Source organism: Hyaena hyaena, unplaced genomic scaffold, assembly GCF_003009895.1.
Source record: "Hyaena hyaena isolate Hyena2069 unplaced genomic scaffold, ASM300989v1 scaffold_39, whole genome shotgun sequence".
Lineage (NCBI taxonomy): Eukaryota > Metazoa > Chordata > Mammalia > Carnivora > Hyaenidae > Hyaena > Hyaena hyaena.
Genome location: NW_024080671.1, coordinates 5,386,354 through 5,441,382, shown reverse-complemented (window position 1 = coordinate 5,441,382; position 55,029 = coordinate 5,386,354). Strand labels below are relative to the sequence as shown.

Genomic DNA, 55,029 nt, shown 5'->3' with positions numbered 1-55,029 from the left:
CCTCCTCTTCAACGTGGTTTCTTGACTTCCTGTGCTCCAGGTGACCCTCAGAACACCTTGATTGTCAACGACTACCAGTAGGGGTCTGTCCTTCTCCTTAGCATCCCCTTCCAGTCCTAGCAACTTGCTGTCCCACCCTCTCTGGGGACCTGGTGTAGAGGGGACAGCAGAGAAAAGTGGACCTTCCGGACGACAGCATTCAGTGAATCTGGCCTAGGAACCAGTGTGTCTGACCAGCAAATACTAGACAGCTAGCTCCTGGAGGCTCTGCCTTGGCTGTGACTCTCACAGAATGACCTTGAGGAGCGAGAACACTAAAAACCAACTCAGGGTATTCGCACTTCCATCTCACACGTGAGGAAACTGAGCAGCCCAAGGTCACATAGCTAGTTAAGCAAGAGATGGGATCCCAACCCAGAGCGGTGTGATACCTGGGTCATGCTCTTTGAAGAACTGCCTCCTGCTGACAGGGCAGCTGGTTTTTGGTCCTCATTTCCTTCCCGGCACCTCTGTCATTCACCCACACCGCACAGAGGGCCCCACCACCCCAGCCTCCACCCATCCGTATCCCTTCTTCAAGGAGACGGAGATCAGAACCGCGCCCTCAGCCCAAGGATGAGGATGAGGTCAGAGCATTACCCTGCTGGTACAGATACTCAATAATTCATGTGGCTGCTGTGAAGTGGGGGCTGCAGCTTCCGGGAGGGCCCAGGAGGCACACAGCAGACCGGAAACAAAATCTGGTCTCTTGCACCTGAGCCTGATCTCCACAGACTCCATGGGGCTAGAGGAAGTGCTAGGTTTGGTGAGAACGGGTTGGAGGATCTGACCCCAGGCAAGTCACTTCACTTTTTTCTGTTTCTTACTCTTAGTGAGGTGTGAACAATTACAGGGAGCCAGTGCAAACTGGAATATGCTGGATACGGCGCTTGGCAGGTCCTCATGGGAGGTACTGATCGTCACCTGGCCCTGTCTGCTTTCCCAGGAGCACAGAATTTCGTTCAGCGGTGGCCTCCAGCACACCAGGCTGCCCCAGGACTATGAGACGGGCTGTCCTCTGTCACCCCTTCCCTACATTCCCAGACCTTGTGGGGGTGGGGGTGGGGGCAGAGCATGCATTTCGGCTGTTTTTGGGAGGCTCAGGTTCGTCCCTTAGAATAAATCCCCAACCGAGAAAAAGTTCGTTGGAATCAAACAGCCTCAGTTGGTCTAGAAAGCAAAGAGACTAGGTTAAAAATATCTATTATTAAATCCCAGAAAAATTCTCAACGAACACTCAGGGTCTCTGTGGTTGTAATTCCTCACAAGAGGATGAGGTCATTTGATTCTGAGCAGTGAGGGTCCAAACTACTCTGCTTCGAGCTGACTGGCTGGACGGTGTGCAATTTACCACAATGTTGGTCTGATATCACCGGCAACAGGTTCTAGGCTCTTCTAGTTGTTTTTCCATTCCAGGCTCATTTGTGATGTAGCTGGCCCACTTGGGGGAAGGCATGTGCTTCCTAAAAACACACCTATCATCTCCACATGGCCAAGGACTGGAGGGAACAGGGCCACTGGGTATCCCCAGGCCAGGGTGGCCTGCATCTTTCTGGAGCCCATCTTCCCACGCCTATGCACGGATCCCCGGAGGACTCAGGCTGTGAACAAACCCACATTCACTGCAGGCTGCTCTTCAGGGCTGCCTGGTGGGGCCACGACTCACAAGAGAGTATCACTTTGAAAAGCAAAGACAGTGCCTTTATTCACTGTAAGGGATCTTGGGGCCACTAACCTAGATCAAGAGAAGCCTGAGGTGCACAGAGCCCCCCCTTCCCCTCCATCAGAGGGAAGTAACACTCCACTCATGGAGCTAAGTAACCCAGCACAAGGATTGGTAATGGGGGGGGAGGGGGCGCGGTGCTGTCACACATGGCTGTATGGCCTTACTCTCCCTGCAAGACCTGTTCGCCCAATTTTGCTCTGGAAAAATATTCCAGTTAACAAAGGCACAGACTGCTGGGGGCAGGACGGTGGCCCTGGAGAGCTGTGGGCGGATAACAGGGCAAGGTGGGGTCCTGATCTTGTCCTCGCCCTCACCCCAGGCCCCCAGAGGTGACATGCGCTGAGAACTGAGCTCCAGGGTTGCGCCAGGGGAGCTCCCCTCAGACCAGCCTGCTCTGCCTGGTACCAGAGGGCAGGACAAAGTCAGGGGACCTCGTTCCCACGAGTCTGCAGCTGTACACATCTCTGTCCTTAGTGCCTCCATCATCAGGTCTTAAAGGATGTCCCCCCTCCATTCCCTGCGTGGCCATCAGGACCCTCTGCAGCAGATCATGGGAGAGAAGAGCAGTGCCAGCAGAAATCCGTACATCAGCCAAGTCCCAGTTCTGTGAGCAGCTGAGACCCCAACCCGTGTGGTCCAGGACTCTTAACTGGCCCCCGAGAATGCAGCCCCAGACCCCACCTTGTGTCTTGATGCACCCCGGCTCATTGCAGGTGGGGAAGGCATGGGGCCGTGGCATAAAGGGGCACGTTGGGAAGCACCAAAGGGGCTCAGATCCAGTGCCCACAAGCCACGCAGAGGAGCGGTGTCGCCTAGGCCTCGAGCTGAGATCTGTCCCAGCTCAGGGGCCTTCCAGGCTCCAGGTGGTGACAGGAGGCCCCGATGAGAAAGACAGGAAGGAGCCCACTTCCGCCAGGGCTCTGCTCCCAACACTCATGGAGGAAATTCACCCAGGCACAGGCGGGGCAAGCAGATGCCGGACACCGAGACAGCCAGAAGGCCCATGGGGTGAAGACAGGGCATCTGAGGATGGCCACCAGAACCACGGCATGGGGACACACAGGCTATGATTGGGGGGGGAAGGGCGTCGAGGGGGGACGGAGGCAGCCCTGGCCATTCTGCAGATCCTTGTGGCCTCAGTCACTTGGGGACCAGGAAAGGCTGGGCTGGCCCTTGGGCCCCAGCCACACACCTCGGGGCTTCACAGATAGATACCCACTCAGTCCACTGCTTCAGGGTGGTGGCCTCTGGTCCCTCCCAGCTCCAATGACAAGGAGGGGAGAGGTGGTGGGCCCTGCCCAGCCCGGACAGAGCCATGAGGACATCAGGACGGCGTGTGGTTCAGGGAAGAGGGCTTCTACCATCTCGTTTTATTTTGCGGGGACTGAGCCTAAAGTAACCAGAAAGAACAAGAGTCAAAGGGGACCCTACTGCTCGGGGCCCAAGCACTGACTTTTACTTAAAAAAAAAAAAAGTGTCAATCCCCGGGGGGCTGCTGCAATCTGACATAGAAGGGAGAAGTTTGTTTTTCTTCCGGCAACCTTTCTCTCCCTTCCAGCAGAGACATTTGTTTTTTCCCTACGACCGACCGGTGTCAGAAAATAGCTTCTGACCAGCTGGGGAGGAACATTCCCAAGCTTGGGAGGGGCGGGCTTGGCAGCCCCTTTGCAAAGCCCTGAGCCGGTGTTCAAGGGTCAAAGCACTGCGCTCATCTAGGCCCAGGCCACTGGGGCCCACTGGCCGTCCCACGGTGGGCCTAGGAAGGTGGACCTCAGGACAACCTGGCCAGTCTTGGGGTGGCCACTTCTAGAGGCCGTGTGGCCTCTCTGGCTCAGTCAGCTTACCTGTGAGAGGGCCCTGGACGGCGATACCCCTAACTTGCCTCCAAGGCCCCATCCAACCCTAAAATGGCATGATTATGGGATTCTGACTCTAGAAAGAGGACAGAATACTGTCCTGTCCACCTTTCTGGGAAGCCACGAGGTTTAAAATGAACTGATGTGGGGCCCCCTGGGTGGCTCAGTTGGTTAAGTGTCCAACTTCGACTCAGGTCACGATCTCACAGTTCATGGGTTCGAGCCCCATATCAGGCTCTATGCCGACAGCTCGGAGCCTGGAACCTGCTTCAGATTCTGTGTCTTCCTCTCTCTCTGCCCCTCCCCGGCTCATGCTCTGTCTCTCAAAAATGAATAAACATAAAAAAAATTTTTTTAATACAAATAAAAAATAAAAGGAGCTGCTGTGGAAAGAGTTTGTTCACCGTAAAGGACTGAGCAAGTGGACGTGTTATTAACTGCCCAGGAATGAAACCAACTGGAACCGGCTGACCCTTTCCACCTTTGGAAACCCACTTTGTAAACAAGTCCCAGTGCACAGCTCACTCTAACAACACGGGGCGGTGATTCTCCACCCTGTCCCCTAAAGGACCTTGACGGTCAGTGCCCCTAAGAGGGTCTGAAGTCGGCCTAGCTTCCCTTACCCACACCGTCCTCAGAGCTGTGTGATGGCGGGCCCCTGCCTCCCCTGCTCTGGCCTTACGTATGGCAGGTGGAGGGGGTCCTGGCAGAAAACTGCCCGCATTCAGATAAGCCCAGATGCTGCCTAGACCCCACACAGGAGCTGGGACCCCCGCAGTTTGGTCTGATCGCATTCGACAGAGATACCCAGGCTCAGCTGAAGAATCCTTCCCTGGGTTCAGGAGTCGGCTACTTACTTGCGTGGAAGGAAAACTCAGCAGTAGCTTTCACAGGAGCCGGATTTGGAGGGAGAAAGAGGAACACCCCCCACCCCCGCCACTGCCTGTACAGGAGGAGGCTCATTCAGTGACCAAGAGCCAGGGTCAGAAAGGACATTCCCAGAGGAAGAGCTAATAAAGCAAAAACATGTTTATTAGGCGCCCTTGCTCCTCACAGAGGAGCAAAACCCAGGACAGACACTCCTGAGAAATCTCTCGAGGTTGCAGGAATCTCTCAGAAGATTCCAGAAAATGTTGGCACTGATCGGCCACCACCCCCAAGAACAATATTTGGCTGGAGCATGAAGTGGGGGCTGAGCTCCTCAACTCTGCAAACACCGAGAAGTGGGTGGAGGGGCCCCGGGACACCCCCCATCCCCCCACCCCGGCCCAAACATTGGCAGATGGGGAGGGCTTTCCTGGCTCTGAGGCACAGTCGCCCTGAGCCACTGAGGGGGCAGGGAAGCAGGAGAGCAGTGGGCTCCTCTCCCGGGCCAGGTCCCCACAGGGCCCTCCCCAAATGTGCCTGCCTGCTCCTGACCACCGACTCAGTCCCACACGTAGGGGTTTCTAAGGACCTGGGAGTTCTTGCCGTCTTTCGGCGGTGTGGCCTCCTGGTGGCTCTGGGCCGCATACATGTCTTCGGCCCTCAGGGTGGAATTGGCACTGCCCATCACCTGGCTGTTGGCGGTGGCTCGTGGGAGGATGACGTCGTAAGCTCCTTCAGACTGGAAGGAAGGACAGGAGGTCTCACAGCCAGGTTCCGCCAGGGCGGGCGGACGCGCAGACGCTCTGCTTCCTGCAGGGCCGAGGCTGCCAGTTCCCCCTTCCCTGCTCCCCCCACCCCACCTCCAGCAGTGTCTCCACCTCTCGAAGCGGAAGGGCTGGCCTCTGACCTCCAGCCTCTTCCCTCACCCTGCAGAGCTCCAGGCCTCTAGACGTAGAGGAGGCGCCTGTCACCTTCGATGGTCCTGGGGCCTCACTATTTTCAGAAGGATCCTTTTCTCAAGCCCCCTCCCCCCTGCTCCCAACGCCTCCTGGGCCGCAGCAGAGGGTGAACCACATACCGAGTGCAACTACCTGGCTGGTACTGCTCCCAGGCTCCCGTCTCCCCAGACTCCTCCCCGGGTCCTCCAAATGGCATTATGCCCCCCCAAATGCATCAGAGCTGCTGTGTGGCTGGCCGGGGATGGCCTTCAGTTTGCCCACATTTCTTATCTTGAAGCCTGAGCTGGCTAGTCAGATGTAGAGGCTTAAAACCCAAATTCTTGGGGCGCCTGGGTGGCTTGGTTGGTTAAAAGCGTCTGACTCTGGGTTTCAGCTCAGGTCACGATTTCTCGATTTGTGAGCTTGAGCTGCATTGGGCTCTACACTGATGGTGCAGAGCCTGCTTGGGATATTCTCTCTCTCTCTCTCTCTCCATACCTCCTGCATCTCTCGCTCTTTCTCTCTCAAAATAAATAAACAAGGGCTCCTGGGTGGCTCCGTTGGTTGGGCATCTGACTTTGGCTCAGGTCATGATCTCAGTCAGTGAGTTCTAGCCCCACATTGGGCTCTGTGCTGACAGCTCGGACCCTGGAGCCTAATTCAGATTCTGTGTCTCCCTCTCTCTGCTCCTTCCCTGTTCGCACTCTGTCTCTCTAAATAAACAAACATACACATACACACACACACACACACACAAATTCTCTGCCCGGAACCTGGCTAAAGTGGCAATGGCCCTATTCCTGTGGCGGGGGGGATTCAACTGTGGGGTGAGAAAGGCCCAGAGGCACTCAGCCCAGCTCCCACACTGGAAGGAAGGTGACCTCCTGGCCCCATCTGCCCTATCGCTACGGAAAGACCCGCCACCAAACCCCTGCCACTCCAGGGTCCCAAGCTGCCTTTGGTCTAATCAGACCCTGTGCTCCTCCCTGGTTTGCACACCACCCCACCCACCCCCCCGCTCCCCTGCCCCTAGTGACTCCAGGAACATCTAGACGGGTGGTTCTCAAACCTGTGTGTGCAACAGACTCACCCGGGCAGTTTGTTAAACCACAGCCACGCTTAGTCAGGATCCAACCCAGTAGTAGCCTGGTAAAAGTTTACCTGGGGGGTGGGGGAGGGGGAGCCTTCCCCTGATTTCTGGGTGTGGGCACTCCCGATGTGGCAGATTCCACGTTATCAAGATGATGCCACTGAAGAGATGCTAACCATCAGCCCCATGACACCACCGGCCCCATCCAGTCTGTACCGATAGCAAGTCCCCAGGTGATGGTAGTGCCGGGAGGTCCGGAGACCATCAGAGAAGATATCCCCATCCATCCGGATCCTACCCCCAGCCCAGGGAAGCAGGACTCAGGTGCGCAGGTAAGAGAAGGCTGGGCAGCGTGGGGCATCCATTGAAGGAAGGACCCTGGGGTGGGGCTGGGGGGTTGGTATCCACAGCCTGGGAGGCTGTAACCAGCAGACTGTGTCTTTCAGAGACTCCTTGCCCCTCCCAGCGCCTGGCTGCAGGTTCAGCTTAGGGAGAGGGAAGGGGCTGGAGCTGCGAGTTTCAGATGCTCACTGCACCCTGCCCCCCACCCCGGGGCTCAGGGCAGGGAAGGGAGGGGTGCGGTATGAGAACACCACCCTGCTGACCTCCCTCGTTTCCGGTTCCCAGCATCCTGCCAAGGCGGGTCACTGACCTCTCCCCATAGTGACTGCCAGCCCCGGGAGGAGGAACATATATGGAGCGAGTGAGAATCTAACCCACTGTCTTCCTGTTCCCACCCCCCACTGGCTAATGGAGCATCTGGTTTCCAGAACCCAGGGGAGGTATGAGGTTGAGAGCTGCCTCCTGCCTGTGGGGGGAAGGGAGCCGTGGCCCCCTTGGGACAGCTGTGGTTGAGGAACAAATACTTACCCAGACCTGCTTTGGGGTCCTCTGCGCCTTTGGGGGTACCAACGAATGACACCTACCTACCTACCTACCTGGCTGAGACCTTCCTCTGTCCTTCCCTAAGCTGCGTAGGGCAAAGCTGGCATCTCCCACCGGCCCAGAGAGCCTGTTCTGCATTCTCCACAGCGAGGGGCCCCAGTCACCGTGTGATGCTCCATGACCCGGGGCAGGTCCCGCTGCCGTGAAGCTGAGGGCTGTATATTCGCCAATTCCAGGAACCAGACGTGAGGAGCCCTGCTCGGTCCCCTGAGCCTGATGCATCAGATGGACCAGCCTGCCTTCTCCATCCATACCGCACGCCACCCTGCACCTGCCCGCTCAGGCCGGGCTCCGAGACCCCCACAGGGCCACAGAGACCCTGGAACCCCACTCACCGGGCCTTTGTGCATCAGGGCCATCTCAGTGGGCTGGTACACACTGGTCAGCAGCTGGCCGTTGTACCCGCTGTATGGTGACACCGGTCTCTTAGCTGCAGAGACACACAGGAGTGGTCTGGGGGCTGGGCTCTCGGGCAAGGCTCCCCAGGGAGGGCACAGAGAGGGACGAGGGGTCTCACCTGCCCTGAGATAACGTCTAACGCAGAGAGGAAGTCCAGCCGGGGTTGGCCAGCTTGGAGGTGAGGTTGCAGGGGGGGCCCCTCGAAAGCCCAGCATGCCTTTGTCAGGAGCCAAGGGGAGCAGGATGCCCACCTTCCCCTCAGGCTTTCCTGCAGCGGGAGGACCACCCCACCCCACCCCCACTTCAGCAAAGAAAAATGCTCCTGTCAGCAACCTTCACATCCCCATCCGCCCTCCGGGGCCAGAGGCCAAGAGAGGCATATGGGCCCTCGGCCACCTTCCAAGATGGCCAGGCTCCAGCTCTGGCCTCGATCGCGGCAGGCTGGCGGCCAGACACCAGGGTAAGCACACCAGGGACTCCACAGCCTGAGACACCTCACGCCGTCACAAAGCAGAACTGGATGCGGATTCTCCAGGACCCCACGGTCCAGAGCCCCACTGAGGGACTGAATGCACCTCCCATACACTGGCACCCTGGCAAGTTTCCAGAACTATTTTCGGCTCCAGGAATACCTCCCTGGGCCGGGGCTGTGCTCCCCTGCTGAGGTTCCCAGGGTGTCCGAGGAAAGCTGCTGACGCACCCCAGGGGCCAGAGAGCAGGTGAGCAGCTGTCCGTCTCCCCAGGCTGATGGCCCGTGGCTCTGAGGGACCACACTATACAGGGCTGGCTTCCTAAGTGCTGGGCCAGCTCCGCTCCATTGATTTTTCCATTTAGAAAAAAAAAAGAAAAAAGAAAAAACCCTCACAGCCCCAGAAGTGTTTGCCTTGAAAGGACAAAGGCTGAGTACTACTTGGGCCTACAGCCCAGACACCGGGCAACAGCAGGGGTGGGCAAGGACGCCCCCACCCAGGCCTGCACACAAGCCCCGCCTCCCACCAGCCTAGCCAAGTGCCCCCTGCCCCGTCCCCCTCCCCCGCAAAGCACTCAGTTGGTCCCACTGGGTATGTGCACCTGCGCCAGAGGCCACCCCAGTGAGCAGATCAAAGGTCAAGTGCCAGGCAGGACAAGGATCACTCCTTTCCCCAAGGCCGAAATGATGGGCATCTCAGTTTGTCAAGAGGCAGGGAGTTCTGATTCCAGAGACCCCAGAGCTGGTGACTGACAGTCAAGCAGTTAAAGCCTTAAGCCCCCAAACATCTTAACCAGCCCAGTCTGGGCTTGGGGTCAGGGCTCTGAGACTGTACCTCCAGTTCCCGGTCGTGTCAGTGACCGGGCTGTAGCCAGCCGGCTAAGAAAGCACGCCACAGGACCCATCAGGAAGAGCAGGGCATGTGGCACACAGTAGGTGCTCAATAAAGGCTAGTGATCCTTATGACTAACAAATGCCAGAGAAATACTCTTCCCTTTGGAAACTGGGAGCTCAAGTGGCCAAGCTTCCCAGAGAATCATCCCCTGCCCACCCCCCTATGCTTCTCAAGCTGCTCCCAAAGAGGGACTTGGCACAGGCTGCAGAAGCCTCACCCATCCCTGCCTCTTCCATTCCGGGATCCCCTCAGCCTGACCCCTCCAAGGCTGTACGGCTGGCTGGGGCCCCTGGTGCTGGGCTCCACCAGGAAAGCCCCATCCCATTAACAAAGAGCCTTGACAGGAGCTTGGGAACAAGCCAGCTGGATATTGGATGCTGCTTAGACCGGTATGTGGCACAGTCCTTTTATCCAAATGAACAAAATCTTGGGGCGCCTGGGTGGCTCAGGCGGTGAAGCGGCCGGCCGACTCCTAACTTCGGCACAGGTCATGATCTCACGGTTGATGAGTTTGAGCCCAGCGTCCAGCTCCATGCTGTCAGCTTGGAGCCCACTTGGAATTCTCTCTCTCTCCCTCGGTCCCTCCCCTGCTTGATCTCTCTCAAAATAAATAAACATAAAAAAAAAAAAAGAAAATCTTAACTGAGAAGACTTTTCAAGGAAACTTTAAAGGAAACCAAGACTATGTAGGTGTATATAATAGAAAAACACGTCCTGGATGGGTAGTAATAATAGTTATGATAATAGCAATACACAGAGCTAATAGCTACTACTTCTAGAGCACTTTCCTAGTGCCAGGCATATGCATGAATCTACTCTTCGCAAGAATCCTACTTAACAGGAACCATTATCATGCCCATTTTGCAAATGGGGAAACTGAGGCCCGAGGCAGTAAACTCTCACTCGCAGTCAATGGTGGTTATCGTTCTAGGGACGGAACAGGAAAGAACTGAGTAGAAGTGGGAAGACAGCGGGAGGGTGGGGTGGGGAGAGCTTTATCTGTGGTGCTTGAAATTTTACAGTGAAAACATTCATCAACTACAGGAGTGCAGAAAAATAAACTTTTGAAGTCTGGAATTCAGGGAGTTTCGGGCAGGAAAATACAGATAATCCGAGAACCTTCCATCATGCCCAGGAGACCGGCCCTGCCTCAACCGGTGTGTAAGGAAAGACAGGCAGGTGGGGAGGGTTTTCCTCCACTTACCTGAGGCTGGCTCATCCATGGAAAATGCCTTGTTCTCCACAAACATGCTCTGACCCTTCTGCTCTTTCAGGATAGTTTCATAACCTACGCCACGGGTTGGGTACATGTCCCCCTGATAGGTTTGCTCTGGGCTGGCCTTGGTCACCTGGGAAACCTCAGGGATGACGTAGAAGAGGACGAAGGCCCAGGCATTGGCGGCAAGAGCAATGGCCAGCGTGGGATCATCCCAGGTGGGGCTGTTATGCTGTTTGTTGCCGTAGGTGTACATGACAATCCACACCACCCAGATGGCAATGGAGGTGGCCGTGGTGAGCAGCACAAAGACCCCGTGCTTGCGCCAGCGCTTGAAGCGGCCACACAGGGCAGGCCAGGCCCCCACGAAGGCACACACCAGCAGCAGCATGACGTAGATGAGCGCCATGACAAAGTCCATGTTGGCGATGGCACACGGGGAGGCTGGGGTCCAGGCAGCGCTGCCGTTGCCCGAAGGGCCACCCTCGCCACCGCCCCGGACCAGCGTGATGATCAGCCACTCGGTGTTGATGATCACCTCCACAAGGGTCAGAAGCACGGCCACGGTGAAGATCACCCAGCCCCGGGGCCCGTGGTTCTTCCGGGCCAGGAAGTTGAGGGCAAAGACGTGAGCCACCAGGCAGGAGAAGCAGATGGCGAACAGAACTCCAAAGAGGAACCGGCGAGAGGCACAGGTGGAGAAGTCCGGCTTCACCACGCAGGCAAAGACGAGGCAGAAGAGGCCCAGGGTCCCCAGCAGGAAGAACACCTGGGTTCCCAGGAGGCTCCGCTTCTTGGTGTCCTGCACGAAGGGGAGGCTGGCCACAAGGATGACGGTGAGGACAAAAGTGGTAACAATGCCCGCCCCAGCCACTGCCTCCAAGATGATGCCCCAAGCCCTGGAGCGGTCACACAGGTTGTAGTAGAGGGGGTTGAGGTCCGGGCTGCAGCCTGGTGGCACACGGCTCTGGGCCTGGGCCCCTGAGAAGAGGAAGAGAGGCAGCCCCAGGCAGGTCAGCAAGGCTTTAGGGATGGCCATCCTGGCTCCCAGGCCAGGCTCCAGCTGGGTCCCTAGAGATAGAGCGAGAAAAGGCAAAATCAGTTCTCCAAAGCCAGATTCGGACACACAGGTCACTTGCTTTCCTCCCTCCTGAACCAGGGCAGACCGTGCAAGCTGATGACGAGACCGCCCCGCTGGGCTTCAGAATCCCTCTTGACACAGAAATCCCGGGGGACGTATCGGCTGACCAGAGAGGCAAGTGAGATGAAGCCCATTTGTCATCTCTGTTCCTCGTCATGGAAAAGGAGGAAAGCCTCACTGAATTTTCAGGTTCTCCCCTTCCCTTATCCTGTCCGGTGTCCGAATATTCCCTGAGCTCTTGTAGCTTGGGTTAGGGGTGCGAGGGCTGGTGAGCAAGTCAAAACCAAGCACACCACCCATTTAACACTCTCTCTCTGCCCTGAGACTCCTAGAGTCCAATTCAACAGGCCTGACGCTGTGCCCCTCGAGTCTGTCCCTGCGATGCCCACGTCCATGGCCAATCTGCTATGCACTCATTCACGCAACACATACTTAACGAGCACTGGTGAGCTGGAGCCAGAAAAGACGAGAAGAGATGGTTCCCTTGGATTCCTCCCCTCACCTCCCTTTTCTGCCCTTCATTTGCACACGTTTTATGCCAGCTCTCCTCTTCGGAATCTAAACTTCTTTGTCTAGCTCAGTTGCTGGAGTCAAGGATAAAATAAACTAATTTCTCAGCTAGGGAGTTAATGACTTCATGTAAAAATCCTCCTATGAGGCATTAACATTTTAAAAGCAAGAAGCAGACAAGGGCAATGCAACACCCAAAGGAACTCCTCTATCACGGAAGACTTTAAGGCGCTGTAGCTAGAAGGCAGAAAAGAGATTTTTCATTCATGCCAGGAAGGTAAGCGAGGACTCTATGTACTCCGCATCTGACCAGTCCCAACAGCGATTCTAGTAAGTGCTGAGGACCAGAGCGAATACGCACCCCTGCTCTCAATACCTGCTGGATGTTCCCTGTGTGAAGTGAAGGTAAAGAACCTGGCAGGTTAAGAGACATTAAATATCCAATCAGTGAGCTGTCCAATGAGAGACTTTACATTTACCTTGAGAACACAGAATCTAAACGTTCTAAAAAGCCAAGGTCAAGGGCCCCTGGGTGGCCCCATAGGTTAAGCCTCTGACTCTTGATCTCAGCTCAGGTCATGATCTTGAGGTTTGTGGGATGGAGCCCCACATCAGGATCCACGCTGACACAGCTGAGCCTGCTTGGGATTCCCTCTCTCTCTCAAAATAAACTTAAAAAAAAGCCAAGTTCAAAAATAGTATGGAATTCACGCACCGCACATCATATCACCCCTTATGTTCAAGTAATTAGTTGGAACCCTGCCTCTTCCTCTCACTTCTCAGATCCCCCGGAAGTCTTCAGAAAGACAGCAACCAAGCTTTCCTGGGCTGATAGTGACCACTAGTGGCTCACAGGGGAATGGCATGATCCAACTCTTCCCATCTCCTTTCTTCCTCCTTTCCGGGTGGTGATACATATCCCCTTAGGTTCCCATCATCCCTAAGTTACCTGATTCTTTTTTTTTTTTTTTTTTAGTTTATTTATTTTTTTTGAGAGAGAGAGAGGAGAGAGAATCCCCAAGTAGGCTTTGCACTGTCAGCACAGTCTGATGTGGGGCTCGATCCCACGAACCATGAGATCATGAACTGAGCCAAAGTCAAGAGTTGGATGCTTAAGCGACTGAGCACCCAGGTGCCCCCCCCATCTAGTTACCTAATTTCTAACAGGTGAACAAAAAGTCCTGTATCCCACTCAATAGAAATTATCTCTCCATAATTGATAAGTAGAAGAGTATTGCTACTGATCAGGGAAAATAAAACTCATCAAGTGAAATGGACATAATAAAAGCTCATCAATTTTCACAGTCCTTTAATATATATCCTACAAGCCCCCTGAAAATACTGTAGATAGCTCAACCTTCTTAGCTACTTCATTTTTCAGTTAAGCTTACTTCCCCTCCAAATACCACCCACCATTAACTCTTAATAAACTAACATCTTCAGTGTGTTCCTAAACTGCACGGTCACAGAGCTCAGTTTCTCTTGATTTGTAACGCAAGAGCACGGTTCATTTCCCTGCATCAACATTTAAATAAGCTTTTGTAGGAGACTTTGTGTAATCGTAAATCAATAACGCATAAACCATATTTACAAGGGCCGGAAAGAAAAAAGAGCAGAGGGAGGATTCATGGGTAAAGAGGAACATTGAACCACTCCAGGGGATATAATTTGCAGATTACACGCTATGGGTTCCTAAGTATTTAACCCCATCTTGGGTGTCTGGGGCTCACAGCAAAGCAGCCAGAACTTGTGGTCAAGTTGGAGATGTGTAAAGTGAGCCCTGAGAACAGCCACCCCGATTTAGCCCCCAGGTATCTGCACGTCTTTGAGCACTTCTCCCCCTCCCCCACCTTGCTCAGGGTCCCCTTTAGAACAGGTGTTTTTCCAAATCCGAAAATATTTACTGTGTATGGGGGAGGGGGGGGTGGAACAAAGCCCAGTTGTTCTCCAAGCTCTGAAAGCTACAAAGATGAACAAATACAGTCCCTGACTTGATGGTTTTTAAAACCCAGTATGAGATAAGGTACAGACAGTGAGCACCCCACAACAGAATTTGCCTCTGGGGAGAAAAAGGTGCTATAAGACTCAGAGGAGGAAGCCTTGCGCTGAGGGGTCAGAAAAGACAGAATGGAGAAGATCTTTCAACAGTATTTTATTCAGTATCTAATCAACTTCAAGTATGAACTGAGTTTGTAAAGGAAGACTGCAGCTGGCTAGCGACAGACCAGAAATGCTACAGGGAGGGAGTTCAGGGCATTTCCCCCAAGGCTATGAGGAGCCACGGAAGGCTGTTTTTGTACCAAGGCGGCATAACCAGGGCTATGCTTCACAATTCGAATCTGGCAAAAAGCACAGGCAATCGATTTGCTGAGGGCACATTCACCCCTGTTTAAAGATCGAGGCCAAAGGTAATAAGCCATAATGGACAGGTCTGGGAGATCCTTTACAAAATAAAATCTAAGGACTGGATGGGGGTGGGAGGGCGGTGGAGAAGGATACCAAATCCCACACTACAAGTTCAAATCTGATAACAGCCATATCATTACAAAATAAAAAAAACAAACCAAAAACCAAAAAAAAAAAAACAAGCAGAAAACAACCCCGGTCGCATTTAGCTCTGCAACCCCTCTGTCACTTATTCTTCTGAGTCCATCTTCCTCTTAGAAGTACATGCCTTTACCTTGGTGGCATCCAGCAGCCTCTTAACTTCTCAGCACTACCAGTGTGGGAACTTCCAAGGAAGGAAATAGGAATCTGTTCCGTCTCTTCCTCCCCATCCTGGTACCACGCTGCCCAGCTGCCCTGCAATTTACCAGCCCCAGATGAAACAAACCACTCCCACCCTAGTACATTATTTCTCTGATTCCCCAGGAAGCGCAAGGGTGAGTGTGGAGATATGAACACACCAACTTGGGCCTAGGGCCGTGATCCGTGCACGCCAGCGGATTTCGAGAAGGAAGCTCCGAAGAGTTCTGCAACTGGTCCTTTGACCTCCAGGAGTGCCGATTCAGCCAGTCAACTATGCCACCTTTTAGATGGTGGAGAAGGGGGAAGGTCTGTTTAGAAATGGACCCAGCTCTGCCTAGAGACTCTCCCTCCTCCGGGTCCTTAAGATTTGCACTTCCCAGCTGTCTTCTGAGCCTTGACAGTTAAAATTCTGTGTATCTGGCTGGAAGGTTTGGGAGGGTACTGGACAAGACGTGCTTATCTTAGCATCACTGCAACACCTGTATCTTTGCCTTGAGCATAGGAGGCACTTAAAAAACATTCACCGAACAGACTCGGTGCCCATTTCTCCCCTGCCTTCTTCATTTTGGAGTCACGTCTTCTTACTTCAAGGTTTTCAGTGGGACCCAGAAGGGGAGGGAGAGGGGGAGCGCCTTCTGCCCCATGAATTTCTCCTACCCCACCGCTGCAGCATAGCCCGGTCTCAGATTATTTTCTGGACAAAGGGGCCCTTTTGCTTCACCTCCCTGGAATCAGTCATACAAATATTTTTAATCACCTCTGAAATCAGCCTTTCCCCAGCTCAGCCACTCAGCCCCCAGCTCTGGTCTGAGTCAGCCCAATCCAGTTCCAGAATCCCCTTCCTCCCTCTTTCCCTCTCCTGGGGGAGTAGAGAGGCCTCTGCAGAGTGGTGGGTTCAGAGGCTCAGCTGGCCCTGACTGGCTTGATCAGAGGCAGTCAGGCCCTCACCTTTCTGAAACAACCCCTTCCTCACCCCCTACCATCCACACCAAAGTCTTGAGAGCCCCTAAGGCATAGGAGACTATCCTGAAGAGGGCACCACGGGCTTCACACTGCCCTGGTCTGAATCTCGCAGGCTCAAGGATACAGAGTAAGATAAAGATACGCAGCCAGTGGTTACACTGAAGGGTGCCATGACCCTTGACAGTACCCTCTCGAAGGCACCCAAGCTCACCTAAGGATACCACAAAGCATTCTCTTTCCTCCCCTCCCTGTCTTCCAGCACTCAGCAGCCTAGCAGGAAAGATGCATGGACCCACCAACAACCCTCCCACCTCTTCCCCTTCTCCCCCAGGGCCCCCTCCCTTTCTGGAGCCTGGTAACTTTGGCTATAATATCTTACTCCCGTCCAGGGGTCTCCAGGTTGGGGAGGGAGGGGCTTCTGGGAATCTCAGCCTTGACCTCCACATCAAGTGGGCATTTGGGTCAAAAATTTTCTGAGCATTCCGAAACGTGGAAGTCTTCAGTTCAAGGGTCTGCTCTGGAATGCCACCCTGGAATGCGCCCCACCCTCCTATACTCCCCACCACCCCAAACACAGGAAGACACAAGATGGGAACCTCCAGGAGCACAAAACCCTATTGTGACACATTCCGTCCGGTGCTTTAGGATCAAGATCGTGAGCTTTTAGATGACTGGCTTCTCCAGGGTGTAAAACTGCTGGCTTCTGGATGGAGGGGCGCTACCCAGCCCTTGCGGCTGCAAAGGGCCTTGGAAAAGCCATGGTGGGGGGTGGGGGTGGGGGGTGGGGAGTGGAGCAGGGGTCTGGAAGCCAAGCTGCCAGAAGTAGAGGCTCTTTGATGGTCTGATTCCAAACTTCCTACAGGAAGATTCTGAGAATTTCCCTCCCCACTTCTTGGGGTCTACAGCGGTGCTCCCCCGGCCTTCGGACCAAGATGAGCAGGGACCCAGCCTCTGTCCACAGAAACCTGCCCACGGACACCGGAGAGGACGCCGGCCACAAGTCACTGCTGACCGTGGACTCCCGCAGAGAGGCGGCGGGAGTGGAGGGGGGCACCGAACGTGCAGTTCCGGACAGCGCCGGGCTTCCTCCCGCCCCCGTCCCCCAGCTGGCTCGGGGTTGGAAAGTTTCTGCGACCGAGCGGAGCTGGCGCGCCGTCCTCCACTGCCCGGTCCTCAGCCCTCGGGCTTCTGCCCGCACCCACCGCCAGCCAGCCGGACCCGGCTCTTCCGGGCTGCGGAGGGGAGGGCGGAGCGGGAAGGCAGGAGTCCTTACCTGGGACGCACCGCCCGCCCCACTCGGCGCAGCTCTGGGGCCACCTCCGGCACCAAGCGGGGCGCGGGCGGGTGGAGAGGGACTCCGCGTAGGGCGCGGAGCCAGGCGCAGCCCTGGCCTGGGGTGGCGGGGCCCGGGCGGGGGCTCGGGGCGCAGGGCCTGCCTCTCCCCGGGACCTGGGCTGAGCTGGCCGCGCTCGGTCGCCGGCCTCTCCCCGCACTCGGCTGTTTTCTCCGGGCCAGGGTGGGTTGGCGCCTGCATCACCGTGACATCACCTCCATTCAGGCGCTTATCGGGCGGCCGCAGCGCTCCAGGTATGTGCAATCCATTTGCACAGCAACAAAGCCCGCCCGGCCCTCCCCCTGCGGACTCACCTCCAGGCTCCGGCGAGGCGCACTTTCCGGCCAGGGAGGGAGCTGCGAGTTTCTGGCAGAGCCCGAGCGAGTGTTGTGCTGTTTACTGCCACGCCCCCGCACGCGGGCGCGCGCACTCACGCGCACTCACTTTCCGGACTCCTCTCTCCCTCCCGAAAGCGGTTTGGGGTGCAGCCCGGCACACCTCGCGCCTGGCTCTCCCGTCCCGCATGTCCCAGCGCTCGCCCACGGACACGCGCGGGGCCGCCTTGGTGCGCCTCGCCCAGCCTCCGTCACCTTCGTCCTGGCTCGCCCGAGAGCCACACACGCCGGGCACAGTTCGCTGCTCGCGGCTGGAGCGAGGCGCACACTCAGACACAAAGTCCGTCTTTGTCACGCCTTCTGCGCCCCCTCCCCTCCCCGAGCTTGCACACGTGGACACACCACACCCACCTCTTCCACGCGCGGCCCTTCCCCGGCCCCAGGGCCGCCAAATGGGCGTGGGAGGGCCACCGCGCGCGTCCCTGCTGCCGTGGGCCGGGCCCAGATCCACTCGGGACAATGAGCAAACGTCGCCCTGGGCCCGACTCCCCTGCGCCTGGGTTTCCTGCGGTCGCCCCAGACTCGGTCCAGCTCGTAGCGCGCGCTCCCCTCCCTGCGTCCCCGTTCCCTGTTCCGACTTGTCCTAATTAGCCTTCACGGTCGTGTTCCCCGAGGTACAGTGTTTAACCCGGCCCCCGCAGTGCCGGCGCTCCGGGACACGTCGGCCCCGACTCGGAGTCCACCCCTCCTGCCGCTCGGGGGCTTTTCCACCGGTTCCGGTACCCTCCGCCCCTCGCCGCTTCCCACCCCCCCTCCCTGCCCCGGGGCGGATCAGCGGGTTGCCACCCTTTCCCCTCCGGCCCCAGGAATCTGCAGAAAGGGAACGCAGAAATGGGGAAGCAAATCCAGTCTGGGACGTCCCTGGCCCTGTAAACAAGAGATTTTCCGGCCGCCTGTCCCTGGGGCTGTGGGCTCCGCGGGAGGTGGGCTGCGCGCTCTGCGGGCGCCCAGCGGGGCCTAGTTAGCCTGCACCGGAGGCCCGGAGGGGCCACGGCGCACCGCGAAGGGGGAGGCTGTTGGGCCTGGCTAGGGCCCAGGGGACGCAGAGGGAGGGCAGGGCGCCGGGTCTCCGGGGTGCTGTTCTCGTGACGCCGAGTTGCCTGGGGGATCGCCAGGCCGGTGGCGGGGCGGGCGGCGGGGTGTGTTTGCACAGCCCGGAGCGCCCGGGAGGAGGGAGGAGCGGGGGGAGGGGAGGCCGCGGGTATTGGACTGGGGGTGGCGGGTGGCAAGGTTAGGGGGAGGGCGCGGGGAAAGGGGAGGGGTACCTCCGGGGCTGTTCGAGTGCCTCAATCTACGACAGGCAGGAGTCAAACTCCATGAATCACCAGGAGCTGGCGGAGCGATAAACCTCAGGCCTGCCCCTCCCCTCGCGCACCGGCTTTTCAGACTCCAGGAGGGAATGTTTGCTTAGCGGCGGGGGCTGGCGGTGGGGCCCTGGTTTTCTAGAACCTGCCTCCGTCCCGGTGCCTTGCCCTCGCTTGCAGGTCTGGGAAGTGTGCTGATCACTGAATTGTTTCCGTTCCTTTTAAATATTCAGAGGAAGGGTGCGTCCGGCTGCAAAGCTGAAGTTGAACCGTACTCTCTGCCTCCGTCCCGTTAACTCCGCCCTCGCCCCACGTCTCTGCGACCCTCCTGTGATCAGAGGGCGATCCCTGAGTGAGCCGCTGAGTCCCTCTGGCCTCTGACCTGTAGCTTTCATGAACAAGGCAGCTAATTAATGCTCAAAACAGTTTGCTAGGAGGGTTGCTCATTAGCATACGGGAAAAGCCCATTCCGAGCGCCTGGAAGGCGTGTTGGGGAAGTGGGTTGGAACCAGACGAGTTGTGGATCCAACCCACCGCCTCAGTTTGCTTTCAAGCTTCTGGAACTCCACCACAGGTACAGAGGCCTCTGCCAAGAAGGCAAGTCTTACCCTACCTCATTCCCTGCCCAGGCAGGGGCGAGGTTGGGGTATGGGGTGCCTGGCCACCCGTTGGGAGTTTAGGAAGAGGTCTGCCAGCCCTGAGCAGTAGGTAGCCATGGAAATGTAGGGCAGTTTTTGGAGAATGGTTCCCTTTTCACCCCACCTCACTTTGGGCCGGGATCTGCCTTCAAAACAAAGCAAGGCCCTCCGGGCAGATGACCTACCTGGCCCTTTCAGTCTCCAGGATCCCTGAGGCCCTCAGCTTGCGTCCCTTGGGCAGGGCCCAGCAGGATGTGGGGCAGCTAGACTGGAGGTCCAGATCTTGAGTAGCCCCCACCCCCCACGCGGTGAGTCAGATGGTGGGGGGTGGGTACTGCGACACAACCAGCCAGCGTCGGCTAGAAGAGAAATGTTGTGAGACGTGTGTTGATTTCCAGGAGTCCAGGTGCAAGGTCCTCTGCGCACATACACATACACCCATGGCCTTCCTCTAGTTTAATGACCCGTAGGCATATAAGCCTTTGTGAACTCCCGGTTTTCACCAAAAAATAACGCTTTGGGAAGCCATCCCTTGTGGACATTGCCCACCCACTATCCAGAGAGATCTGGGATTAATGGATTGTGGGAGCGTGTCTAGCTCCTCCCCTCCCCTAGAGTTTCTTCTGGGGAGAAACTTCTTCTAGAGCCACTTCATCCACCGGAACCTTCTTTCTCTGAGCTGCAGGAGTCTAAGGGGTCAGAAGCAGCTTTGGCACCTGCCACATGTGTGACCTGGGCAAGTCGCTGTATCTCCCTGGCACCCCGGCCCGCACTTTCCTCTCAGTGGGCATGATCACCTCTCCCGCACATCTCACTGTGACATCTAGATGAAGCCCAATCTAGAATGTTCCCCGCACAAGCCATGCTCTCACTGTTGCCCAGCGGCCAGCCTCTCCTTTCCTGATGCTTCCCCCTCTGAACCTTAGTCCTGTCAGCTAAAGGGGCCCAGACTCTTCTAGAAGCTGCGTCTCTGACCTTTCCATTCTGTTTTACAGGTATCAGAATAACCGTATGCTCTGGGCCTTCACCGCTGCTTTTCCTTCTTCTTCCAACATACTGTCCTTCTTGTGACCAACATTTTTACACAATCCGCCTTGCCTCAAATCTCAGCCCCAGGGTCCCTCTGTGAAGCTGTCCTCACCTTCCCCAGAAAGAACCCTGGGCTTTGCTCCTTTACCCACAGCTCACCATGCGTTCGTTGGTGTAGCATTACCCTCATGTACCTTCGTCAGGCTTGTTGTCTCCCCCACTAGGCTGTGGCTTCTGCGAGAGGGGGGCATGTCTCACTCATCTTGGGTCCCCAGTGGCTGGCCCAGAGTCTGTCACGTGGTAGCTCCATTGTTTCAAGGTCAGGACAGTAGCAGCAAGAATTGAGATGCCGCCCCTGGAGGATAGTCTGCAGCTGACCTTCCCCTCACAGCAGGAGCCTTGCAAACAGCCGTGCACCTGCCCTGCCCGCTAGCCTGGTGCCTTCTGAAGTCCACCTCCCCAGGGCCAGTCCTGGCTTGGCGCACCGGGTGGTCAGGGGAGGCTAGAGGTCAGCTATGCTCCTTAGAGAGGCTTCCGTTGGCCTGGCCCCAGTGAGGCAAGAACAGTCCCTCGCTGAGCTGAGGGTGGGGCTCTTGGCTCCCTGACAGGTGAGTCCCTGGAATCTTGTGCCAGGCAGCCGGGTGCCCCGCAACTGGCTGATAAACAGATTTGACTTCTTGCTCCCAGGCTCCATATTCACCGATTGCTGCCCCTGCTAACTATGTCTGGCTAAGTCTCCTTTTCTCTTAGGCTTGTAGGACTGGCGCTTGGGTTGTTTCTTTTTTTAAAAGGACCCAGGTACCAAGGTGACACCTTAAGAAGCAGGAAGCCAGGGTCCTGGGAGCAGGCAAGTTAAACACTAATTCACCACAACTGGCCGCCCATGGATGATCCCTCTGGAATTGTACCCGGAAGTGGGCTTTGGGCAGAGCCCGATGGAATGTCACCTGACGCCAAGCCCATCCACACTGGCCACAGATCTGCTTCTCCCTGTCTCCCCCTCCCTGTCCATGGCTCAGTGGCCACTAACCAACTCCCAGTGGCAGAGAGAACCAGTTTTCTGAACTGCCCAGGTCTGGAGAGTAGCCATCAACAGACAGTGAATCTAGGAACCAAGGTCAAAGCAGAGGGTCCCAGGATTCAGGCCCCGCAGCCCACTCACCTTTTCCGAAATCAAAAAAGAAATGTGTGTGCAGTGCCGCATCCGGATCCCCCTTCACCTTCAGGAAGGGTCTCCAGCCCCTGTATCTGAGAACATTTCAGGGACAGGATACCCTTTATCTACCAGCGGCTAAATGGCCCCAAACCGGTGACCTCACTTGCAGTCTTCCTACACACTCCCTGACACCTCCAGTCACCCCGCAAACCCCTGTCCTTTTGGGGACATTCCCTGCCTTTATGCTGCTACTCTGCTGACACCTTCCCTGGCTCCCACTGCCTTGAAGTAAAAGACGTGCTCGCTCAGCATTCAAGGCCTCTGCAACCTGCACTCAACTCGGACGCCAGCCTCATCCCCTCCTCTTCCCCACAGGAAATGGCCACTGTGGCCTGAGAGGTCAGCTCCCAGTCTGGCCAGCGGCCTTGCTTTCCTGTGGTTTTACTCAGGCCGCCCCCCCATCCTCAGTCCGGGGTGCTCCCTCTGGGCCTCCCCCTTCAAAGCCCTGTGCTCCTTGCAGAATGTTTTGCTGGGACCCCACCTGGGAGCTCCCCTAGAACTCCCCATCTAACACGAATTTGCTAATCTGCGATGCTCTGCATTGTTAATTGTATCTTCTGCATAAATATCTTGCCTCTCTAATTCCCGAGAGATCGACTTGGTGGGGAATGGATTCTGATTTGGTGTCTATCCTTCCCTGGAGCCCCTAGGATAGTGCTTTATACACACAATCCAAAAAGGCAATAAATACCAGCGGAATATTGGATTGATTGGCCAGCACCTGAGGGAGGCTGCCTTCTTGAAGAGAAAGGGCAGGCTCAGGGTTTAGCCTTGGCCTTGCTGCCGTCCTGAACCACATACTAAGATCCCTGGGTGCCTCTGTCCCAGAATTCCAGGCCACCAAGTTCAGAGCAAAGCTAGTACTGATATTGCAGTACTCAGGATAGCTTCCCCCTGTATAGCACTGTACTATTTCCAAGTGTCTTTTCTATATATTTGGTTCTTACAGCCTGATGAGTTCAATAAAGCCTACCTTATTGCCTCCATTTTACAGATTTAAAAACTGAGGCCAAGTCATGGATTAAAACCCATTTGTTTGAATGCCACTGGCCTTGAGCTTCTCTGTGCCACACTGCAGAGTGCTTCTGTCATCCCTCGTATGGCTCTTACTTCTGCCTTAGTAATGTATGCGTCTTACGTCCCCCACCAGGGTGTAAGCTCTTTGAGGGAAAGATGCGTATCTGATTCATCTCTGTTCCCCCGGTGCCTTGCCCGTAGTAGGGCCTCAATAAGTCTTAAGGAGGGAATAAATAGATGAAGAATCTGGACAGGCCTGCACAAGAGAAGGACATTGGCGACAAAGCACCAGGCATGGAGCGCACAGCCAGCCTCTTCTCAGCTACCCTCCGTTCTCCAGACAATTCCTTCGGAGCAGTGTCCTGGCCTACGGTAGGGCCATGTGTCTCCTTTGCGAACCCTTTCTTCCTTCTCCAACCCTGTTCTCCGCGTAGCTGCTGGCCCCTGCGGTCACTCACGTCCCCTCTGCACACACGGCGGCCTGCCTTTGGAGCCACTCAGCTCTTCGCCAGCCCCACCAGCCAGCAACACACTTCACTCAATGGCATTCAAAAGACCCAGCTGCAGCCCCCATGCCCCCAGTGATCCCCGCCCCGCGCCCTGCCTGGGATTTGAGGACACCTTGACTCTCGAACTCAGCGGGGAAACCCCCACCCCCCACCCAGGTGATGGAGGAAGCCAGGGTGCCACGGGAGAGCCAGACACGCCGCACTCACCACGGATGGCACTCCAGCAAGTCAGGGCCAGCCAGCTGGCTTCTGGGCAGCGAAGAGTCCCCGTTGACCCCCACCCCGCGCTGCTGGGGCCTTGACTCTGACTCCCTTGCCGGAAGGCCAGCTGCGGTGCGGCCGGAGGCTGCCGGGAACCTCGCCGGGCTATTCTGGGAGTGTGATGGAGCTCGGGCTGCCTGGCAGCAGCTGAAATTTCAGCCCCTTTGGTTTCCACGCTGGTCTCCTCCCCTCTGATGATAAGGCAGAGTTATACAAAGTTCAGAACCACTGATGGTGCCTTTGAGGGTCTTAATAGCAGCTGTGGTTATGCTAAAGTGGGACCTGGCCATAAAGCGCTCTACTCCAGCCCGCTGACGCAACGGCCTGCTGTCAGTCACCCAGACCAGCCCGTGGCCCCGCTTCACTTTTACAATCCCTCCTCACACCCACCTTGCCGCATTAACCCCTGCTCAGTCCCTCCCAACGAAAGCAGGTCTTGGAATCCTTCGGAGAGCCTGCTTCTTTCCTTCTTCTTCTTCTTCTTCTTTTTTTTTTTTTTTAATTGAGACTGCATGATTTGATTCTGCAGTGTAAGCAATAAAGTATGAAGGGTGAGTTTGGGTGATGGAAGATTAGAGTCATAATCAAACCCAGTTACAACAGAGTTAAGCCCCCGTGATTAAGCCGGGTCTGGATAGCCCATGTAGAAGCCCCCGGAAATGTTGGATGGGTGGCCGGCTTTATTATCCTCGCGTGGAAACCGGAGGCCCGGATGGGAAGAGAGCCCACCCAGGGTCTCGCGGTGAAGGACGTAGGCTTGAGTGTGGCATTTGGCCTTCTGTCACGAAACTGTACTTTTAGAACTAGAAGGAGCCACAGAGCTGTCCAGAGAACACAGAACTTGCTCACCTGTGAAATGGGGTAATCGCCCCATGTGACTGCTGTATAGATTATGCTACACCACAGATCCGGGAGCCCTTGGCTGGAATGGCCATGATTTGGGACCTTCTGGCCCAGGCTCCCCTTCCTCCCCTCCCCAGTTCACATAGGGAGAGAGAATCTTACGAAGACGGCGGTGAGGCTGGTTCTTAGGCTTTCTCCAACCTTGCGTTGCATTGTTCGTGTAAAAAGCAGATTTCTGGGTCCCATTCTGGATATCGAACCTAAGTCTCTAAGCCAAGAAGCCTGAGAGCAGGTTTTCCAAGGTGCACACCCCCCGTAAGTGCACGCTGACCTTAAGAACCAGTGAGCAAGGTTAAACCAAGAATTGTTCAAGTCAGCTCTGAGGAAAGGAAGGTGAAATACAGGCAAAGTACAGAAGGCATGCGTGCTCCGTGAAGGGTCATGTCCCTTGCTGCTGGAGAATGAGGGACTTGGGGAGGGTGAATGTAAGGGTGGCACCCTGGGGTAGGGAAGCACAGAGCGGATCCCCAGGGGAGATGTTCCATGAAACAAGCACCTTGTGGTTTTCTCTATTCCTCCCCACACCCACCCTCGGCCCTTCCTGTGTCAAAGGCATGATTAAGGGTCAGGAAATTACTATGAGGGGGTGCCTGGGTGGCTCCGTCGATTAAGCATCTGACTCTTGGTTTCGGCTCAGGTGGCGATCTCATGGTTCTTGGGTTCGAGCTCCATGTCGGGCTCTGAGCTGACAGCATGGGGACTGCTTGGGATCTCTCTCTTTCCCTCTCTCTGCTCCTCTCCCGCTCGCGCGCGCTCTCTCTCTCTCTCAAAATAAATAAATACACTTAAGAGGGGGAAAAAGTTAGTATGAGGCTTTTCCTCATTTGTCTTGCCCTCCTGCCCCTTCCTCTAATATTTTCCAGCCCTGTCCGAAGTCATTCCAATTAGGGTGCCATTCCTTAGAGTTCAAGGCTCACTCCGAGATGAGGGTTGTGCTAATAAAGTTTAAGAGCCACCCAAATACAAATGTATCTTGAATACAAGCACACATTCACCAGAGGGGAACGTGATGAGCAGGACTGAGGGCTGAGAGGTGGGAACTGTCGAAGGCATGCGGTCACTGAACAGTCTGGTTAAGTGGACGCACCCCTGGGAACTGGGTCTCGATGGACAGACAAGCAGCAAGAGTGTGTGGTAGGAACCCCTCCCTAAGGAAAGAGGAAAAAAAAAAAAGAAGAGAGGAGAGAAGAGTTCAAGGTCACCTAGATATGCGCCCAGGTGCCTACATCCCCCATGACCTTGTAAACTGAGACAACTTAATCAGACTGCGTGTTTATGTGTGTTACCATATATGAGAGACAAAGAAATAGAAAATGTATTAAAAAAAACTATGCCATGTGATGTGGGCCGCTCAGTTCTTTGGGTACGAGCCCAACTGAGCGGTGCCGGCACGAATAAAGTTGCTTCCTGGAAAGAAAAGCCTCGGTGTCACTACTCTGTGCGAGAATCCTACAACAAGTGTAGGGTGTGGGGTCCCCAGTGGGGGCGGCGGCTGCAGTGAGGAGCACTGGCTGCACTCTTGTCCGTTGGAAGGTGAGGATCCTGGGGGCGGGAAGGGGGCAGAGCTCAAGAACACAATGTGCACCAGCCCCAAGAGCAAGCCCGCATAAACATTTTTCTGGAGCTGACCCCTTGTCGGTTTCCTCTTTCTGAAGGTCAGCAGGAGCGATCATTGAATTATTTTCTGTTGGTGTCTGGTCTTGCCCCTTCACACCCAACCTTCTCTTTCTAGAAATGGTAAGGCTCTGAAGAAAAAGCAAGTCAGCTAAAGAGTCTTGGCTGCTGCCATGGGACATTTGGGGTCATGATGAAGTAGGGGAGAGAAGAACGATTTTCCCTCTACCCTTCTAGGTTCTCTGCTGGGGACTCTGTGACAAAAGCCACATTAACACGAGGGAAATAAACATATATACGTGGGGAATTGAGTAACTCCAAGAGGTGGCTTAGAATTCAGGCCTTCAATACAGTACAAAAAGAAAGAAAAGCGTAGGGGAGGTCAGTTATGGGGAGGTGACCAGGAAAGCTAAGGTAAATAGGAGTTAAGGTTTGTTATGCAGATTGACGCAGGTGCCTCTCCCTTGATAAGATTCCCACGAATTTAGAACCTCCTCTTTCTCTTCCTGGTACCAAGAGGGAGACACCCTTAGAAATGGAGATTTCCTTTATAAATGTAAATTTTCCCTTACAAAAGGGTAACTGACAGTTTCCAGAGCTTCTCCCAGGCGTCTGCTGTTTCTCAAAATAATCAGCTCAAAATAAGCCTTATGCCAAAGAGGCATATTTTGAGGCGGCACACGCTGCCACTCTTCAGTGACAATTTGGGAACAACCACACCCAGTAGGCTTCTCTGATGTTTTCCAAAGAGCTACACACCTGGCTGGTCATTAGCAACAAGCACACCTGGAGGTTCTTTGCATCCAATTTCCATAGGTGATCTTGCTCATTCAAAGGTACATTTCAAGTGCCGCTGACTTTTTCTTATTTCTGCCCCTTTTCCCCACTGCCTCATTTGCCACGCACGGTTTCCTGCTGTCATGTGTGGGGTGGGAGCCACAGGCTTAGAGAAAAAAGAGGAGTGAGTACTTGTTCTATGGAAGCTGGTGGCTCCTGAGCCTTCGCTTGTCCAAGGTCACTTTGATCAGCTCGAATGAAAGCAGCCCTCGTGCGGTGGACATTGATTCCCGACCTCTTTCTCTCTAATACCCTATTGCGTTTCAAAAACAGTTGTTCTGCCCTCCCTGCCATTTCCTAACCTGGGTTGAAAGCAGTGGCTCATTCGCTCTCCTGGGACCCGCTCTGGCAATGAAGTGTGGTCCAGAAAAGTCCCCTCAGAGGGTGCACACCTGTCGTTCCCTGGTCTTTCGTGCCTTTCCTGCAAGGGCTGAGAGGTTATCCCAGGCCCATGGCCAGAGCCACAGTCTGAACTGACTGGCTGCCCCCCATCCCTAGCACAACGTGTGCGGCCAGCCAGAGATGGTGGCCAGCTGGGGACAGTGCTTCGCGGCTGCAATGGCCTGCTGCAGGGGAGGGAATGAGAGATGTTATAGACTCACCCAGGGTACACATTCAGTCACTCAGTTAAACCATGAGCCCTGCACGAGGAGTCGAGAGACTGGGTTCAGACTCAACCTAACTTCCAAGTACCTGGCTGTGTAGCCACGGAGATATCTGTTCACCTGTCTTGGGCTGTTTCTCACCCATATGATAACAACAATGTTTATTATGTGCCAGGGACTGTTATAAACATGTTAACTCTTTTGATCCTCCAATAGACTATAACACAGATTACAGCGACGCTACCTGCTTATCAGTGAGGAAGCTCAGAGAGGCTGATGTAGTCTGTTCAAGGCCAAGAGCTAGTAAATGATAGTTGACTCCAGAACGTGGCCCCTTGTTCCAATGCATACTGCCACTGTTGGGACAGGAAAAAACGTACTGGCTATCTAGTGCTGTCTAACAATTTCACATGCAATTTGGTGGCATAAAGCAATAAACATTTAGCATGACACATGGCTCTGTGTGTCAGGAATCAAGGAGCAGATTAACTGGGTCGGGGGGTAGGTTCAGAGACTCTCTGGCTCAGAGTCTCCCATGAGGCTGCAGCCAAAGGGTTGGCCGGTACTGTACTCATCAGGAGGCTGGACTGGGCTGAAGGATCCTCTTCCAAGATGGCGCCCTCACATGTTTGCTGGTTGTTGGCTGGATGGACGTCTCAGTTCCTCTCCATGTAGACTTCTCTCCACAGGACATGGTTGTAGGCTTCGCCCAGTGCAGTTACTCTACGAGAAGGCAAAACAGAAACTGAACTTAGCACACACCATCATTTCCACAGTATTCTATTGGTTGCACAGGTCTGCTCTCTTCTGTGTGGAAGAGAAATACACAAAGAAGTAAATACCAAGTTGGTGGGGCCAGTGGAGCCATCTTGGAGGTTGGCTATCACAGATGGTAGCAGAGAGCAGCTCAGAGGGTGGTTGGGAGGATCAAGGCAAAGAATAGATGCAAACATGCCGTAGGAATTTGCTAGGGCTATTGTACCACAGACTGGGCGGCTTTAAACAAGAGAAATATATCCTCTCACCGGTTGGGAGGCCAGGGGCCCAAAATCAAGGTATCCACTGGGCCACATTTCCTTTGAAGACTCCAAGGAAGAATCTTTCTTCGTCTCTTCAGGCTCCTGGTGGCAATCATGCCATTTTGCGGTTAAAGTTTCTTCACTCCATTCTCTGCACATGGCATCTCCCAGTGTGTGTCTTTTTTTTTTTTTTTTAATGTTTATTTTTGAGAGAGAGAGAGCATGCACAGCTGGGCAGGGTCACAGAGACAGAGGGACAGAGGATCTGAAGCAGGCTTTATGCTGATAGCAGAAAGCCCAATGTGGGGCTTGAACTCACGAACTATGAGACATGAACTTGAGCGAAGTTGGACGCTTTACCGACTGAGTGCCCTCAGTGCTTTACCCAGGCGCCGTTCCAGTGTGTGTCTTTATATGGCCTCCTTATAAGGAGGGTAGTCACAATGGATTTAGGGGCCACCCTACTCCAGTAGGACCTTATCTTAACTTGTTTACATCTCTGAAGACCTTAATTCCAAAGAAGGTCACATTCGCAGGTACGGGAATTGGGACATCAACATCTCTTCAGGCAGGTGAGGAGGTGCGATCCATCCCACAACATGCACTGTGTGGTGTGTCAAACCCCAAGTACCACGTACTGTGAGTCCGTACTGTCTTCAATTGCAGCAGAAATTGTGATAATGAAAGCTGATGGTTTCACTGACCCTTCTGCTGGAGGCCATTGTCATCATGATGGCAGCCTTTAGGTCACTTTGAAAGTCAGACATCCTGGCCACCTTCCCAAGGCCACGCTGCTGTCTCTCACTGGAACTTCCTCATACTCCCCCCAGTGGATTCTGGATTCTAGCCACAGAATTTGTCTCTATCAGATTCTTTCCTGCACATGCCACTCCCCAAGGCTGATTCGGCTCCATACCTTTTTCACCTGACCGCCCCAAACATCTCTGCGGCCCAAGCCTCCCTCCCAGTTCCCAGAACCACTGTTGCTCTAAAAGTTGTTTCTTGGTGGAGTCCTGGCACCCTGCCAAGATACACCACTCAGCCCCCTTGCTCCTGGCCCTCACCGGCTCCTCGCCAAGCCAGGCACCCGGTGATGTGTGTCAGGAAAATGCCAGCTAGGAAGTGGTTTCCAGTCCCAGCTCTGCCTCCAGTGAGCCAGGTGACCTCTAGCAAGTCTCTTCTCCCCGTCCCCCCACACCCTCTGAATTTGCCAGGTGCATTCCAATGAATCCTTACTGGATGCTCCCAGCGTGCCAGGCACGGGGTACAAGGGCAACTCAATCACGGTCCCTGCCCCCAAGCATTTATGATGGAATCAGCAAGAATAATGCCAACCGGTCGCTGAGAAACACATGACAGGAGTTACAGAAGTGCGCGAGGGGCCATGGGAACAAAGACAAGGGAGGAGGGACCCCACGCTGGCTAGGAACGGGGGTGGGAGGCCGTCCAGGAGAGAAGGAGCAGAGATAGGATTTAAGCTCAGTGCCAGGCTGAGGTGGACGGTCACAAAGGCAGAAGTCACAATAGCAGGTCTCATGCCCAGTTCGGCCTATGGAAATGTTCTATTCTAGCTGCCGGATGTCTTAGATTTGAATTGATTGCTACAATTTAAAAATCAGATTTTAGGGGCACCTGGGTGACTCAGTCCGTTGAGCGTCCGACTTCAGCTCAGGTCATGATCTTGCTCGTGGGTTCGAGCCCCGCATCAGGCTCTGTGCTGACAGCTCAGAGCCTGGAGCCTGCTTCGGATTCTGTGTCTCCTTCTCTCTCTGCCCCTCCCCTGCTCACACTCTGTCTCTCTCCCTCAAAATAAATAAACCTTAAAAACATTTTTTTATGGGGCGCCTGGGTGGCTTAGTCGGTTAAGCGTCCGACTTTCGCTCAGGTCATGATCTCGCGGTTCGTGGGTTCGGGCCCTGTGTCGGGCTCTGTGCTGACTGCCAGCTCAGAGCCGGAGCCTTTTTCGGTCTGTGACTCCCTCTCTCTCTGACCCTCCCCTGCTCACGCTGTCTCTGTCTCTCTCTCTCTCTCTCTCTCTCTCTNCCTGCTCACGCTGTCTCTCTCTCTCTCTCTCTCTCTCTCCTAGAAATAAATAAAACATTAAAAAAAAATTTTTTTAACATTTTTTTAATTAAAAATAAAAAAATAAATAAAAGTCAGATTTTAGGGGCTTCCCTGTGACTCAGTCGGTTAAGTGTCTGACTTCGGCTCAGGTCATGATCTCGTGGTTTGTGAGTTCAAGTCCCACATTAGGTTCTGCGCTGACAGTGCAGGGCCTGCTTGGGATTTTCTCTCTCTCTCTCTCTCTCTCTCTCTCCTTATTCTCTCCCTCCACCCCCCCTTCAAATAAAATAAATAAACTTGAAATTTTTTAAAATCAGATTTTACATGAAAATTTGGATTTCTAGCTTCTCTTAGAAAACCGGATGACGTGGCAGCCCAGAGCCCACGTTCCGGCACAACGACCATCAGTTGGAGCACTCGGTTTGCCCCAGTCTCTGCCCGTCACACTCAGCTCCTTCCCCTGCTGATGCTGCCTGCGTGACCCTTGCCATCCCCTGCAGTTTGTCATCCCTTTTATAAGACCTGTGACAGCTGCAGTGTCCCTGCCTTTGTGAAGCCTCATATGCCAACTCCCGCTGGATGGTGATATAGTCTCAAAGCCACACAAGATTTTGAGGGAAAGCTCTGTGTGTCCACAGAGCCAACATGCTGCCAACAAGTTGAATTCTGAGGATGGTAGGGAGGTAACCTGAACTCTAGGATCAAAAACTTAAGACTCCACAGCGTCCCTCATCATCAAGGAAATGTAGATCAAAACCACACTGAGATACCACCTCACACCGGTCAGAGTGGCTAAAATGAGCAAATCAGGAGACTCTAGATGCTGGCGAAGATGTGGAGACACGGGCACCCTCCTGCACTGTCGGTGGGAATGTAAACTGGTGCAGCCCCTCTGGAAAATAGTGTGGAGGTTCCTCAAAAAGTTAACAACAGAACTCCCCTATGACCCAGCAATAACACTGCTAGGAATTTACCCAATTTAAATTTTTTTAATTTAAAAAAAAATACAGGAGTGCTGATGCATAGAGGCACATGTACCCCAATGTTCATAGCAGCACTCTCAACAATAGCCAAAACATGGAAAGAGCCTAAGTGTCCATCAACGGACGAATGGATCAAGAAGATGTGGTTCATCTATATGATGGAATACTACATGGCAATGAGAAAGAATGACATCTGGCCATGTGTAGCAACATGGATGGAACTCGAGGGTGTTATGCTGAGCAAAATAAGTCAGGCAGAGAAGGACAGATACCATATGTTTGCACATATAGGTGGATTAGGAGGAACTTAATGGAGGACCACGGGGGAGAAGAAGGGGAAAAATAGTTGGGGAGAGGGATGGAGTCAAACCATGAGAGACTCTTGAATGCTGAGAACAAACTTAGGGCTGATGGGGGTGGGGGAGAGGGGAAGGGAGGTGATGGGCATGGAGGAGGGCACTTGTGGGGATGAGTTCTGGGTGTTATATGGAAACCAACTTGACAATAAACTATTAAAATTTTTTTTAATTTAAAAACTTTTAAAAAAACAAAAAAAAAAAACAAAAAAACTTGAGATTCCCAACAAGTCATTCCTGCTTCAGGTTGTCTTATGGGAGCTTTTCTTCCTTCGTTCCTTCATTCCTTCCTTTCATTGCTTGTTTATTTACTTAGTTATACATTTTAAAAATATGTATTTATTTTTTTAAGAGACAGAGAGACAGAGTATGAGTAGGGGAGGGGCAGAGAGACAGGGAGACACAGAATCTGAAGCAGGCTCCAGGCTCTGAGCTGTCAGCACAGAGCCTGGCTCAGCGCTTGAACCCAAGAAACATGAGATCATGACCTGAGCTGACATTGGACACTTAACCTATTGAGCCACCCAGGCACCCCATTAATGTTTATTTATTTATTTTGAGAGAGAGATAGAGAGAGAGTGAGCAGGAGAGGAGCAGAGAGAGAGGGAGACAGAGAATCTCAACCAGGCTCTGTACAGTGTCAGTGCGGAGCCTGATGCGGGGCTCAAACTCGCGAATCGTGAGATCAGGACCTGAGCCAAGACCAAGAAGCCATCAAGAGTTGGGCGCTTAGGGGCGCCTGGGTGGCTCAGTCGGTTAAGCGTCTGACTTCGGCTCAGGTCATGATCTCATGGTTTGTGGGTTCGAGCCCCGCGTCGGGCTCTGTGCTGACAGCTCAGAGCCTGGAGCCTGTTTCGGATTCTGTGTCTCCCTCTCTCTCTCTGCCCCTCCCACTCATTCTCTGTCTCTGTCTCAAAAATAAATAAACTATAAAAATTAAAAAAAAAAGGAGCTGGGCGCTTAGCCGACTGAGCCACCCAGGCACCCCTGTCTTACAGGAACCTCTCTACAAAGCGCGGGGGTGGAGAGATGGCCTGTCTGACAGCAGGTGGCTCCTCTGCTTCCGGCCGTGATCCTCCAGCCATCTGCTCTGGGCCTCCCCCGAGCTGCGGCCCACGGCACAGTGCGTCACCCCGGGAGTCCTGATCAGAAAACTCCTGATCTTGTCTCCCTCCGCGCTGCCCCAGGAGTACTTCAATTCCAGCTCTGCACCTGATTCAGGAGCCATCGACTACAGTCAGGGGCGGGAAAGCAGCACATTCTGAACGGCGGCCGCAGCTGTCAGTCCCCTGGGACTGACCTAACCCTGCAGATGGCCACAGGAGGCTGGGAGTCCCAAATCAGCCTGTCAGCAGGGTCACAGCTCCTCCGAGCCTCAAGGGGGAGGATCCTTCCTGGACTCTTCTGGCTTCTGGTGGCTTCGGTGTCCCTTGGCTTGTGGCTGCGTCCCTGGAGTCCCTGCCTCTGACTTCACGTGGCCTGTTTCTCTGCATCTCTGTCTTCTTTCCCGTCTCTTATAAGGACACTCACCATTGGATGCAGGGCTCGCCTTAATCCAAGATGATCTCATCTTGAGATCCTTATCTTCATCATACCCGCAAGCCCTTATTCCAAATAGGGTCATATTCTGAGGGTTTTTTTTTTTTTTTTTTTTTAGGAAAAAGCAGGGACAACCCATGCCCCCGCCCCCATCAGCTCTGTTACTGCCATATGACAAATAACCCCGACATTTAGTGACTTCAAACAGCAACCACCATTTTCTTCTCTGTCATGGTCATGGTTTCTTTGGGTCAGGAATTCAAGAAGGTCCTGGCTGGGCAGTTCTGGCTTGAATAGTGGATGGTGCTGGAACAGTGTGGAGCTACTGGGGGGTGGGGGTGGGGGGCAGGCAGGCATCTATCTTGCTGTCGCCAAGTCTCTGTTCTTTCAACCTGGAAAATGGGCCTGACCGAGGCCACAGCGGCCCTCCAGGATGGTTTCGGCATGATAGGGACACGGTACAGAGCAGGCCTGTGACCCGGTAGCCAGGTGACCTGGCTTGCAGCCCTGGCTCTGTTCCTCACATTTGTGTGATCTTATGTAGTTTCCTGTTCTAGAACAAAAGGGATAATGTCTGCCTGCTACTTTCATGGGTGAAAGAAGGCTAAACATGCTGGAGTGCTTGCTAAGATATTTAATGCTCTTCACATAAAAGGCATCAGGTATCTCTTGGACTCCCTCAGCCTGACACAAACATCCGAGCTGCTTCACAGGTATTCATAGATCTTATTTTTTAATTTTTTAAATGTTCTATTTTTTTACAAACTTTTTTTTTAATGTTTATTTTTGAGAGAGAGACAGAGACAGAACATGAGTGGAGGAGGGGCAGAGAGAGAGGGAGACACAGAATCCGAAGCAGGCTCCAGGCTCTGAGCTGTCAGCACCAAGCAAGAGCCGTGAGATCATGACCTGAGCCGAAGTAGGACGCTTAACCGACCCAGGCACCCCATAGTCGTTGATTTTAATGTAAAATTTTCCTACCAGCCCCAGCAAGAGCAGTGCCACCCAGCAACTGGGGGCGATGGGCAGGGAGACCGGGGGCTCAAATCATCAATGAGGGACTGTGGGCTTTGGAGCATGGAGGTTCTTGCTGCCCCGGGTCACCCATGTGTAGCTCTGGGGACGCGGGGATGAGGGGACGAATCTCTCTGAGCATGCCTATCATTACGGGCTATGTAAACAGGCCACCTCTAAATTTAGTGGCTTAAAACAATTTATTTTTATCTCTCATGGTTTTGTGGGTCAACAGGGTTCAACTGGCCAGTTCTCCGCTGGTGGCGGAATGGTCGCCAGTCTCTACGCGGCGTCTCTCCAGCAGCAGCTAGGGCTGTGGTCGTCTGAAGGCCCCACCCAGCAGCAAGTCCCGGTGGCAGTTGGAAGGACTCCTGGGGGGGTGGGGGGGGGGAGGCTCTCTCGCCAGCAGTAGGGCTTCTGGCTTCTCAAGTGGCCTTCGTGATCCCAAGGGTGGGTAGCAATCCCAGTGCTATCAAGGGCTCAGCATCTCTTCCGCCATATTCTGCTGGTCAGAGCGGTTGCAAAGCAGCCCAGATACGGGTGGGGGGCGGGTGTCAGAGGGGGATCGGAATGGACTCTACCTCTTGATGGCTTGGTACGTCCAAGGAGGGCAGAAACTGTCGGCTGTGGCCTGTGGGAGCCACAGGAACAAGGGACAGTCCCCATTCTTTTAAGCTGGGCTGCCCAGCTTAGACTGGCTGTTGCCGTGACAGCACGGAGGGCCCAGCTTTGGTTGGAGTGCAGGGACAGGCAAAGCCCCTCCACTGAAAAGCCACTAGGCAGCCCTAGTCCCTTCTCTTGGTCACCCAGGTGCTGCTGGTTTGCCCTGGGTAACAGGAATGTGGGCCAGGCCCTGGGCACCAAGGTCAAGGCTGTGATAAGGAGGCCTATACGTGGCCAGCATTCAGCCTGGCCTCCCTCCCACATCCTGACACTGCTCTGACCAAGCAGGTGGATAGCTTCATAGGGGTGGTGTTGAATCGTCCGCTGGACAGCTGGGCAGGCCCAGGCCCTGATGTGGAGGCGGGAGGGCGGCTGGAAGTGGCATGGGGGACGATCAGAGAGTCCTCTCATTGTCTCGGCTGTATTTCTAACAGAGACCTTGTCACCAGCACTGTCTGTTAGCTATTCTCAGGCACAGAGGAGATGGAGCCTTGCTCTGCCAGCCTCGTCTCTCCTGCTTAGTCTCTGACCTCACCCGCTCCCTGGCTCGGGGCAGTCACTCCCCTAAACTCCCCCTTAAGGCCAGCACACTCTCTGGCTTTTCAAACCAAGTGCAACCATCAGCTGATTCCTCCCTTCCTGCATCCTCTCTCTGCCCCTTGTCCCATCTTAATAGCTTCCTTGGGGACTCAGGGTGGCAGGCACCAGGTGACCGGGAGCCATTTGCAAAAGTTCGGAAAGGTGTGTTAATTTCCTGAGGCTGTGGTAACCCATCACCACATGCTAGGTGGCTTCAAAGAACAGAAACTGATTCTCCCCCAGCTCAGGAAGCCAGAAGTCCAAGATCAAGGTGTCGGCAGGGTTGAGGTCTTCTGAGGGAGAACCCATTCCATGCCTCTGTCCCAGCCTCTGGTGGCTACGGGCAACCCTTGGCTTGCGGAGGCGTCACTCCATCTTCAAGTGACCTCTGTCTTCAAGTGGGTTCCCACCTAAGTCCCCACATCTTCTTTTTCAGTCTTAGTAGGGACGCTGTCATTCGATTCGATGCAGTATGGTCTTATCTCAATCCTGACCTTAATTATATCTGTAAAGACCCTATTTCCAAATAAGATCACGTCCTGAGGTTCAGGAGAACATGAATTTTGGAGAGGCACCGATTAAGTCAGGACACCACCACATGGGATGTTCACCCATCAGCCCCCCAAGAACCTTCCCCCTAGGACACTTGGCTCGGCTGGGCAAGGTGGGCAGGTGCAGTAGAGATGGTGACCCAGCGGCCACAGCCCCCCTTCCTCTAGAAAGTGGAGACGGGGATTATTCCAGCTGAATCCGAGGAGCTTCCCGAGCTTCCTGGCCCACCTCCAGCCTTCTCTTCTTGGATTTGTGCTTTCACGTTGTAGCTGTGGCTGAATCTGCGAGCCTGGGGGCAAGGCATGGCTTCTCTGAGCCTCAGCTGCCTCGCCTGTAACAGGAGAATCATGGGAGCCACCTCATAGGGTCGTACTGAGTATTAAGTAGGGTTGAAGTTAGCGGTTCCTAGCACAGGCCTGACCCGCGGAAGGTGCCAGTGAGTCAGTCAGCAGCCAAAACAGCAGGTCTGGCCCCGTCCTTACACGTCAAGTGTTGTGTTCAGTGCTTTCCACGTGTTATCTGAGCTAAACCTCAGGGCTCCAGGAACCAGGTACTATTTTTATCTCCATTTTATAAAACAAGGAAACTAAAGTTTAGAGAGATTAAGTAACTTGCCCAAGGTCATTGGGTGAGTAAGTGGCGGCAGCTCTGAGCCGGAACCCTGTGTAGCCTGACCCTGAGCCCCAAGGCGAGGCACATGAGAAGGGACAGATCTGGCTCCAGGGCTGCGCTCCCCCCCCCCCGCCCCCCACCCCACCTCCCTAGGCTTCCAGTAAGTTCTCTAGACTCGCATGCCCCTAGGAATGGATCATTCTCTGTTCATCTCTGTAAGTGGCCTACATACCTCGCTGATTCACAGAGTCACAATTATGCTCACTGAGGAGATATTTGCTCATGTTTAATTTAAAATTTTTTAAATGTTTGCTTATTTTTGAGAGAGAGACAGGACTTGAGCAGGGGAGGGGTAGAGAGAGGGAGACACAGACGCTGAAGCAGACTCCAGGCTCTGAGCTGTCAGCACAGAGCCCAACGTGAGGCTCCAGCTCACAAACCACGAGATCATGACCTGAGCCGAAGTCAGATGCTTAACTGACTGAGCCACCCAGGCTCCCCCTGTTCATGTTTAATTTAAAAACTGGGCCAAGGTGAAGTGATTTACAGGGGATGGGGGTGGGAGTCCATTCAGCACACATCTGCTTCCTCTCCCCGCCTGCCCCCCGCCAAACTCCTCCTCTCCTGTGCAGTGGGGGACAGCCATGCTTGGGGAACCTGGGATACCTCACTGCAGTTCCAGAGGAGATTAGGAAAGACAGCTAACCTTACAGGCTGCTCAGACCTGCCCTGGCAGGGGTCTGGTGAATTACAGCTGGGGCAGCAAATGGCAAACGACACTCCACAGGCCGCGTCTTGCCCACTGACTGTTTTTATGAATAAAGTTTTATTGAAGCACAAGCCATGCCCATTTATTAACACATGTGTTGTCTGCTTTCACGCTACCCTGGCAGAGCTGAGTGCTTGTGATGGAGACCCTGGCCATGAAGCGGCCAAACGTTGCCATCTGGACTTTTACAGAAAACTGCCAGCCCCTGAATTAGGGAAGTGCTCTCTGTGTGAAGTGGTTTCTGTCTGGGCTTCTGTTTGGGCTGTTGGAGATGGAAGGAGATTCTTCTGAGTAAGAAAGGATGTGTTGGTGGCTTTCCCAACCTGACAAGCTGGGCTTGTTCAGGACAAGAGTGGGGCTGGGATCTGAGATGAAGAACCAAACCAGCGCCATGACAGGCTTCAGAAGGCCCCAGAGATTAGAAGACCCAAGTCTCTGAGGCCTGACTCAGCAGGCTTGAGCCACCGCCCTTCCCTGTGTCCGAACCAATCACTGGAGGTTGGGAGGTACCGGACGTTCCGGCCACTATTCTGGCCCACCTTGCTCTAAACTCACCAATCCCTCTGCGCCGTCACGACCTCTGCCGTCACCTTGTCCTATCACGTTGTAGTCCCTGTCCATCACCCCTTTCCCGCCCTAGAGTTAATAAAAACCCTACTCCTTTGTTCGGGGCTCTCAGCATGGATTCATTGCATTGGTGAGGTCTGGGAGCCCGAGCTTAAGCCCGTAATAAAGCCCTTTGCATACGTGACTCGGACTCCTTGGTGGTCTTGGGATTTTGGGGAGATCGCGATCTGGGCATAACAGAGGTAGTGCTGACTCAGGCCCTAGATCATTCTTCACCCCCACACTGAGTCCACCATTGGCCACTGAGCTCCTACAGCCTCAAGCAGAGAACCACTGTTCCCTGGTGTCCCAGGCGGAGGGGCTGAGAGCCTCTGCAACTTGAGCTCAGCTGTTAAAGTAACCTGGTTTATGCAGTTAGCTGGGGGAACTTGGGCTCCCGGCCATTCCTTCCACTCTGCCCCTTCCTCTCTCCCTCTCCCCAGAGTCATGGTCTCCTTACGTGGTTCCTTTTCCCTGAGATATCCTGGGTTCCCCACGGATTATGCCCCCCACCCCAGCCACCTTCCCAGACCTGGGAGGGGCTGCGAGCCAGGGAGGACTTCTCCTGCATGAGCTCTAAGCACATGGGGGAAGTCAGCACCCACAGTCATGGGCAAGGAGCTCCAAACACAAATAAACAAGTACAAATGCACACGGCCCCATTCTTCCTTGTTGTCCGGTGAAGGTGTGCCAGGCCCTGGCTGTGCCCTTGGCCACTGAGTACAGTTGGCCCAGGCTGGCCTCAGCATGTGCTGAGCCATCAGCACGCCCAGAACCCTAGCTACACAGGCTGGCTCCTTAGGAGGACGGTGGAGGCACCCAGTGGGTGCCTGGTGGGCTGCTGCCCCCGTGATCGATTTTCTTTTAATGTGCTCTGTGCTGACTCTGTTCTGTCCTGCAGTCTGGTGCCTCTCTCTGGCACCACGACTCCAGCCTGCAGCCTGGTCTGGCCAGATACCCAGGGAGGAACATATGTCCGTATCGGGGGTTCAGAGGAGGGAGGGAGGAGCCAACTCACAGCCAACGTGGAGCCACGCCTTCTCTTTCAGCCACCTGTCCGGAAACCCAGGTCCCCATCCTGTCTGATCTCAACGATACCCCCAGACCGGAAAGTGGCCACGCTAGGCCAGGCGACCCCACACACAGGTGTAAAAGAGTAGCCAGCAGCTCAGCAGGACTGGAAAATTCTTGAAGACCCTGCGATGTGTTATTACGTTAATGTCTTTAATCACTGCGAACATTCACAAACTTTTCTTTTTATCACAAAAGGCATTCATACTTTCACGAATTTTGAAACAAGACCAGAGTTGTTTGAACATGAAAGATACCCTGATGCCCCCCGCCCCCCTCCAACCCCATTCCAGCCCCTAGAGGAGGCAGTTTGGGCAGTAGCTTTCCAGATGTTTTCTGTGCTTGCTCATTTGTGTCTGGAAATCATTCCATGAGATGGGCAGGTCAGATAACGAAGTTGCCAGTTTACAGGCAGCAAAGTGGGGCTGGAGGAAGTCAAATTCTTGGCTGAGAGTCTAGAGACCCTCAGGGCTAGAGGGCTGCAGGGCTAGAGAACTTGGGAGCAGAGGGGCAGGAGGAGAGTGAGGTCTCCAGTCCCAGGAGGGGGAGACCAGTGGGGAGGTGTTCCAAACCTGGCACTGGTCAGATCCGTTCAACCAGGGAGTCCCGATTCCACCTTCTACTCTGCTCTTGGTTTGCTGTTGAGTCACCTGGCCTGTTCTAGAATCCAGAGTTCTGGAAGGCAGTGAGTGTATCCAGACCCAACAACCCCAGACCAAGACAAGATGAATTCCCATTCCACTTGAGAAGAAATGTGTGTGCACGTTCTGGCAAGTTCTCTGACCCTTCAAAAAACATGCTTCAAATGGATAAGTAATATCTTGCAAGCTAAGTCGGACTGTTTTGCCGTCAGAATGAACACGAGCTGGCCTCACAAGCTGGTGGAGAGCATTCATTTGCCTGTGAATCTTTTTATAAACACTTACCAACTCCGTAGTGAGTAAAAGAAAGCAAATTTGAGTTAGTCATATTCCTCAGGCAAAATACAATCTGTTCTCCCAGGAAGCGAATGAAGGGCTGTTTTCTATAAGATCAGCGTTTCTTCCTCCCTTAGAAGCTACACAAAGTCTGATCTCAGTGTCAAAGTCGTAGCTAGGACAAAGGAAGTTGGGACATCATCAAAAGTCTGTACCCGGGGCTGTAATAAGAAATATATATTTGGTCTTTGTCTCTGGTCCAGGCACAGAGCTCCTAATGCCCTTGCAATTTCCCAGGTGAGAAGAGGGGCTTTTCAAATGTAGGACAAGCCTTTGGATCACCCCTGAGTGCATGTGAAACAGGAGACTTCATGCAGGGGTCCCCACATAGCCTCTGGGTGGGGCCAGATAAGAGTCATAAGCAGGCTACAGCTTTCGGGCCCTTCCACCGATGGATGGCCAGCGGGCAGTGAGTGCTGAAGACCGAGCTCTACAAAAACTCTTGAAAAACCAGACGTGATGAGCTTCTGGCTGGTGCCAGGAGGATGGTGCAAAAGGCTTGAACAGACACTTCACTTCAGAGGACATACAGATGGGGAATAAGCCCATGAAAAGAGGGCCCACATCATTAGCCATTAGGGCAGTGTAAATTAAAAACATAACAAGATGCCTCTATACAGCTAGTATATTGGCTGACATTTTAAAAGCTGATCATCTCCAGCACGGGTGGAGATATGATGCACCTGAAACTCTCCTGCATTGTCGGTGGGAATGCAGAACGGTGAGGTCACTCTGCGAAATTCAAAAAGACAGCCTCCAGGGACGGAGAGCTTGGCGGTGGTTGCCAGGCAGGGCCCAGGAGTGGGGAGAGGGTGCCGCTCCCCGAGGGGAAGCTTGGAAGGGGGTGGGGGGTTGTCTTGTCCTGATTGCGGTGGGCGGTTATGCAAATCTAAATGCCAAAAAACCCCAAACAGATAAAAGTCAGTTTTATTCTAAGTTGATCAAATAATTTCTTTTTAAAAAATATTTTATTTATTTTTGAGAGAGCACAAGCAGGGGAGGGGCAGAGAGAGAAGGGGACAGTGGCTCCGAAGTGGGCTCCGCACTCACAGCAGTGAGCCCGATGTGGGACTTGAACTCACAAACTGTGAGATCATGACCTGAGCCAAAGTCAGACTTTCACCTGACTGAGCCACCCAGACACCCCTACTCTAGGTTAATTTTAAAAATAAAGTAGGAGCAAGGAAGGGGAGACTGAATTAAGAGGGAAATGGGTTCTTCTTATCAATGTTTGCTTCCTTGGAAGGATGGTATCAGTCTTCTACCAGGTGAGGACACCCCCAGATGCACCTGCTGTGGGCCAGGAGCAAGGCTTCTGGACAAGGACATCGTGCTGGCTGGCTGGCTCGTGGACATCCCGGCACCCAGAACGGCCAGAATCCAGACATTGCAGTGAAGTCCTCACTCCATGGGTTCTATCCGCCCAGAAGAAAGTACAGATTTGTCTTCACCCCATATTCATGTTTCCCTCCCCCCTCTTCCATGGGGCTGCTCCCGCCACCTCTGTCTAGAGAGGGCATCCCTTTTTAGTGTGCAGAGCTACCTTCCGTTGGATGTACACTTGCACTCCCTTTTAACCTTTGCAAAAAGAGCACTTCAGCCTGCGAAACTGTGAAATTGGTGGAAAGGCGCAGAGACCCTGTGGCTGTCCGTCGGCTTCGACCCACAGATGCGGGTGACTTCGCGAACAGCAGAGCAGCAAAGATGCAAAGTGCCTGGTTCCCGGAAAGACTCTGTGGAGCAGAGCAGCGCTGAGAGACAAGACTTCCCTCTTCCAGACCATTAGACGAGAGAGAGAAGCTTTTGTTTTAAAAAATGGTGGTGGTGGGGCACCTGGGTGGCTCCGTCAGCTAAGCATCCTACTTCAGTTCAGGTCATAATCTTGCGGTTTGTGGGTTCGAGCCCCACGTCGCACCCTGTGCTGACAGCTCAGAGCCTGGAGCCTGCTTCGCATTCTGTCTCCCTGTCTCTCTGTCCCTCCCCCACTCACACTCTGTCAAAAATAAACATTAAAAAAAAATTAAAGGTGGTCGTGCGGGGGCGCTATCTAGCTAAAGGCTGCGTGTTCGAACCCATTCAGCGGAGAAAGGGAGAGGAAAAATTGGCACCTAGTTGCCTTCTTCCTTCTTATTTGCCTTTTTCTGATTGATTCTAATTTCCAAAGAAGACAGGTCTGGGATATTTCACTGAGAGTGGAAGGTAGAGGGGAGAAGGGGCAGACAGCCACGCGTGGCCTCCTTTCTCTGCTAGGGAGGCTGTGCCGGGTCTCCATGCATCCCTCGGGGCTGCTGAGAGCCGGGCGGGAGCCAAGAGGTCAGGACAGGCAGGAATAGAAGCAGGGAATGAGAAAGAAACATCGGGAAGACGTGCAGGCGCACAACGCAGGCCCGATGCTGCAGGGAACACAAAATGCTTTTCTTTTTGATTTGTGCGAGATTCCTAAGAAGTGGGCGGCTCCAGGCGGGGCGGGCTCTGAGGGCCACTCTCCCGGAGAGGCGGGAAGCCTGGTCTCTTCCTACTTCCAGGGTCTTGTTCTCTCGGCACTGGGCTCATTTCATCCTCACGATAACCCTCTGACGTGGATGTGGCATTCTGGCTCCTGCTACACAGACGGAATGATGGAGAGTCAACCAAACAAGCAACTTCCCCCGCGTCACCCAGATGGGATGCGGCTGACCCAGAACTTGAGGCCCGCCTCTGACATCACAGCTTGTGCCTGAACCAGTTTGCACCGCGGCCCACGTCATGTTCTAGGGGAGATGCTCTAGGTGGGGGCGCCTGGGTGGCTCAGTCGGTTAAGTGTCCAACTTCAGCTCAGGTCTTGAGGTTCGTGAGCTGAGCCCACATCTGTGCTGTCAGAGCAGAGCCTGGATACTCTGTCTCCCTCTCTCTCTCTGCCTCTCTCTCAAAAATAAACGTTTAAAAAATGTTTAAAAAGATCTCACAGCAGTGACCTGAGTCCCCAGTACTCCCTGGCCACAAGGTGAGGTAGGAAAAGGCCTGTGAAGGGGACGCAGGAGGAAACCTGGGTGCGAGTCCTGGTTCAACCCTTTGCTGTGTGACTTCTGAGAAATCGCTTCCCCTCTCTGGGCCTCCATTTCCTCATCAGAAAGAAAGGGACTGTCCTGAGGACTGAATGCACAGCATGAATGAAGCAGTCTGTAAAATGTAACCCTCCATGTGACCATAAGACGGAATGAGAGCTCTCAGCCACCACCTCCCTCTGTCCCGGAACTTGCTGATCTCCAGAGTTAGTTCCGGGAACATTCCATTTCGTTCTGTTGCAGAGTGGGGCCACAGAGTGGCAACTGTGTTTTCTTTTTCAATAAGGAATACAGTCACAGTTCAAACATTTAAACTTACAAAAAGGTATATAATGAAAACGTTCTCTCCCATGTAACTGGTGGAAGCAATTTCTTAGGTATCCATCCAGACATCTTCTTTAACACATACCACCAGACAAGCATATGCATTGTCTTCTTTCTTTTCCTTTAAAATTTTTTTTAAAAATCTTTTATTTATTTCAGAGAGAGAGAGAGAGAAAGAGGGAGAGAGAGAGACAGAGCATGAGCGGGGGGGGGGCAGAGAGAGAGGGAGACAGAATCCGAAGCTGGCTCCAGGCTTTGAGCTGTCAGCACAGAGCCCGATGCAGGGCTCGAACCCACGAACCGTGAGATCATGACCTGAGCCGAAGTCGGATGCCTAACCAACTGAGCCACCCAGGCGCCCCATTCTTTACCTTTTTTAAAAGTTTATTTATTTATTTTGAGAGAGAAAGGGAACGTGTGCATAGGAGGGGCAGAAAGAGAGGGAGAGAGAATCCCAAGCAGGCTCTGCGCTGACAGTGCATAGCCCAATGTGGGCCTGAACTCACAAATGCAGAGCCTGATGTGGGACTTAAACTCATGAACCATGAGATCGTGACCTGAGTCAAAACCGAGTCGGAGGCTCAACCCACTGAGCCACCCAGGTGCCCCTGCACTGTTTTTCTTTTATGCTTTTTACCCAAATGGTAGCATGCCAGGTCATCCGTTCGTTCATTCGTTCATTCATTCATTCATTCATTCATTCATTCATTCATAATTGAGAATTGAAACTAGCCAGTTCTGTAGCCTGTTCTGCACCTACTTTGCTTTTCCCTCGTTTTCCCACTTTGCAACGTAACTGGGACGCGTCTCCAGATCCAGACATCAGCAGTTCCAATTCTTTGTTCCGGCTGCTGCATTCCAACGCCTGTGCATACCATCAGTGTGGAGTCCATCCCCTGCGGACCGCATCCCCAATGTCATTCCCGTAAACAATGCCTCTAGGTCGTTTCACAACGACCAGCTGCGCATGTGCGTTACTTTTCTAGAAATGGAATTGCTGGGTCGCAGAAATCATGCACTCGGTAGGTATTGCCAAATCGCCCTCCATGGAGGTTGTGCGAGTTTATGATACTGCTGGCAAAGCGTCCTTTTCCACCCTCGCCAGATGGGTGCATTGTCACACCTTTGATCTGAGCCAATCTGCTCCGTGGACAGTGGGGCCGGAGTGTCATTTTCATTTGACTCTTCTATTCTAAGGGAGGTTGAGCATCTTTTTAGTGCCTGGCCCTGGACTAGTTCATTTCCGCACACAACCAAAGGCCGTGGCCTTGCCCGCTAGCCCCTCTGCAAGATCCAGGACTAAGTTTGTGTTTTGGTCCCCTGGCTTCTTGCTGAGTCACTCAAGAAGGAAAGGGCAGCAGGCTCGGGTTATTTCTGCTGCGGGAGCCATCCGAGCTGCCAGTCCTGGGAGGACCTTGGTCTCTGGCATTCTCTGTGGGCATCTGGTACCCGTGCACACCGGATCATTGCACCTGTCAAATCCGGGCTCCCTGGTCCTCCTGGGAGAGACGGGGTGCACAGGTGGGGGTCAGGGTAGACGTATTTACAAACTAAAGTGTGGAAAGACCTCAGCTAGACTTGGAGAGGGGACATTTGGAAGGAACACATGAGCAAAGTCTTAAGCTATAAGTGACAGAGTGAGAGGGGGCCAGGCCAGGCGTAGGGGAGAGAGGATTCCATTGTTGGGAAAGGCGCTGGGTAGGGTGTGCGGAGAGCCACAGTGAAGGATTTGGGAAAAGATTCTCAGCGGGAACCTCCAAGGCATCTTGCGTGAGTTGCACCCACCCCTGGCTGCTCGGTTCACCGCTTCAGGGCTGGTGATAATTCCTGCCTGGAGTCAGAAGTAGCGATACCCCCTGGTTGCTCATGGAAGATTCAGATGACCAACGAGGGGTGCAGAGAGGCCGGGTACCCTTGCTGGCCCTCTCTGAGAGGTGGCTCAGCATCCATGGGGCAGCCCAGGTCACATTGGTGTAATTTAACCTCACTGCCGCCCTATGCATCTGGTAGCCCTTTGCTCCCCTGACAGAAGATGTCAAGAGGAGCCAGTGGCTAGATTCCTGGGCCCTGGGGAATCTGCCGCCATGATTTCCAGACTCAAACAAAATGCAAATTTGCACTGGAAATTGCTGAGGCAGAGTTGTCCTGGAGCCCTTTGAAGCACAGGGCTGCTGTGTGAGTTTATGACCTTCGGGACATCTGATCCCACAGGAGAGCTGGGCTGTGGCATCCGTGAACTATGGTAGAGTCCAGGGCCTACCCTAGGCTGCACTACCGCCCACAGTCCAGTCTATCTTCTCTGCTGGGGCTCATGATCTGGAGCTGTTCTTCTGCAACAGACCAGGGAGGGCCCCCCTTGCATCTTGGACCTTGCTACTGGCCCATTCCGGGGCCCCGGGTAATGCTGCTCTGGGCCGGAGGGAGCATCATTGGGCAGTGGCCAGGCTGCCTTGCTGCAGCGAGCTTCTCAGTCTTCGTCACATCACAAAGCAGAGTGTTGAAGAACCGCAGCTTTGGATGCTCTCCTCCCCTCCCTCCTGCCCCTCCCCAGCCTCCCTGGGGGAAACTTACAAAAGTTGAGGTTGTCCCTGAGGGCACCAAGAAATGCTTAATTGCTTTCTGAGAGAATTGTCACCTCCTTCTGGTTTCCTCCCCTCTCCAACCCCCTGCTCCACCTCGTCTCCAACCACTAGAGGCTCTTGCTTAGAGAACTAGGGCTTGTGTGCTCTCTGGCAGCGTCCCAAAGTAACCAGCAGCCGTGTGCCGGAGCCGCTCGCTTCTCCAAATATACTGCTGCACCACCTTCGCTGAAAAATAAGAACCCTATGTTTGGGGGAATAGATGTACATTTTTCTGTGAGCCAGGCCCTCACTGACAGCAGATGGATGATGGCCCGGGCCAGCTGAGTCAGCCAGACTTGGAGCAAGCAGACAGTGAGTACCAAGGCAGGGATGGGAGCCAGTCAAGGAAAGCAAAATACGGAGAGATATTTGGAGGCTTTCGCCCAGGTTAGTCAGCATCTTGTGCAACTTGATTCGAGTGGAGGGCCAAGCAGAGAGAGAAACGTGCTTTGTAAAGTGTGGGCTGAAAAGCAGTAACAGACCCCCAACTCTATAACAATCATTGAAGTTTTATATAATGGTTCAAATTATGTATAATGGCCTAATAACTCAAATACCTTCGAAATATATTTTTTACTCATATAACAGCCCAAGGCAGGTATTCCTGATAGGCCAGTGGCTTTCCTCCACACGGTGATTCAGGGACCCAAGCTCTTTCCATCTGGGTCCCCTGCCATTCCCCAGGGTCGGATTGGTGTGTACATCCAGCTGACAGAGGGGGGAGGGGCGTATGGGGAGAGGCACATCTGCTTCTTCTGGCCTTGGCTCAGAAGTGGCACACTTCTCTCCTGCTCACATTCTATTGGTGGGGGGTGAGTCACATGCCCACACCTGGTTGCAAGGGCAGCTGGGAAATGTAGTTTCTGCTCCTTAATGACAATGGCCATGAAAGGGGAGCAGGGAATTTGATGATCCATCACTGACCATCTATCTCTGCCACAAGATGAAATCAAGGCAGCTTGGTCATGTGACTGAGAGAGAGCAATTCATTCTGAGTTTTAAGGAACTGTCTGGAAGGATAGTCTGGGTCGTAAACTAGGGAGTTGTGCTTACATAACTTGCCAGAAGGGACTTTGCTGTTACCAAGGACCACAAGATCCAACAGCATCAGAACTGGGCAGAAATATAGGTGAGGGTTAGCAGAGAAGCAAACTTCTAAGAAACCTGGATAATTAGGCCTAAGATGCTGTGCTATTCACCTGCAATTGTTCTACTATAAACAGTTTGTGTCTCAACTTCCCAGCCTGCAGATTGGAGCTGGGACCTCTGGCAGACGCTATGCAGACGAAGATTTGGATGCCTCGGTGTGGAGGAGGGACACAGCCAGAGTGCAGGGTGGGGTTCTTATGCCCGAATCGTGAGTCCTCAGAGACCTCCAAGGAGCCGGCACCGATGCAAGAACAAAAGGGTCTTTATTACAAGCTCGAGCAGGGGCTCACGAGCAGGGGCTCACCTGTCTACTGGCACAGCAGCAGCAAAGTGAAGCCCCGAACAGTGGCAAGCAGGGTTTTTATGGGGGAAGGGCGGGGGTGTTACCGCGCACACATTGTACGTTTTGCATCATTACATAAGCACCAATCATAATTGTACAGCACCCATAGTAACAGCATAGTAACCGTTTTGACCATTCAGTATCTGCGAGGCGTCCGTTACATTTGGCGGGACCCAGTCATGACCTTTGAGAGTCTTTTAAAATGACCAATTATGAGGTGGGCTCAGGGAATCTACATGGGGCTCCTGCAAGCTGGGGCTCCTGCAAGCGGTGATTGATTGGCAAGTTTGTACAAAGTAACTACCTGCAGTTCCCAGCCCTGACTCGTCTCCAAGACTACAGGAATGTTACACATTTCTTTTGATTGGCAGATCCAAGGGCAGTCCAAGGGTGGCTTCAGCTGAGGCTTCTCCTGGAACTGGACTACGTGTAGCCTGAGGTTGTTTCTAACGGAGGACTTAATTTCAGGCTCCTCAGGGTTTTGGGGAAAATCAGAATGCTGCCTTTTCCTTGTCGCGTGGGCTCAACGTATACATGCTGCAGGTACCTGTGTTAGCTCTCCATTGCGTAGTAATGAATGACCACAAACTTAGAGGCTTAGCAACACCTGTTTATCAGCTCATAATTTTGTAGGTCGGAAGTCTGGGATGGGCTTGACCAGGTCTCTGCTTAGGGTCTCAAAGCCAAAATCAGGTGTTGGCCAGGCTGAGCTCTTATAATCTTCCCCCAGGGTCACTTATTTTGTTGGCAGAACCAGTTCTCTGGGGTTGCAGGATGGAGGTCCCCATTTTCTTGCTGGCTATTGGCTGGCGAGTCGTTCTCAGTCCCTAGAGCCTGCTCTCCAGTCCTTTCCAGGCATGGCCCCCATCTTCAAAGCCGGTGACGGTGCATCAAATCCTTCCCGTGCTTGGAAATCTGACTTTCCTTTTGCCACCAGAGAAAGTCTGCTTTTTTTTTTTTAAATGTTTTTTATTTATTTCTAGGGGAGAGAGAGAGAGAGAGACAGCGTGAGCAGGGGAGGGTCAGAGAGAGAAGGAGTCACAGACTGAAACAGGCTCCAGGCTCTGAGCCGGCAGTCAGCACAGAGCCCGACGCGGGGCTCGAACCCACGGACCGCGAGATCATGACCTAAGCGAAAGTCGGACGCTTAACCCACTAAGCCACCCAGGCGCCCCTGAGAAAGTCTGCTTTTTAAGGGTTCATGTGAGGAAGTCAGGCCCACCCACGTAACGGTCCTATTTGAAGGCCAGCTGATGAGTAACCTGAATTCCGCTGCAAATCCCTTTTGCCACATAATGTAATGTAACCACAGGAGCAAAACCCAGGGAAAGAGGTCATGGGGACACCTTAGAATTCTGACTTCCACAGGACCTGAGGCTTTGCGTCCAAGACCTAGAACGGGGTTCTTTGGAGTTAAAGAGACTTTTGTTTTCTGGTCAGAAAGTGGCCCCACTTGGTCCTCCCAGCCTCAAAAAGTTGACTGACAGGAGTGACCGCAGGTCTAAGAACAGAGAGGAACGCCCCCCTCCCGCCCCTGGGCCGCCCCTACGGAGCAGCTCCACACGGCCCACAGCACTGGCACCTGAGAGAAAGGAAGCTGGGGCCCGCCATCAGGGAGCTCCCCCACTAATGGCCCGACTTACCTCCCCACACCCCTGCCGCCCCGCCGCCCCACCCCCTGCATTCAGGTCTCACGCCCTAAAAAGAGCCCCGCAGCTCTCCAGCCTCCCCCACACCCCCTGTCAGAGAAGGGCAGGCCCGGGCACACTGACTTCAGGACTTGGCAGCTCCCTGGCATTTCCTGGCCCACTTCCTGGCCACCCAGATGGTGCCCAGCCTAGAGAGGCAGCTCCCAGTTTGTCCCCCGCAGATGGCCTGCCATGGGGGAGGGTAGAGGAGAGAGGAACGGGGAGGTCCTGCCCCCTGGGCCTCTTGCTGGGGACTCTCAGCACCACCCGACCACCTCACCTCCCAGCCCTGCCTCCAGCTTGTCTGCTGGCTCCCAGCTTCCCCGAGGGCCTCCCCTTAACATGTTTCCAGCACTTTCTGTAATGTGTGTCTACATCCTTTTGATGCCTTTTCCTGGTAGCAAAGACAGGTAGGGAGGCTCCCCTCCCCCCAACCTGGGGCCTGCTGCCTTCTAGCTATTCAGGAATGGAGGCGCCTGCAGCAGAAACCATAAAAACGTTTTCTTAGCTGAAGGCCCATCTCCAGGGCCCGGGGAGCAGAAGGACCCTTTGTGTGGCCCCCTGCTTCCCGCCCCGGAGCTGGAGCCTCCGCCCTACCCGATTAGACTTCAGTCTCCCTTCTTGTTGGCAAGTTCCGGGGCCTGGGGGTGGTTATCACTCCTGCACTCAGTGTGCATTCACAGAAGCCTGGAGAGTTCGGTCAACCGGCGCTTGACTGGGGCCAGGGGCGGGGTGGGGAGAGGAAGGGGTGGGAGGCTGGGAGCCTAGACTCTGAGGGCTGGCGGGTTGAGGAGTCAGGATGTCATCCTGGGGCACTGGGAAGCCACTGGAGGGCTTTGTGCAGTGACGGGTTCAGGACTGCTTGGAGAGAGAGGGCTCCGCCTACTGGGGGGGAGGGGCGGAGCCTGAGCCTGGAGGATGGAGGCCAGGGGACCCGCCAGAGAGGAGACGGGTGTGGGTCAGGCACCTCCTCTCCATAAGCACCAATAATCCACAACTGTGTCTGCCATGAAAACGATGTCAAACCTGATCGGGCACCAAGCAGCTTTGTCTCCTGGGTCCCCTGCGGCTTCCATTTGCATCCTCAAACCTCTGCTTGTTTTCTGTCTCTCCTCCTTCTGCCCAGCCCACCTGACACTTGCCTCTTTCCTTAGCTTTTCAGAGACCAAGCCCTGTGCCGGACGCCCTTCTGGAAGAAAGCAGAGAGGTGGCAGAGTCCTGACTCAGAGCCCCTGGAATGTCTACTGGCTGTGTGGAGCGTCCCTGTCCACTGCCCTCTCCCACAGTGAGTGCTCCAGAGTCAGAAGGGCTTTGGCTGGTGGCAGTGAGGGGCCAGTCCCCTCCCCCTCCCTGGGCTCAGCCTCCCCACGCAAATCCTGTGGGACATGAGCAGGTGGACTGACTCCATGGTCCCCAGGCTCTGGGACTCAGAAGTCTCAGGTTGTGAGCACACCCCTCCTGTGTGTGTGTGTGTGTGTGTGTGTGTGTGTGCGCGCGCGTGCATGTGTGTGTGTGCAGACATCAGGAAGCAGAACCAAACCCTTGGAAAAGTCAACAGCCACACCTGTTGCTCACCCCAAAGTCTCTTTCCTTCATAGGCGTGGCCCATCCACCTTGAGGTCAGAGAGGACCGGAGGCTGGAGGGGGCGGGGCCAGGACCGGTGGGAAGCACGGTGCCTCTACATTCAGGAATGATTTCTTCTGCTTCTTTCCACAGAACCAAGGAGCCACCTAGACCCACCTGACCAGCATAGCCCAGGGGAGTCGGCCTTAATCCTGGCCTCTCTCGGGCTCAAAAGAATCGCGATCACAATAGGTAGGGTTAGATTACTCGGGGCAGCAACTCACTTCACAGATGTAGAAACTGGGGCTCACAGAGGCCCAGGGCTCCGGGGCCAGAACAGGATACACACTGGCAGCCAGGTCACCTGAACTCTCCGGCCACAGCCCTTCCCCTGCAGTGAGGTTCTCCCTACACGGAAAATCCCTTCTACTGTGTAACATAAAATACTTGCAGGGCGTCTCGGTCAGGCGGGGGCTGGCAGCATGGGCGGCGAAAGAATTCCCCTAAGACAGAACAAAAGAGATCGAAGTTTATCGAATACACTGCAAAGGAGCAGCGAGCAGGACAGCAGAGGAGAGGTCTGCCACAAGGCGGTGATGAGGGGCTATGGTGATGGGGCGGAGAGAGGGAGTGTGGGGACAGGTGGAATTTTCCCTTTTTTGGTAATCGCAGGAACTCTGCCTGGCTGTCAGTAGCACATTGGTCGATTAGGGTCTATGACTTAATGAGCCTGTTCGTATCAGCTCTGTGGTGGATGTGAACCCTTTTACCTTGCTCAAGTTTCCAGTGCTCAAGCCTAAAAGTGGCCTCGACAATACTCAAGGAATAAGTCTTAAGGACAGGTTTGGGGATCATGGGGTCACCATAGAATTCTGCTGTCCTCAGGGCCTGAGGCTCCCATCCCCCGCCCCCTACCTGGCCTCACCCCAGGCCAGTTCCTGGGAGGAAGTAGCCTCCTTGAGCATCGGCTGCCCCTGTCAATCAATGACATGGCCTAGAATGCCCAGTACACTGATGAGAAGAGTGGAATGGGCGGTGGGGTGGACAGATCCGCAGGCAGACTGTTCTTGCCCCCCAGGGGCAACTGGCATGAATCCGCAACCGTGGTTTGAGGTCTAACCCAGGAGTTCACAGGATGCCAGAGGGGAGAGAGCCCGGAAGCAGGCAGTGCTCAGTGCCCGTGCCTCTCAGCCGGGACACCCCACCCTCGTTTTGCATTTCTTTCTTTTTTTTTTTTTTAATGTTTATTTATTTAGTTTTGAGAGAGAGAGAGAAAAAAACACATGCACAAGCTGGGGAGGGGCAGAGAGAAAGAGAGAGACACAGAATCCAAAGCAGGCTCCAGGCTCAGAGCTGTCAGCACAGAGCCCGACATGGGACGCAAACTGATGAATTGTGAGATCGTGACCTGAGCTGAAGTCAGATGCTTAACCAACTGAGCCACTCAGGCACCCCCGCCCTTTTTTTTTTTTAACGTTTATTCGTTTTTGAGAGGCAGCGGAAGTGGAGGTGAAGTCTTCTTTTTTATTATATATATAGAGTATTGTGTTTTTCTTTTCTTGTTTTAAAGTTTATTTATTTATTTTGAAAGAGAGAGGGCAAGGGAGGGACAGAGAGAGAACCCCAAAGCAGGCTCTGCACTGTCAGCACAGAGCCCGATGTGGGGCTCGAACTCATGAACTGTGAGATCATGATGTGAGCCAAAATCAAGAGTGGGACGCTTAACCGACTGAGCCCCCAGGTGCCCCTCCTTCCAGTCTGCCAAAGGCAAGCTTTCTGCCCCCTTGTCTTCAGCAGCTCTTACCCCAATTCTTCGAGGATGCTCTCAGTAAATGTTTATTAAATGAGCGAATACTAAATTTTATGTCAGTAAGCAATCAGACAGAAATGCAAAAAGAGGGGCGCCTGGGTGGCTCAGTCAGTTAAGCGTCAGACTCCAGCTCAGGTCATGATCTCACTGTTCGTGGGTTTGATCTCCAGGTCGGGCTCTGTGCTGACAGCTCTGAGCCTGGAGCCTGCTTCGGATTCTCTGTCTCCCTCTCTCTCTGCCCTACCCCTGCTTGCGCTCTGTCTCTCTCTGTCTCTCAAAAATGAATAAATGCTAAAAAAATTTTTTTTAATTAAAAAAAGAAGACTGGAAGGAAGAGGTTGTGCACAAAACCAGTGGGATCTTATCCAAGTTCTGAAATCTACAGTATCTGTGACAAACTGTCACCTAACTTTTCCGATTTCTGGTTTGCTTGCCTGAAAAACTGGGATGAGACTCATAGGTTGCTGGTGACAGACTGACTACACAGATGGACAATGGCCAGACCATCCATAAAAATAGAACTGTGTGACCCACAATCGGCAGCAAGCAGCTCCAGTGTCCAATCGTGATTTGTAGGACCCGGCCCAGGGAGCCAGCCTGTTAGCTGTGAGTCAGGCGGGCAGGGAATCAGACCACTATCTCTAGCAACTGCTCCCAGAAGCCAAACGACAACCCTGTAACAATCTCCCCCAAATGGCCTGGATGTGATTAATGAGTGACGGCTTCCCTGATTCTTTTCCCTGCGTAGGACCAACCAGAGCAAACCAAATCGACACCCAATCCCTCAATCACATAGGATGCCTTGTGCCTAGCTGAGCCTCCCTGCAGCTTCCCCGGACACTAACTTCCCACCAAGTCACATCTGAGGTCTTCTGCTTATTCGACTATAAGCTTTCCCACTCCCTGTCCACCTTGGGTCCCGGTCAAATCTGGGCGATGGTGGCTGACTTCCTGAACAGATGGCCTTTGCTTGTTCTCCTGTGGGCTGGCTTTCATTTATTCCCATTCTGGGGTCAAAGAAGTTAGGGGAGGGGCGCCAGGGTGGCTCAGTCGGGTAAGTATCCGATTTTTGATTTCGGCTCAGGGCATGATCTCACGGTTTGTGAGTTCAGCTCCAAGTCGGGCTCTGTGTCTGCCTGGGATTCTCTCCCTCTCCCTCTCTCTCTACCCCTCACCCCCCTTAAAATAAACACTCAAAAAAGAAGAAGACGAAGTTAGGGGATATGGGAGTTGGTTAATTGCCCAGAACTCTAGAAACGTGAGATGGAAAGACTCCAGGTCGAAAGGTTCCCAGCTAGAACCAGAGGAGGTATTCGGAGAAGGGTAGCAGCTGGAGCCTCTAGACCTTGACCATCTGAACTTGCTCCAGGCCATTGATCTGAACTCTGAGGTGGGCGGTATTTGGGGGCCAGCCTCCTCCAGGCCTGTTCTCCTCACATGCAGCCACGTAAGTGCTTTGAGGACAGTCCCAGTGTCCTTGGCACCAGAAGAGCCGGCTGTGGCAAAATGAGGAAGCAAGAAATGAGGGGGGCGAGGCCAGGCTACATGGGCACGTGGCTTTCTGCGCCCATCCCCCGGCTGTCCTTTCCCTTCAGATGACCTCTGGGGACATTTCAACGCCTGAGTGCCTGGAGCATGATCAGTAGGGAAGGGAGAGCTGAAGCCCCCAGTTCGGGCAGTGGTGGACACCGACCCGTGATGGGAGGGTCATCTAGGGGGTTATGTCATGACACAGGAGGAACGGGTCCTTTTCTCTCTCCATGTACAGCTCCTTTCACAACCTTCTCTCTCCCCAGGGGCCACAGAGGGGGTGAGCGTTCCCTCCCTCTGTCCCGAGGCCCCCTCCAAACTCAGCAGATCCCGTAGAAGCATCATTTATCTGTCTCCTCCCCCACCTCCCCCCGCCGACCTCTCACCTTCTCCCTCCTAGACTATCTCACTGGTCTAAAAGGTTTCTTTCCAGCTTCTTGAGTCAATCCATTCTCCCTCCGCACAACACAGTCTCCAGAACCCCCTTCAGAAGCTCAGCCAGCCAGGGGCGCCTGGGTGGCTTAGTCGGTTAAGCGTCCAACTTTCGCTTAGGTCATGATCTCGCGGTTCGTGGGTTCGAGCCCCGCGTCGGGCTCTGTGCTGACTGCCAGCTCGGAGCCTGGAGCCTGTTTCAGTCTGTGACTCCCTCTCTCTCTGACCCTCCCCTGCTCACGCTGTCTCTCTCTCTC

General features: G+C 53.9%; 1 protein-coding gene across 7 annotated transcripts; it reads right to left on the bottom strand.

The window, feature by feature from the left end:
• Positions 1-1,718: 1,718 nt before the first annotated feature.
• Positions 1,719-18,846, bottom strand: GPRC5C (G protein-coupled receptor class C group 5 member C). Of its 7 annotated transcripts, none has more exons than XM_039229827.1 (5): positions 18,796-18,846; positions 10,429-11,511; positions 7,797-7,891; positions 5,078-5,227; positions 1,719-3,155 (listed from the first exon to the last, which is right to left on the bottom strand). In XM_039229827.1, the coding sequence occupies exons 2-5, from the start codon at positions 11,477-11,479 to the stop codon at positions 3,123-3,125; spliced, it is 1,329 nt and encodes a 442-aa protein (XP_039085758.1). In that variant the 5' UTR covers positions 11,480-11,511; positions 18,796-18,846; the 3' UTR covers positions 1,719-3,122. The 7 variants fall into 7 exon arrangements, with proteins under 7 accessions (XP_039085758.1, XP_039085756.1, XP_039085755.1 ...); XM_039229825.1 differs by lacking the exon at positions 18,796-18,846 and adding an exon at positions 17,882-18,181; XM_039229824.1 differs by lacking the exon at positions 18,796-18,846 and adding an exon at positions 17,450-17,829.
• Positions 18,847-55,029: the final 36,183 nt, after the last annotated feature.

What these genes read in the sequence shown, in the direction of transcription:
- GPRC5C (XM_039229827.1), bottom strand. Translation starts at nt 11,479, where the DNA reads ATGGCCATCCCTAAAGCCTTGCTGACCTGCCTGGGGCTGCCTCTCTTC. An exon ending in CCCTGATGCACAAAGGCCCG is followed by an intron (nt 5,228 to 7,796) that starts GTGAGTGGGGTT and finishes CCTTCCTTCCAG; the next exon opens with TCTGAAGGAGCTTACGACGT. An exon ending in AAGACGGCAAGAACTCCCAG is followed by an intron (nt 3,156 to 5,077) that starts GTCCTTAGAAAC and finishes TGGTTACTTTAG; the next exon opens with GCTCAGTCCCCGCAAAATAA.